This window comes from Caenorhabditis remanei, chromosome V (genome assembly GCF_010183535.1).
Source record: "Caenorhabditis remanei strain PX506 chromosome V, whole genome shotgun sequence".
Taxonomy (NCBI): domain Eukaryota; kingdom Metazoa; phylum Nematoda; class Chromadorea; order Rhabditida; family Rhabditidae; genus Caenorhabditis; species Caenorhabditis remanei.
In genome coordinates this window covers 2,729,375-2,783,424 of record NC_071332.1, presented here as the reverse complement: position 1 = coordinate 2,783,424, position 54,050 = coordinate 2,729,375, and the positions used below count along the sequence as shown (strand labels likewise).

At 39.3% G+C, this 54,050-nt stretch overlaps 13 protein-coding genes across 13 annotated transcripts; 8 read left to right on the top strand and 5 right to left on the bottom strand.

The window, feature by feature from the left end:
• Positions 1 to 9,539: 9,539 nt before the first annotated feature.
• GCK72_016942 (uncharacterized protein) lies at positions 9,540 to 9,761 on the top strand (the record flags this gene model as incomplete). Its single annotated transcript, XM_053731788.1, has 1 exon — positions 9,540 to 9,761. One exon carries the CDS (start codon positions 9,540 to 9,542, stop codon positions 9,759 to 9,761), a length of 222 nt encoding a protein of 73 aa, XP_053580701.1.
• A 1,864-nt stretch (positions 9,762 to 11,625) lies between these two features.
• On the top strand, positions 11,626 to 12,871 carry GCK72_016941 (uncharacterized protein; the record flags this gene model as incomplete). Its single annotated transcript, XM_053731787.1, has 3 exons — positions 11,626 to 11,735; positions 11,801 to 12,029; positions 12,734 to 12,871. The coding sequence occupies 3 exons, from the start codon at positions 11,626 to 11,628 to the stop codon at positions 12,869 to 12,871; spliced, it is 477 nt and encodes a 158-aa protein (XP_053580700.1).
• A 1,449-nt stretch (positions 12,872 to 14,320) lies between these two features.
• GCK72_016940 (uncharacterized protein) lies at positions 14,321 to 17,837 on the top strand (the record flags this gene model as incomplete). The annotated part of the gene is made up of 5 exons (XM_003104347.2): positions 14,321 to 14,413; positions 14,457 to 14,556; positions 14,726 to 14,830; positions 15,969 to 16,336; positions 17,283 to 17,837. 5 exons carry the CDS (start codon positions 14,321 to 14,323, stop codon positions 17,835 to 17,837), a joined length of 1,221 nt encoding a protein of 406 aa, XP_003104395.2.
• A 993-nt stretch (positions 17,838 to 18,830) lies between these two features.
• GCK72_016939 (uncharacterized protein) lies at positions 18,831 to 21,628 on the bottom strand (the record flags this gene model as incomplete). The annotated part of the gene is made up of 5 exons (XM_053731786.1): positions 18,831 to 19,271; positions 19,319 to 19,595; positions 21,163 to 21,241; positions 21,292 to 21,379; positions 21,431 to 21,628. 5 exons carry the CDS (start codon positions 21,626 to 21,628, stop codon positions 18,831 to 18,833), a joined length of 1,083 nt encoding a protein of 360 aa, XP_053580699.1.
• Positions 21,629 to 22,133: 505 nt separating this feature from the next.
• On the bottom strand, positions 22,134 to 24,330 carry GCK72_016938 (uncharacterized protein; the record flags this gene model as incomplete). The annotated part of the gene is made up of 4 exons (XM_053731785.1): positions 22,134 to 22,574; positions 22,624 to 22,900; positions 24,026 to 24,081; positions 24,133 to 24,330. The coding sequence occupies 4 exons, from the start codon at positions 24,328 to 24,330 to the stop codon at positions 22,134 to 22,136; spliced, it is 972 nt and encodes a 323-aa protein (XP_053580698.1).
• Positions 24,331 to 25,281: 951 nt separating this feature from the next.
• GCK72_016937 (uncharacterized protein) lies at positions 25,282 to 25,697 on the top strand (the record flags this gene model as incomplete). Its single annotated transcript, XM_053731784.1, has 2 exons — positions 25,282 to 25,416; positions 25,464 to 25,697. The coding sequence occupies 2 exons, from the start codon at positions 25,282 to 25,284 to the stop codon at positions 25,695 to 25,697; spliced, it is 369 nt and encodes a 122-aa protein (XP_053580697.1).
• A 3,533-nt stretch (positions 25,698 to 29,230) lies between these two features.
• Positions 29,231 to 30,295, top strand: GCK72_016936 (uncharacterized protein; the record flags this gene model as incomplete). The annotated part of the gene is made up of 3 exons (XM_053731783.1): positions 29,231 to 29,428; positions 30,077 to 30,164; positions 30,213 to 30,295. 3 exons carry the CDS (start codon positions 29,231 to 29,233, stop codon positions 30,293 to 30,295), a joined length of 369 nt encoding a protein of 122 aa, XP_053580696.1.
• Positions 30,296 to 31,881: 1,586 nt separating this feature from the next.
• Positions 31,882 to 32,442, top strand: GCK72_016935 (uncharacterized protein; the record flags this gene model as incomplete). Its single annotated transcript, XM_053731782.1, has 1 exon — positions 31,882 to 32,442. The coding sequence occupies one exon, from the start codon at positions 31,882 to 31,884 to the stop codon at positions 32,440 to 32,442; it is 561 nt and encodes a 186-aa protein (XP_053580695.1).
• A 988-nt stretch (positions 32,443 to 33,430) lies between these two features.
• On the top strand, positions 33,431 to 34,571 carry GCK72_016934 (uncharacterized protein; the record flags this gene model as incomplete). Its single annotated transcript, XM_003104395.2, has 3 exons — positions 33,431 to 33,628; positions 34,365 to 34,443; positions 34,489 to 34,571. 3 exons carry the CDS (start codon positions 33,431 to 33,433, stop codon positions 34,569 to 34,571), a joined length of 360 nt encoding a protein of 119 aa, XP_003104443.2.
• Positions 34,572 to 35,784: 1,213 nt separating this feature from the next.
• On the top strand, positions 35,785 to 36,126 carry GCK72_016933 (uncharacterized protein; the record flags this gene model as incomplete). The annotated part of the gene is made up of 1 exon (XM_053731781.1): positions 35,785 to 36,126. One exon carries the CDS (start codon positions 35,785 to 35,787, stop codon positions 36,124 to 36,126), a length of 342 nt encoding a protein of 113 aa, XP_053580694.1.
• A 44-nt stretch (positions 36,127 to 36,170) lies between these two features.
• GCK72_016932 (uncharacterized protein) lies at positions 36,171 to 39,600 on the bottom strand (the record flags this gene model as incomplete). Its single annotated transcript, XM_053731780.1, has 3 exons — positions 36,171 to 36,193; positions 36,247 to 36,433; positions 39,370 to 39,600. The coding sequence occupies 3 exons, from the start codon at positions 39,598 to 39,600 to the stop codon at positions 36,171 to 36,173; spliced, it is 441 nt and encodes a 146-aa protein (XP_053580693.1).
• Positions 39,601 to 41,184: 1,584 nt separating this feature from the next.
• GCK72_016931 (uncharacterized protein) lies at positions 41,185 to 43,427 on the bottom strand (the record flags this gene model as incomplete). Its single annotated transcript, XM_003104390.2, has 3 exons — positions 41,185 to 41,406; positions 42,558 to 43,136; positions 43,197 to 43,427. The coding sequence occupies 3 exons, from the start codon at positions 43,425 to 43,427 to the stop codon at positions 41,185 to 41,187; spliced, it is 1,032 nt and encodes a 343-aa protein (XP_003104438.2).
• Positions 43,428 to 46,010: 2,583 nt separating this feature from the next.
• GCK72_016930 (uncharacterized protein) lies at positions 46,011 to 53,501 on the bottom strand (the record flags this gene model as incomplete). Its single annotated transcript, XM_053731779.1, has 7 exons — positions 46,011 to 46,033; positions 46,088 to 46,283; positions 47,158 to 47,526; positions 48,443 to 48,652; positions 48,701 to 48,952; positions 52,234 to 52,605; positions 53,268 to 53,501. 7 exons carry the CDS (start codon positions 53,499 to 53,501, stop codon positions 46,011 to 46,013), a joined length of 1,656 nt encoding a protein of 551 aa, XP_053580692.1.
• Positions 53,502 to 54,050: the final 549 nt, after the last annotated feature.

Below are 54,050 nucleotides of genomic sequence, written 5' to 3'. Positions count from 1 at the left end.
CCACCTACCGGTCCCTGGGTCACTGTAGGTGCTCAAATGTGCAAAACTTAAATTTTTTCTTTTGAGTCAAAGAAGCCCAATTTTTTTAGTGTAGTTTATAGATGTTTATTATAGTTTTTCCACAAAGTTTCAAAAAATTTCAAAAAAATTTTGTCGAGTTATTCGCAAAAAACTCAGTTTTTGGAGCATTTTTCTGTGTTTTTAAAGTTTTCGGTTCTTAAAACAAAAAACACCCTCGGCAAACTTTATTTAAAATGAAAGTCTTCTGATGAGTTTACAAATAAATGTTATTTGAATAAATTTTAAGTCTGTGCGAAAGTCGAAAAGTGCCCATGTAAAGTACTGAAATTTTCAAAATTGAAGATAAAGCAATTTTCTTTATAAAAATAAATAGAACATCGTTTTTCGAACGTTTTTTGTATTACACTTTCCTTACCAACTTTACTCTATCGTGCCGAAATTTTGAGTTTTTATCAACAAAAAAAAATTTTTTTAATTCAAAAAAATGTTTAGCTTCAATGATGATGTTAATTTTTCTTTAGCAAAAACGTTGGAAGTTGCTGCGATTATGTGTTTTTGTTTACTCTGATACTAATATGTGAGCTGGGAATAGTTTTTCCTTTTTTTTTAAGAAGAGGACCCTCTTTTTCTTTGACAAGGTATTGACCTAGAGTGAAACGCGAGATTGTCAACGATATTTTGATAGAAGATAGACTTTATTAAGACTAAAGAGAAATTATATGTTTTACGTGTAACAACTCCGTTTCCAGGAAGTTGAACACACCTTTTATTTGTTGGTCGATTTTTTTGATTGAGTCACTTTGAGACATTGCAACTTTGTTCACTACGAAGGATTTCTTTAAATTTAAAATGATCTAAGAGGTGAAGATGTAGGCTACAAAAAAACTGATTACATCAATTTACCAAAACTGAAACGTGGAAAGATACGAGTCATAACGCGAAAATTGACATTACTCGCGAAATCAGAAAGTGATCATTTTTGAAAAACGTCTTGCCTCGAGTGATGTGCACATACATCTGTAAATATAAAACAGATTTTTCATTTTGAAGGTTTTTGGATCTAAACGCAAGGTTGCAAAATAGCGAAAAAACTATTTTTGAAAACATGTTGAAAAAAGTGATTTTTTGATAAAAACTCAAAATTTCGGCACGATAGAGTAAAGTTGGTAAGGAAAGTGTAATACAAAAAATGTCCAAAAAACGATGTTCTAATCATTTTTATAAAGAAAATTGACTTATCTTCAATTTTGAAAATTTCAGTACTTTACATGGGCACTTTTCGACCTTCGCACAGACTTAAAATTTATTCAAATAACATTTATTTGTAAACTCATCAGAAGACTTTCATTTTAAATAAAGTTTGCCGAGGGTGTTTTTTGTTTTAAGAACCGAAAACTTTAAAAACACAGAAAAATGCTCCAAAAACTGAGTTTTTTGCGAATAACTCGACAAAATTTTTTTGAAATTTTTTGAAACTTTGTGGAAAAACTATAATAAACATCTATAAACTACACTAAAAAAATTGGGCTTCTTTGACTCAAAAGAAAAAATTTAAGTTTAGCACATTTGAGCACTTACAGTAACCCAGGGACCGGTAGGTGGGTACCAAAATTTTGTATATGGGTTACCGAAGACCCATAGTACGTGCTGATAAATGAAACTGTTCCTATGGCACATGTTGCTCGAGTCTTACAGAGAACACGTTATATACCGTAAAAACTGTATTTGAGGTGCATGCAACTATTAGGTTGGCAAGAAAGTTTTTGACCATGATTTGTTTTGAATGCTGTCAGACAAATGACGAGAATCAAAACCAACTATGCATGGCCTATGTTAGATAAACTCTCTGGAATTCTGATAGTATACAGCATTTCCCTCCGACGCTTCCCTTCTTGGAGAGCCCTGCCTATTTTCATTCTTGACCAACAATTCTTATAGCAACAGTTTCGATTTCCCTTTACATGTTATACTAAAATTACTATAATTGCTCAACCAATAGAAGAACTTAGCAAGGGTGAAATCTTCTATCGACACACTAAAAGTAATTTAGTTCACAACTTTGAGAAATGTCATTTTTTAAATGATCAAAGTATCACGTACTAAAATACCATATGAACAGGATTTGTACACGCTGTGAGTTATAGAGGAAGAGTATCCATCCGAGTATTTATGTGAATTATCAATGACAGTCCACACTATTTACTACTACAGTTAAAAATTTCTTGAAACGTGTTGACAAGAATAAAAATTGAGACATGTGTTCGACATCTTTTAGTCGATTTTAACTTTTAGCGAAGGTTAGTCCTACGACTTCAATTCCTCTCTTCACCTCCAAATTTCAATTGATTGAACCGTTTCTTAGTTTTAACAGGGCGATGGTCTTGTACAGTAATTATCACAGAAAAGTCAAATGGCTCGGCATTGATTGAACGCCAGCAGACATCGTCGAACGAGAACGATTCCAAATGAAAGTCATGCCCTCTCTACACAACGTATATAACTGGAATCTTCTAGACAAGTGCAAAACCATAATCTTACACTACAGCTCTTTCACTTTGCAAAAAATTAAAGCTATACGCAAGTCCTCAGTTCCACGCTGTCAAAAAATCCACCGCCTCCATGATGTTGCTCATCCGCATGTTACATAATCGACGACGTACATTCTCACCTACTTTTGCAAAATACTTCTTGTTCACACAAATTACAGCTATAACCTTCCTCTAACAAAATATCATATATTCGGGGTAATACAGCGTGCTACAGCTGGACAGGACATCGAAACTTGAAGTCAAGTCGAGAAATGGGTCCAAGTTTATTTTAGCTTGAAACAACCGGAGTTTTGGCAGCAGGATATTCGGAACGTACCCAATAAACATCAGACTGTTGTGTACCAATATAGTCACTACGTATGCTATCGGGCATGTTTTCTGTCTGAGTAGGAATGACTTGAGCTATGGTCAAAAACTTTCTTGCCAACCTAATATAAGGAAAATCTTAACCATGTGAAAAGTTTTAGAGCTCATAACTCGGCTCGCAGAGACATTCAGCAGATTTTGATGACAGAAATGGATAGTCGAAAGTACCTATAACCAAATTAACCGTAAAAACTGGTGCCCCTCTAATATAGTTGCCCTCCAGCGATTTACACTGTTCTCTAATAAATTTTTTGTTGTTAAAAACGTAGTTTGCTATAAAAGTTCAAGATTTTCTCCGTTTGTTAAAGTAAAAGTTCGATGTATGTATTCGCCATAAAAACTAAAGAAATGAAAAAAACTCAAGAAATAATTGGCGAATTCATCGGCAAAAAATAGTGATGAACTCTCAAGTAAAAGTGATTTTCAATAAGTTCCCGAATACGTTCACTGTTTTTTCAGTTCAAATTCAAACTCTACTTTGTTGTCCACATCGTCGTTTACTTCATGATGAATATTTGGTATGCCATCAATATCTATATGGACTGTTCTGATTGGCGCCGCTAAATGAAGCTCTAGTTGTTGAAATGGTCATACTTTTGAATGTCTTATTTTACCTTCCATAAAGTATATTCCTTTCAAACTACTACGCAGACATATAGCAATTAATGAATAGGGCTATGCAATCCGAGAGATTGACATACTGTTCTAGAAATATGTATACCAACAGCAAGATGAGGAACATGAATATCAGGGGTGCAGTTTTTGATTTCCGGAATCCGGAATTAAGATCTTTAGCTTTTTCACATGGAACTTCGTATATACGCCAGGAGTTTTTGAAGGCGCGGCTCTCAAAATATCTATAAATTTGGTCATATGTATTTTCGACCACGGGGAGTCCATTTTTGTCATGAAAACCTGCTAAATGTTACTGCGAACCAAGTTATGAGCTCTCAAACTTTTCATATGCCTAATCTTTTCACATGGTCGTTTCTTATCCGGAAGTCGGAAGTGATTTTTCTTATCCGGAAGTCGGAAGTCGGAAGTAAAATTTCTAATCCGGAAGTCGGAAGTCGGAAGTCGGAAGTCGGAAGTGAAAAATCGTCCGGAAGTCGGAAGTTGGAAGTCGGAAGTCGGAATTAGGTTTTTTTGCAAATATTCAAAACCTTCAAGAGAAAAAATCATAAAATAGGCGGAAATTAGTGAAAAATTAGGTTTTGGATGAAGAACAGCCAATTTTCTCTCCTTTTAGACCATTTTTTCAAGTATTTCTGCAAAATATACTTTTCGGAAATTCCACAGTTATGGAATGACGGAAGTCGGAAGTAAAATTCTTTATCCGGAAGTCGGAAGTAGGAAGTCGGAAGTGATTTTTCTTATTCGGAAGTCGGAAGTCGGAATTCCATGCAACTCTGGTATATACGCCAGGAGTTTTTGAAGGCGCGGCTCTCAATATATCTATAAATTTGGTCATAAGTATTTTCGACCACGGGGAGTCCATTTCTGCCATGAAAACCTGCTAAATGTTTCCGCGAACCGAGTTATGAGTTCTCAAACTTTTCATATGCCTAATCTTTTCACATGGTCGGCCGTATATACCCCACCGCATGGTTCCATTTATGTTCACCAGCGGTTTACCTGTGCTTTCCATGTGAAAAGTCTTATCGGTTCGCAGAAACATTTAGCCGGTTTTCATGGCAGAAATGGACTATCCGAAGTCGAAAATACATATGACCAAATTTATAATTTGTGGCTCGTAATAAAAGTGTTGTTACGAGAAACCGTGTTTAAAGGAGGACTGAAGTCGTATTTTTTTATTGCAGATTATGATACTTCAGAAAATTCTGAGCAACTTTCGTCATTGGAGCATATGCTAAAAATCGCTCTAAATGCCCTAAATTCACGTTTTCCCGGCTGAAAAGGAGCCTAGGTGGAAGAGTTCTGGGGGCCGAGGTCTCGACATTCTGCGCGGCCACGGGCTGCCGTGTAGTCCTCTCGGACAAGTTTTCCTTCTCAATTTCTCGTTTTTTTTTCCTTTTTAGAGGGTTTTCGTTGTTTTTTTTTTCAAATTTCTTTGTTTTTTCGACAAAATATTACTTTAAAATGCATTATTGATCATATTTATATGTATGTTATACGATTATTCAACTTTTCGAACTGAAATCGTTTAATTTACGCAGTATCTTCTTCTTTTCGTCAGTTTTTTCGTTTGTTGCATGCATTTTGTTGTTTTTCAGATTCAAAACGACCCGCAAGCAGCCAATCGACGTTCAACTCTCCAATTTTCTTCATTTTTGTGTTAGTTTGTTTCAGAACTTATGTTTTCTCTCCGCCAGTATTTAATTTCAGAGTGATCGCTCCCGATAGACACCAGCCAGAACTCCGAAGTCTAACGTAAATCGCCGACACAAAATGACCGTACGCAAATGCGCCCCACCGCACACCCATATTTTGAATTTTTAAATTTATCAAAAATACCACACACATAGGGACCTGCCGCACCCTCATTTTTCAGTGCCTCGGTGGCTCAGTGGATGAGGGTGCGGCTGGTAGTCAGTAGGTGTTGGGTTCGAACCCATGCTACCGAAAATTTTTGATATTTTTTAAACATTAATTCTCAGTTTTATTAGTAAGTTAGGAAGTTTTTTCTACTTTTTGGGCCTTAGGACAGATTTTAGGACAGATTTTTACTATTTTAAAACATACTTTTACTTTGAGCCTCTACACAGTACCCTGCACGAGGAATGCGCAACACTAAAAGCTGTTCCTGTGGAAATGAAGGCGCATTTGGCGTGCGTGTCTGCGTCTCTCACTTTCGCGTTATCTCTCGCCTAGTTTTCAAGAACGCCAACTCATTTTGAGAATTTGAAAAGTTTGTGACTTTTTTCGACTCAGGGACATATCAGAAACTTAGAATACATCAATATGAACAAAAAAACTCATTTTTGCCAAAAAAATTTTTTCACCTTTTTTGAACGATTTCTCGAGTTTTGAAGAAAATATTTCATTTTTTCCATTATATATCTTGATAATCATGCTTGAAAAATAGTTTTTCAACGGAAAATCTGAAATTTCACTTCAAAAAACTAGTTTTTGTCGGTTCGAAAAAGGTACCTTCAGGAAAACGAGCTGATCTCACTGAATACGCAATGGTCGGCGACAAATTTTATATATTTTCGTAGAGAAAGACATTCTCTACAATCTGATGGTGTGCAAATCTCGCAAAAATCGTCTAATGTTGAGTAAAGCGCTGCGAACGGCGACGTTTTTAGTCTCTCAGTTGTAAAATTTCAGTAGGATGCAAACGCGCACCACGGCTAACATCACTGAAAATAGTTTACGCATTCCTCGTGCAGGGTACTGTGCCTCTATTAGAGTTTCTGCTAAACGTTTTGGTATTTTCTCGCTGTGTTTTCCTAAAAATTCAAGTTTTCTGACCCAGAATTAACTGGTTACAAATGGTGACTTTAACTTTATATCTCTATAATTATAGTCAAAAAATTCAAATCTCGCGCCTATTTTTTGAGTTCAATAGAGCGCATTTGCGGACGGTCATTTTGTGTCGGCGATTTACGTTAGGGTAAACTCCGACAAGCTGTCGGTCATCTCGACATCGTCTTCGACAAGGAGAACAGCGAAATTAGTCGTGTTAGTTTTAGAAGAAACTATTGCTGTTCTCTCCGCCTATATTTCCAGATTCCGCCGCACCGCAATTCGAAAAGAAGATTGATTGCGTCAATTCGAGTGACAAGACAAGGAAGGATGAATGAATGAAAAAAAAAACAATTATTTAAAAATGTTTATTTAAAATCTCAATTATCTTCTTGGAATGTTAATAAAAAACTATTTCTCAATAAATTCTGAAAAAGCAGAAGAAGCAATTTTCTTTTTGTCGTTATTGCCATTGAACTTCTCTTTCTTTCAGTCGTATTTTTCTGCGGCGGAATCTGGAAATATAGGCGGAGAGAACAACAATAGTTTCTTCTAAAACTAACACGACTAATTTCGCTGTTCTCCTTGTCGAAGACGATGTCGAGCTGACCGACAGCTTGGCGGAGTGTCCGGCTGGTGTCTGTCGGGAGCGATCGCTCTGAAATTAAATACTGGCGGAGAGAAAACATAAGTTCTGAAACAAACTAACACAAAAATGAAGAAAATTGGAGAGTTGAACGTCGATTGGCTGCTTGCGGGTCGTTTTGAATCTGAAAAACAACAAAATTCATGCAACAAACGAAAAAACTGACGAAAAGAAGAAGATACTGCGTAAATTAAACGATTTCAGTTCGAAAAGTTGAATAATCGTATAAAATACATATAAATATGATCAATAATGCATTTTAAAGTAATATTTTGTCGAAAAAAACAAAGAAATTTGAAAAAAAAAACAACGAAAACCCTCTAAAAAGGAAAAAAAAACGAGAAATTGAGAAGGAAAACTTGTCCGAGAGGACTACACGGCAGCTCGTGGCCGCGCAGAATGTCGAGACCTCGGCCCCCAGAACTCTTCCACCTAGGCTCCTTTTCAGCCGGGAAAACGTGAATTTAGGGCATTTAGAGCGATTTTTAGCATATGCTCCAATGACGAAAGTTGCTCAGAATTTTCTGAAGTATCATAATCTGCAATAAAAAAATACGACTTCAGTCCTCCTTTAATCGTTTTCTTATTTTACTCCTTGAATATCTCCATAGTCTCATCTTCCTTTTCTTCCTCACTCAGTATCTTAGAAGATATCAATCTTTCCGATTACACATTGTATGGAATCCCCTTCTCCGTCGGTATCGTCGGAAAGGGCGGGGGGCGATTTCCTACTCTACGGTCGGAGGAAATTCCCGACATCGAGGGGGGGAGAAAATATACTATTGCCCCATTTATACAGTTGCGGTCTTAGGTGAGTACACCTCCACACTTTTACATGTATCTCAGCTGAAACTTGTCCGTTTTTCAAAAAGCAACACTCATAAAAACGAGATATGATGTTAAAATGCATCTGTGCATCTTGATCATCGTGCTACAGCTTCAGAAGTTCAAAGTGATATGCTTTCTCAAAATCCTGATTTTCAATTGTAATAATGTTGATAAATATAATATGCATCTTTTCCCCATTTTTTCGCTAATTCGGACAGTTTTAGGATCAGAAGAATTCTAACACTATATGTCGTTTTTTAAAAAGTTGCTCGATATTTCTAATTTAAAAATCATAGGGTCCAATGAAACAATAAAAAAGTTTTTTTTTCAAATTTTCAAATCCAGATCAGGAAAAAAACAATTAAAGGTGGACTAAACTCAACTCTGATATTTTCATAGAATAATGTATGTGTACCTGTGATTTCATTTTCATACCGGAAAAATGTTGAAAATCGGTCTGAAACCCGCTGAAAGCGATCGCCGGTGAGTTGGGGCATTTCGGTGGCCTAAAAATTCTCGACTTCGGCCATGCTGGTTTTTTTCGAATTTTGTCGCTATTTTCGCTCATTTTTGTGGTTTTTTCAATAAATTTGATAGAAAACGACAAAAATTGATAGGAACACTACAAAAATGGTAGAAAAAACGACGAAAACCTGAAAGATCAATATTTTCGAAACGAAATTTCTAGAATGTTCCACGGCCACTGAAATGACCAAACTGTTTGGCCGCTTGTTCTCAGCGGGGAATGAACCTAATTAAACAATTTTTTCGATATGAGAATGAATTCACGGAAATGAACAAATTAACATACGCCCGGGGTCGAAGTTCTGGGCCATAACGCCAATTTTCACCGGCCACCAAAATGCCCAAACTCACCGGCGGTCGCTTTCAGCGGGTTTCAGACCAAATTTAAAACTTTTTTGATATGAAGATGAACTCACAGGTACACATACATTATTCTATGAAAATATCTGCTTTGACCTAAGCCCACCTTAAAAAAACGAAAAGTTGGTCTTTTCGAATAAAAAAAACTCATGTCATTTTTTCTGAATAGTTCAGCTACCTACCAAAAAAAAGTTTATGCAAAACGGACAAGTTTCAGCTGAGATACATATGAAAGTATGAAGGTGTATTCACCTATGATCGCTACTGTACATCAGGGCTGGGCATTGTTTGAGAGGTTAAATAAATTATGCTCAAAAAAAATTAACTCAAAAAAAACTTTTATCGTCAACGAGAGCAGTAAAATAACAAAAAACCGTAATAAATTTCTAAAACATGTAGAAATCAATGAAAATTACTTTTTGCAAAATTTTCCGTCATTTTACCTTACCTTTTGGCAGTTTGAAGATAAAAATCATCATAAATAATAAAACCGAAATCGGTTTCAAATCATTTGAAAATTTTCAAATAAATTTGTCAAATAATTTTATTTGATAGAATTTTTACAAATATTATTCGGTCGAACAATTTTTTTGAAAAAAAGTTCAAATAATTTTTTGAAACAATTTATTTGACTTTTACCCCGAATTTCAAAAATTTCAAATAATCAAACAAATAATTTGCCCAGCACTGCTGTACCGCCGTAGATATCGATGTTTTTTCTCATTACCTATCTTCCTCGATTCCCAATTTTTAGATAAATGCCGAACCAAACTGGTGTGGGAAAACAGAGTATGTTTTCCTACCTCTTCCACAAAATGCTTCTCTCCGATCCATATAATGAGAGAATCCTGAAAAGCGACATATCGCTTATGAAAAGTATACTGTATCGATTCGAGGAGCAAAACGGACAAGACATTGCAACAAGGGAAACTATTTCAGAGCTGAGAACTCTGAAAGCTGAACTTGTGAAGCTATGGAAACGGAGAATAAGAGATATTGTGAATTTTGAAATCGGTGCACTCATTTTTGTAAGTTAAAACACATCTGCCAATGCACTAACTAACTAGGGAAGGTCATGGAGTCAGTTTTAGATATCTGGGACGTGACCTATATCATTGGAAAGCTAACAAGGGAAGTCTTTGGATCAAACAATCTATAAATTTGGTTACAGGTATTTTCGACCACGGGGAGTCCATTTCTGAAGGCCAAACCTGCTAAATGTATATGTGAGCCGAGTTATGAGCTCTCAAACGTTTCATATAGATATGCTTTTTTACGTGGAATTCCTAATCGATAAGTAGTATACGCAAGTTATAAGAAGGATCAAATTTCAAAATTTTTATTTTCGGCCATAGTTCGATAGGTTTTGTGATATTCTGTAACCAATCCATGTTTTTGAATGAGGAGATGACGCCATAAATTAGCTGTATAATAATACAAGTACTCTGGAAGTTAAAAAGGAAAACCAAATTTATAGTATTTTCCTATAAATTCATTTCTGAGTTTTCTATTTTCTCCGATGTGACCTGTTAGTTTGTTAAAAACCTTTATTGAACTGATTCAAATTCTGTAGTTTAAGGAGAAAAAAACGTGGAATACTGAAAATGAACATGAACATGTTTACTCTCCTTAACTTCTCATTTTTGCAACGTACAAGCACAGGTAAACCGCTCGGGAACAAAAATGGAACCGAGCGGTGGCGTATATACCGCCGATTTGGAATTCCATGTGAACAGGCTTAACCATATGAAACGTTTGAGAGCTCGTAACTCGACTCGCTGAGACATTTAGTAGGTTTTGATTGCAGAAATGGACTCCCCGTGGTTGAAAATACCTAGAACCAAGTTTATAGATCGTTTGAAAGTCGCGTCTTCAAAGACTTCCCTTGTCGAAACTTGTTTTTTATTCAGATTTCATTAAAACCGTAAAACCCAGTATTCTATATTGGAGGTTTCTTTCTAAAACAGACTTTGTGTCACTTCGTTACTACGACGTCTTACAACTTGTCATTTTGCAACCGCATTTAGTTGTCATCAACAAAAGTGAACCCGATTCGGGTCTCTTTTTTGTATAATTTCTTTATTGTATATTGTACTGTATCCTAACTCCGAAGATCAAACACCGAGCATCTTTTCTTATCATCGAATAGGAATTTAATAACGAAAGAATCCTTTATCAATCGAATCAATCGAAATTAAATTGAGTCATAGTTTTATTAAACTTTTCCTCCCCCGCTCTGTCTGGGAATGTACACACGCCCCCTACCGACAGAGCTCATTCATATAAATACCGAATCGAATCTTATCGAAACTATTTCTCATCATTTTCACTCAATTGTTTTACTTGTTAATTCTTATTGTTATATCCTTATTATTATTTTATCTTATTAATCTTATTAGATAAATGGTTTAATTACCCAAGTTTGAGGTACTCTTCACAACTACTCACACAACACATTCAAGCCAGACTCTCCAGGCACTGGGGAGAGTCAATTTTTATTGTTTACGTATTCTGTCAACTTCTAAAGTCTGATCAAGCTATGCATATATTGTAGTTGCAAAATGACGCGGAGCCTCCAAACAACAAATTTGAATCTTGCACCTATTTTTCATAGTTTATCTCTGGAGTTATAGGACGTCAATTATATCATTGGAAAGCTGAGAAAACGCTGATTCCAAAAATATATTTAGTTTTTTTGCCCTCGAGGCCTGGTATTCGAGAAAAATGGGGGTCAAAGTTTCGACGTGCAAAAAAGGTAGTGTAGGGGTATGAGGTGGTGAAACATCACGATGGCCGAGCTGTCGGATCCTAGACCATCGACTGTCTTTTATACAGATTTCTATAGTCAATACATCTTCAAATCCATTTCAGAATACTATATTGATCAGCATTCTATTGTTAATGTTTTTGTGTGTTCTCTACACTGCATCCTATTCATTCAACAACAGCTGTATCCCGTTTTTGATCATTGCGGTTTTGGCACTTAAATGTTGGCATACTCGAAAAACCAAGTGAGTTTTTAGAACAAAAATATTTAGGTAGAAATGTCCTCCTTTAAAAATGTTTGAAATTTCAGAGCAAGAATATCCGCCGAATGTGAGAAGGAAATCAGCGAGTTCCAATGGATCAGTGTATTCGATTCGGAGGAGATTAAGACAAACAGCAACGACAACAATAACAACAACAATGAGACACGAGTTTTCAGCTTGAAAGATGGCAGAACAGAGCTTTTGCACTTCTTCACCGTCCACGTTGAACCATTGAACCAGAGATATCGAGAAGAGAAGTATAGGAGCGACTGTTGGGTAAGAGTGTTTATTACTGTAGAAATACTGTAGAATGCTCTGCTGATAAACTCATACTTGTCATCCGGGCCAAAACGGGCCGACACGGGCCCGCGCGTAACTTGCTTAAAACGCAACATTATGGGCTGAAAAATATACCAAAATGTAGATCTCAACGAGTTCCATGTCTGTGACATACCATGGACCAAATGGCTATTCGTTAATGTTCCGCGGGCCGGGAAATGCGCCAAAAATGGCTAAAAAAGCCATTCTAGCCCAGCCGGCGCGGCACATTAACGAACAGCCATTCGGCCCGCAGTAGATCACGGATATAGAACTCGCTGAGATCTACATTTTGGTATATTTTTCAACCCATAAAGTTGCGTTTTAAGCAAGTTACGCGCCGGGGCGTGTCGGCCCGGATGACAAGTATGGATAAACTTGATTGTTACAAGGGACCAGTGCTGGCCGAACTTTTTGGTTTTGTGTTTCTAGGTTAGCTTGTTGCATGAACTTTCTGTATCCTTGGTGCCGGGTTTGGGTGCCTAGAATTCAGAATTGTGCGCCACGATTGACGGATCCTAGGCCACCGATTTATATAAGTTTTTCCGCATTTTGATTGGTTTTTTGACTGTCGCGAGCTTTTTGAAACTAGTTCTACTGATGAATGTTAGGTGAACACATGTAGTCTTCAATAAGTTTCCAAATATGTTCACTTTTTTCAGTTCCTCGCCATGCTTGCCCCTATTTACATCGTCGCTCATTTTTCCGTCTTTCGTGCACACTACCTCGATTCGTCTAGGAACCTCAACACCAGTGTGTGCTCTCGATATTTTTTTCTCGAGAGATCAGGATTTCGATAGATCTCTCGAGAGATTCCTTGAGAGATCTCTCGAAAATCTCTCGAGAGACTTTCGAGAGATTTTTGAGTCTCCTCCAAAGACTTCAATCATTAGCATTTCAATTTTATATTCAATAAGCTTACAAACATGTTCACTTTTTTCAGTTCTACGTCAAACTCCACTTTTTTGCCTGCATCGCCGTTATCTTGATGATACAAATTTATATTCTCATGAATATCTCTATGGACCCTTTCAACTGTTCTGATTGGCGCCGCTAAAAGAAGCTCTAGATATTGTTGCTATTCATGTCTTATTTTACCTTCCATAAAGTATATTCCTTTCAAACTACTTAAGATCTATTGTACCATGCAGACATTTAACTATTAATGAGTAGGACTGTGCAATCCGAGAGTTTAACATACTGTTCTAGAAATATGTATGCCTACAGCAAGATAATAAACATGGAAAACCGGGGTGCCTGATGCCATAGTTGTACGGAATGCATATTTTGATTTCCGGAATTCCGAATGAAATTTTCATATTTGCAAACCGAGCCGAAACGGACCAGCGGGTAATTTGTTTAAAATGCAATATTATCAGCTGAAAAATATATCCAAATGTAGATCTCAGCGAGTTCTATCTCTGTGATCTACAACGGACCGTATAGCCATGGGCTGCTCTAAAATGGCTCAATTTTCTTCCATTTTCGCGTTTTTTGGCACCTTTCCCCGGCCCGCGGCACATCAACGAATAGCCCTCCGGCCCGTAATAGGCCAGAGGTATAGAACTCGCTGAGATCTACATTTTGGTATATTTTTCAGCTCATAATATTGAATTTGACGCGAGTTAGGCCGGTTTGCAAATATGGAAATTTCAAGAAAGTTGGGATCCGAAATCCAAAATCTAAAGTTGTGGCGCTCCCTAATGGGTTACGGTAGGTTTTGACATCGTGCCTATTTTTAAATGTTTTTTGAATAAGTGCACATGTACCTGTTTGTCCACATACTTTATTTATAAAAGCGGACCTATTCTGGAAATCGAAAACTCCAAAATCGATATCCGGAGTGAAAATTTAAAAAAAAAACCCGGAATTCTAGAATCCGGAAAATCCGACACAAGTACCTATTTGTTCACATACTTTATGTGAATAAAGCGGACCGCACATCTTTCCAAAAAAACCGATTTCATTGACAATGTGCTTGCCTCTACCGTAACCCAACTTCTAACGTTTATCAGTAGAGCTCGTTATCTTCACATCAATACACAATTCCTTTACTACAGTGTACCCCGGAAGACACACATTCCATGTTCCCCCTGATCTTCAAACTCTTCTTTTGTTGTTAGCACGAATTGCTTCTTTTTGTATGATAAAGCAACACAATTCATTTAATTACCACGTGTTTCACATAAAAAGGAGCTGCCCGGGGTGAAAAATGATAACGATTCAGTTTCGAGAGAGAGAGAGAGAAAATGTGGTTACTGATCTCTCTCATTTCGACATGTCTTCTATTCCAATCAGTGTCGGCACATGAGGACACTGATCCCGAGTTGAACATGAATACGGTAGGTCTGGTGGAGTCAGACCAGTCATAATTAGTGTGTTTAGTCCCAAATCATCGAGCGTTGGGGGTACAAAGCCGAGGTGCACACCGTCACCACATCCGATGGTTATATTTTGGAAATGCAGAGGATTCCTTGTGGAAAAAGTTAGTTCTTCTGGCATCAATCTATTAGCTCAGTACAGTTCTTACAACTGCGCTCCACCAAAATGCCCTTCTCTTTTTCTCTGAGCCTCTCAATTTCGCACACTATTTTTTTGGGTTTCGGTACAGCGTGGTTGTAAGAAGCGTACCGTCCTAATAAATTATGTTTCAGCCAATGTAACATGGCCGAATGGAAAACGTCCGGTTGTCCTTATGCAGCATGGACTACTGGCGTGTGCAAGCGATTGGGTGGTCAATTTGCCGGATCAGAGTGCAGGTGAGAGATATTCTGCATTTTTGCGTAGCCGTGTACTGTACACACTCGCTACCGTAACCTCGAAAAGTCTCCACTTTTCGTGAACGTGTTCCGACTTTAGAACTTTTTCAGAAAAAAAGGGCGGAGTCAGGAAATTGTGTATTTTGTATTTTCAGACGACCTTACCCAAACTTTTGATTGTTTTTTTTTGTTAAAAAACTGTCAGAAATGGGCGGAGCCAATGATCTAAAAATCTGCATTTTTGCGTGACGGTGTTTGCACCATGCTTCCAAAAAGGGGCGGAGTCAGAAAAAATCTGCAGTTTTACGTCGTGGTGCTTGTACACTACCTATAGTAGTCGTTTGAGTACAAAACATGCGGCGAAACTGCAAAACCAGGAAAACTGGGCGGAGCCAAAGATCAGTTGGAAAATTTCAAAAACAGACGGCGCAAAGTTACAGTATTTGGAATGCCTTTACTTTTGCGTAACGGTATTTGCACCAAAAACATCTTACCGTAATCCTTCAAATAATTTTTTTTGAACATTTGATAAACACGTTTTTAGTACTGCCGCACATGCGAAAACTGCCAAAAAGGGGCGGAGCCAGAAAAATCAGCATTTTTATGTCGAGATGTGTACGCAAGGATTATCTTACCGTAGCAGACAGAGTAGAAGCACGTGCGGCAGAAATGGGCGGAGCCTACGGTTCAAAAAATCTGCATATTTTCGTGACGGTGTAAACACACTACCTATCATAGCCGTCCAGGAAGAAATCATGCGACAAAACTGCAGTAATGGGCGGGGCCAAAGATTGTTCGCGCACCAACGACCGTAGCAGGGTTGAGAGCGGAATTCCGCCTCCCGCCAAGGCTGTCAAAAAGGCCGTGGGCCGATTCTATATCTCAGTTCCCAGCCATGGAAAACTTTCGCTTCTTTAGGCGGCCTTGTAGAGGACCAAAAGATTAGTCGATTTACAAAAATTCAGCCCATTTGGTTAATCCGCGGCCTCGGCGGCCCTAAAGGCCAAGGGCCGCGGCCGGCCGTGCGACAGCATTGCCTCCCGCCAAACTCTGTACCGTAGCACCTCAAAAATTTTGAGGTTTTCCTAAAAATTAAATTTTCAGCAAACTACCTCAAAACTATTCTCTATATTTCCAGCATTCGTCTTCGCCGACGCCGGATTCGACGTGTGGCTTGGTAACGTCCGTGGCACCACTTACGGCAGAAAACACACCTCGCTCGACCCATCGGAAACCGCATTCTGGCAATTCAGTTGGGATGAAATGGCGGAATTCGATGTGACTGCGATGGTGGATCATGTGTTGGCAATGACTGGACAAGACAACTTGTATTATATGGGACACTCTCAGGGAACACTGATTATGTTCACTAGACTGGCGAAGGATACGGATGGAAGTTTCGCGAAGAAGATTAAGAGATATTTCGCATTGGCTCCGATTGGTGCGGTGAAGAATATTAAGGGATTCCTGTCGTATTTTGCACACAAGTTCTCGCCGGAATTTGATGTGAGTCTACTGAAGAGCTAGAGGGTGAAGAGCTAGAGGGACGCAGAGAAGCTAGAGTGTCTACCTGTCTGCGTCTCTCTCCGACCTGTGTAATTTTCAAAGCGGTGTATCTCAAAAGTGTGAAGAGCTATCAAAAAGTTGTCAACTACAAAAATGTGTAAAATTTTGTGAAGATTATTTTTGTAGTTGATAACTTTTAGATAGCTGGTCAGTTGATAACTTTTAGATAGCTATTTTCTGTAAGACTCAAGCAATGTGTGTCATAGGAACAAATTTTTATATTAGCATGTCCTATGAGTCTTGGCTAACCCATAATCCTGGTGTCTACCTACCGCTCCCTGGGTTACTGTAGGTACTAAAAGGGGAAAGACAATGTTTTCTTTTGAGTCATAGAAACTTTTCACAAAATTTCAAACAATTTCAACAAATTTTTGTCGATTTATTCGCAAAAAACCAATTTTTGGATCATTTTTTTGTTTTAGAGTTTTGCATCTTTGAGCACCTACAGTAACCCAGAGATTGAAAAAAGGATTAAGAATCTCTATGTTATCAGCTTTTTAACAATATAAGCGAAGCCTGCTGAATTAGTACTGTAACGCCAAAAAAAGCCTCACAACTCGCTTAATTTCAGACCCACAAAAAATTTGAATACAGATTCAGAATCCTCATACCGCCAGCTTTCTGACTATATAAAATTTGTCTGAGCTTGTATTCTTACGTAGTATTGTGCCAGTCATAACGATTGTGACAGGTACAGAGTGTCACTATAGCTTTATAGGTGAAAACTTGTTTACCGGCACTTTTTATAGAAAGTTGTACTGCGACTTGCTGAAATCTTCTAGTGACTAGTACAGTATGATACGTTTTTGAAATAGCGGGAAGCGGAAGGCGGAAGAAGGAATTCCGCTCAACCCTGCTCGCAAAACCATAACTTCCTATATTCCAGGGATGGTACGACCTGTTTGGCTCCAAAGACTTCCTCCCGGACAACTGGATTACCAAAATGGCGACCAAAGACATTTGTGGAGCCTCCGAGGCGGAATCGGAGAAGTGTGACAATGAGCTCTTCCTAATCGCCGGACCAGAAAGTGACCAGTGGAACGCTTCCCGTACCGCTGTCTACACCTCCCAGGACCCTGCTGGAACATCCACTCAGAATATTGTTCACTGGATGCAGATGGTTCGTCACGGACGGGTTCCCGCGTTCGATTGGGGGAAGAAGATAAATAAGAAGAAGTACGGACAGGACACACCGCCAGAGTATGACTTTGGAGCCATTAAAAGAACGAAGATCCATTTGTATTGGAGTGACAATGATTGGTTGGGAGACCCGACGGATATTAATGATTTCTTGTTGAAGGAGTTGAATCCGGCGGTGATTGCGGAGAATACGAATCTCAAAAACTTTAATCATTTGGATTTCTCGTGGGGATTGAGTGCGACACCCGAAGTTTATTTGCCCGCGTTGAAGACTTGTACAGATGATTATTTGGGGAAATGAACATGTATAAAGTTTTATATAATTTATGACTGTCTAACTTTCTCATATGTGCATTGGTTGTGTAGATCAAATTTAGCTTCATATTTTTGTAGTTGACAGTTTTTTGATAACTCTTCCCGCTTTTGAGATACGGTGCTTCAAAGATAGGAAACGAGAGAGTGAGCGAGGGGAGACGCAGAGAAAAGAGACACTATCGTTTCTCTGCGTCTCTCACTCCCTTCTTTCGAGTACTAAACTTTGAAGGTGCATATCTCGAAAACTAGAAAAGTTAGAAGAAAACTGTCAACTGCAAAAATGTAGCTTTGGATGTGATCTACACAGTTAATTTACTTTTGAAGTGATTTGTGCTCAAAGGACTCTGTTAAAAGGTTTCAAATTTTAAGGTTTGTTCTTTAAAGAATTGCGAGCCAATAGTTCACGGGTTACTGTTTTTGTCCAGAACAACTTCCAGAAAATATTTTTCTCATTTTGCAGTAAAAAAGACCCAATTTTGGAAAGACTATAACTGAATCCGCAGTGATCCCAGATGTTCAAATATACATTTATTGTGTAGATCAAACTTAGTTCTATATTTTTGTAATTGATAACTTTTTGATAGCTATTCACGTTTTTGAGATATGCGCCTTTAAAGTCAAAAAGAGGAAGAAAGGGAGACGGAGAGAAAACAGACACTCTCGTTTCTCTGCGCCTCTCAAAAACTTTAAAGGTGCATATCTCGAAAGCGTGAAGAGTTATCAAAAAATTTTCAACTGAGAAAATGAAGCCCATAATTTATTCTACATTTTTACAGTTAAAAGTTTTTTTATAGCTCTTTACGTTTTCGAGATGTGCGCTTTCAAAGTATATAGGGGAGGGAGAAGAGACGAAGAGAAAGCAGATACTCTCGCTTCACTGCGTCTCTCAAAAACGTTGAAGACGCATATCTCAATAGCTAGAAAAGCTAGAGGAAAACTGTAAACAGCAAAAATGCTACTTTTGATTTGATCTACAGACTCAGAGTGCAGCAATCGTCAGTAAATTATTGATATTCGGTGCACTTGGCTTCGGTGACACGCATACTCCATTATGAGAGTAACCCATTAATATCTGATTCTTCTTCCACCGACAAGTCAATAATTCAATACATCCTTTTCGATAGTTTTTAATAATTAGAATAGTTGGAAACGGGTCGATAGCAGGGTAAATAGCAATTGTGACCCCAATAAAAGGGTATTTCAGATCCAAATTGATATTTAGCATTGGACATGTGAATACTGTAGCAGCGGGGATATACATCAAGACACACGGAATTGCTGCCTGGACTATTAGTGCGTAGAATAGTTGGAGTTGTAGAGATTTTGCTGCTTGAGATACATTTTCCATGTTCCCCAATTTTCGAGATATCCAGCGATAGCAATTGAAGGCGAAATAGGTGACACTGATCATAGAGAAGCCCTTAATTAGATAATTATGATAGTCAGAAGGGTAATTAAGACTCTTACCAAAATAATATACATAACAGATACTCCTATAAAAGAGGTGACATCTGGATAGACATTCCCCGACTTGTCCTTTGGCCAGAAGAATATTCCAACATAGGCACACTCATCAATGCTCATCCCGAATTTTTTGAGAATGTGCTGTCGGACATAGTCGGTTTTCATCTGTGTCTCAGACATGGTTAGCCAGACGTTGATTCCCCAGAAGACACCGAATGCGGGAGGGCAGATGTAAAGGAAGAGCTGTCTGCCGCCGGAGAGGTATTTTTGTTTGAAGTCTCTAGAAGGGAAAGATGTTGTTGTCAATTTTACTATGAGATGTACCCATTTGGCAACTTAAAAGCATTTTGATGACTCCCTGAGGTTACCTCAACGAGTTTTAATTAGTTTTCTCCCGAAATTAACCAACCCTACTCTAAAGCCAACTCCAATCACACTAATGAAATTAGAACTCGCGCCAATAGTGCAAGGGCCCCTACGCACGAGGGTACCGACGCAGCCGACCCACTTTATAAGGCGGTGGCGCGCGCCCACTCTAGTTCAGTGTAGAGTAAGTTCTTACTCCCACGGTGTCCCGTATTGGTTCTGACTCAAATAGTGTTCGTTCTACATATTCACTCATTAACCACTCTTTACCGATCTTGTCTAATAAGGGCCGAAGGTAAGACGAAACGTGCTCAAAAATGCGCGAGCTTTTGATTGTCTCTGTTTTAAGAAATCCGCTACTTCCATGGTGTTGAGCCTAATGACAAGGCCTGAGCAAGCTTCAAGGCTTTTTTGTTTTTAAGTAATCACATCTAATTTAAATTCCGCTTCATTGACAATATAGTCCATCGCATTTGCTGATGATCTTAAGATCTACAGCGAAAACCCCGCCAGTCTCCAGGAAACACTCAACGTTATCTCTGACTGGTGCGATCAGTGGAAACTTCAACTAGCGGAAAATAAAACAGTTGTCTTGCATCTTGGTGTAAGCAACCCCCATAAAGATTACTTTATTGGGAACCCTGAACTAGCGTCTGCCAATGCTGCTAGGGATCTTGGTCTTCTAGTCGATTGTGATTTAAAATTTGAAGCTCACATTGCAAAAATAGTAAACAACGCTAAATTTAATTGCAGAAGAATATTGAATAGCTTCCGTTCAAACAATATAAAGTTCTACTTCAAGCTCTTTAATTCCTTCATCCGTCCAACACTCGAATACGCTTGCGAACTATTCCACCCTTCAAACTCTCTCAGTACATCTCAACTTGAATCTCCCTTCCGTTTCTTCTCTCGTAAAGTATTCCACAGATGTAACATATCCTTCCAACCCACCTCATCCAATGCACATCTTTCCCCTTATGAGCGACGCTTAGAAATCTCATCCCAAATGTCCATGTACTATAGACGCATCATTTTAATCCTCAAAACTTACTTTAAAATTGTAACCCACCAGTGTCATTTCCCAAATCTTGCCTTATATGTAAAACCGGCGCTATCCCCCGGTTCCCATATAGAATAGTACTTTGCGGTAAGAAAAACAATTCATTCCTCCATAAACACTTTTCGACCTGGGATAAAATCGTACCCTACTTCCCTAAAACCGTAACCGAACAAACTTTTGCGTCTCGACTCCGCCAGCTGCCATTACAGACCATTTTTTCAAAAATTTGAGCGCTGGACTCTTTACGGGTCCTATAGTTCATCTTACATATTTATTCACCCCATCTTGTTGTATGTTCTTATAGATTTTGCCCATTTCTTTTTTTTTTCTCTCGCACAACAAAAGATGAATAAATTATTATTAATATAAATTTCCCGCAAAAAAACGGTTAGTCACAACCCCTCTTTCCCATAAAACTTACATATTAACCGCCCCATACCGATATATAAAATGAACCGCAAACAATGCCATTGAAGAACCGAAACACGAACAGTAGATTACTAAAACATCATATTTAGCGGAAAAATAGACCAATCGACTTAAAACTCACAAATCAAAAAAAGCGAAGTCTCATGATCGAACCGAACTTTATCCAAGTCTTGAAATGCAATTAGCACCGAGTTATAGGTGTCTATTGACTGAAACCCTATGATACATATTTGCTCAACAAACCAGTAACTAAGACTTACCGGTCCCACAAAGAAGTTCAGGCATGCATAAAACAACTCAAAAAACGATGTATACAGCATAAGCCATTTGTAGGCACCTAGTTTCGGTGGTGATTTGGTAAGGATCAGGATTATCAAAAAGGAATTTGTGATGATAGAAATGATACCACACACTTTTTGAGTGCTCGACTCGATTTCCAGCCATGCAACGGTTCGCATTATAATCAAGTGAGAAAGGAATGAATTAAATCGTAGACGAGCAGAAGACGTCAGCCAACAAAACAAGTATACTCCCAAGTGGTTGTAATTATGGTGTTATAGTGGTAGACAAAGAAAACATCATTCTGATAAGGGGGATTGGGCTTATGGGTGTGTTGGGTACATAGTGACCTACGGAATGTTTACGCAATGGACTTTTTGGCATATGCAACACAGTTGCATAGAAGTTAGAATTTCTCATCCGGAAGTCATAAGATAAAATAGCCCGGAAGTCGGAAGTTGGAAGTCGGAATTCCATGAAACTCTCATATACAGTTCGAGCCAAGGACTTTGAACAAGTGACTCGTGCACGGTACAACAATTGTAATAGAATACTGATAACTTCTAATGATGTGAGCCGCTTAAAATAGTTGCCCACTACAAAAATTGGAGCTTTTCTTTTGAAATTGTGAGATAATGAAAACTGTAAACTGCAAAAATGTAACTCTAGATTTGATCTACAGACTCAAAGTGCAGCAATCGTCAGTAAATTATTGACATTCGGTGCATTTGGCTTCAGCGACACGCATACTCCATTATGAGAGTAATCCATTGATATCTGATTCTTCTTCCACCGACAAGTCAATAATTCAATACATCCTCTTCGATAGTTTTTAATAATTAGAATAGTTGGAAATGGGTCGATAGCAGGGTAGATAGCGATTGTGACCCCAAGAACTGGATATTTCAGATCCAAATTGATATTTAGCATTGGACATGTGAATACTGTAGCAGCGGGGAGATACATCAAGACACATGGGATTGCTGCCTGGACTATGAGTGCGTAGAACAGTTGGATTTGTAGAGTTTTTGCTGCTTGAGATACATTTTCCATGTTTCCCAATTTTCGAGAAATCCAGCGATAGCAATTGAAGGCGAAGTAGGTGACACAGAAGAATGAGATGCCCTTAATTAGATAGTATGGTAATTATAAACAAATAATTATAAACTCTTACCAAAATAGTGAATTCAAAAACCAGCCCTATAAACGAGGTGACATCTGGATAGATATTCCCTGACGTGTCTTTTGGCCAGAAGAATACTGAAACGTAGGCACACTCATCAATGTTGACCTCAAACTTTTTGAGAATGTGTTGTCGGATATAGTCGGTTTTTATTTGAGTTTCAGACATGGTTAGCCAGACGATGATTCCCCAGAAGACGCCGAGTGCGGGTGGGAAGATGTAGAGAAAGAGTAGCTTGCCGCCAGAGAGGTATTTTTGTTTGAAGTCTCTGGAAGAAGCGTAAGTTGTTACATATTATTAGAAAGTCAAGATCAGGCTGAAACTCAATATGAATTCAATATGCATTCCGTTTTAGCAAAACGAGGGTAATATAATAATGGAAAAAACTGTTAAGTTTCATTTTCGTGTTGTCTGGGAATTAGAACCAGAGCTGAATGGTAAGCGGTTTTGGAAATGGCGGAAGGCGGAAGGTGGATGTTGAAATTCTCCGTCAACCTGATCCGTAACCAGGTTATCACATTGTTCTATTTTTCTGTCTGTTTGTTTGCTTCCGTTTAAGAAAATTTGTCAGAAATTATTGAAACAATCGTAACGGCTGGGAATTCAATCAACATGTCGCCAAAAACTAATCAAAAACTAGACACTTCGTAGCTGTGTCGTTTACCACCGAAACGAGAAGCAAAGAGTTTCTGACATGTGACTCATAAGCTAACGACGTGAGAATTCAGATTCTGTACTCAAATCGTCTTGAATACGAAGCTGAATCAAGTTTTGAGAGTTTCACACTTTGAGCTTAGGGGGATTACCGGTTTTCCTTGTCAGTCTTAATTGCAAGCATATGCGTCTGCCTGGAGGAAAATTTTGATTTTAAAACAGATTCAGATTCCCCACATCGTCAGGATTCTACATGTGTACATAGGTCACATCCAGAAGCTGTGCTTACATTTTTACTTTAGAACGTGACGAATATCATTGGAAAGCTGAGAAAGCGCTGATTCCAAATATATATTCAGTGTTTGCCCTCGAGTCCAGGTATTCGAGAAAAACGAGAAGAGCCGCTTTTTTTTTCCGGAGGTGAATAACTCCATTATACGTCACACTTTGACCTCGTTTTTTTTCGAATACCAGGTCTCGAAGACACAAACTAAGTATATACCTGGAATTAGCGTTCTCTCCGCTTTCCGATGATATAGATCATGTTCTCTAGCCACATGGTCACTCCGGGCCCTTTCCATAAAACTTACAAGTTAACCGCCCCATACCGATATATAAAATGTACCGCGAACAGTGCCATAGAAGAACCGAAACACGAACAGTAGATCACTAAAACATCATAGTTACCGGAAAACCTTATGACTCACCAATCAAAAAGCCCGCAGTCTCATGATCAAACCGAACTTTATCCAAGTCTTGAAATGCGATTAGCACCGAGTTATAAGTGTCTATTGACTGAAACCCTCTAATACATATTCGCTCAACAAACAGTTAACTAAGACTTACAGGTCCCACAAAGAAGTTCAAGCATGCATAAAACAGCTCGAAAAACGATGTATACAACATCAACCATTTGTAGGCACCTAGTTTCGGTGGTGATTTGGTAAGGATCAGGAATATCAAAAAGGAATTTGTGATGATCGAAATGATACCACACACTTTTTGAGTGCTCGACTCGATTTCCAGCCATGCAACGGTTCGCATTATTGGAGAGTGAAGGGAATGAAGTAAATCGTAGACCAGAAGAAGGCGTCAGAAAAACAGGTATACTCCCAAGTGGATGTAATTATGGTGTTATAGCGGTAGACAAAGAATGAATACATATGATTCTGATAAATAAGGGGCTTGGGTTTATGGTTGGGTACAAAGTGATCTAAGGAATGTTGGCACATAAGAATTTGACATCTATGTACAGTACTGGCCACGGATTTTAATCATGTGACACAAAGCTGTATGGAATTGGAAATTTCTTATCCGGAAGTGCAATGCAACTCTGATGTGATGTGACACGTTGTACCTGATTGTCACTTTAAACTTTGCGAGCCCGTCACCCGGCTCTATTTTGGTAAAAATGTTTCAAAATTAAAATGGCTGTATAGATTAAATATAGCTCTACATTTTTGTAGTTGACAACTTTTTGATAGCTATTCACGTTTTTGAGTTACGCTCGTTCAAAGATAGGCAACTAGAATGGCAAGGAGGAGAGACGCAGAGAAACGAGGATGTCTGCTTCTCTGCGTTTCTCCCTACAGGTTCCTATCTTTAAAGGCGCATATCTCAAAAACGAGTATAGCTATCAAAAAGTTGTCAACTACAAAAATGTAGCCCTAGATTTGATCTACACACTCAATAAAAATTGAAACTGTGAGATAATTAGCGAGCACCTGGCACACTCTCAAAGTTGACCATTTTCAACTAAAAAGTGCAAGTCTTTGCAACATTCTTTATTGTAACTATGTGATTACAGTAATCTCAAAACAAAACAACGCCCAAGGCACGCCAGCACTACAAGAATTCTCATTTTTCAAAACTAATTCCGGCGTTTTCATTGACAGCGTGACAGCCTTTTTTCATCGCCCCTTTTTAAGGAGCCGGAAAAATTTATTTCTAAATAAAACAAGTGCGACTTAAAGGTATTCAACTACAATATAGACAATGGTTCGTGGATCAAAGAGAGCTCCGAAAAAAGTGGAGAAGGCTCCCAAAAAAGAAAAAGGAGCATCAATCGAAGAATTCGACGATATCGAGTCAGAGGACGAGGGCCCAAACCCGGGATTCGCAATCCCATTGGTAAATTTAAAACCTTTTTTGAAAATTTTTCCAATTTTCAGGAAGAGTTTCGTGCGGAGGTGGCGCAGGTGCTGGCGGCTGTCACCGAAAAAGATATAACTATCGAGGAAGAAGCCATGAAAGCTCTTCAGACGGCGTCTGAGGATATTTTGGATAAGGCGTTCAGGATCGGTGTAGTTATAGCGGCTGCCAACAATCGGACGGAATTGAGAGGCGATGATATGGATTCCGCGGAGAGAGTTTTCTTGAAATTGAATGATTTTAAAAATAAAGATAAATAAATAATATCTACTTTTGAAATATTTACCTTTGTAGACTCTTATATTAAAAATATACTTTCTTGGCATTTGAGAACTAAAAATTTTCACTTTCAATAAAACAACACCCTAGCGAACAATAGCTCGTCTTCTAAAGGAAGTGCGTCGCACGTCTCTCATCTGCCGAGAGATCCATAAAGTCTCCATCAAAAATTATCAATCAGCGGGCCGAAACGGGCCGACACGGGCCGGCGCGTAACTCGCGTCAAACTCAATATTATGAGCTCAAAAATATACCAAAATGTAGACCTCAACGAGTTCTATGTCCGTGACTTACTACGGGCCGGATGGCTATTCGTTAATGTGCTGCGGGCCGGGAAAAAGTGCCAAAAACGCGAAAATGGCCAAAAAAACCTTTCTAGCTCGGCCCGCGGCACATTAACGACATAGAACTCATTGAGATCTACATTTTGGTATATTTTTCATACGAAGCTCAAGTTAGTTCTTGAAAGGTGTTGCTCTCTTACCATCCGAAATAGAGCCATTCGGATAGTGAGGCGTAAATTTGGGAGACTCTGGTTCTTATTCGGGCGGTTCTAAATAGTACGTGAGATTATCACTTTTGCGTCACAGTACTCTTTTTTAAAATATTTGTTCTTCTCTGACGTTTCTACCATCCTAATCCAGGCATACCTTCGTGCATTTTTAAAACTTTTCAATAATTCAAAAGATTTCTCAGATATCATACATCACCAGAATACTACACAATACTTCGAAGTTTTATCCATTCTATTGTTTGCTAATAAATAATCCGGAAAGGATTAAGTTTTTGTTTTTTTCGTATTCAAATTGAAAAGAAATTCATCAACTAGAGAATGTTTGATTTTGTTTTAAAAATAGTTTTATTTCAGATTTTTGTTTTCAACCGGATTTTCAAGAATTTCAGACATTTGTCTCCAACTTTTTAAAACGCGTCTCAGGCGCGCCAAACGTCTACATACTAATTTCCACTTTTGGAGCCTCCAAACTGAGCCAAACTTGCCTTATTTGCATTCGGGACGTTTCAAAACCGGACGTTTGGGAACCATGACTTTTTGGGCTCAATTTCACGTAGTTTGGAGAAAACGGCCATTAGTAGACGTCTGGCGCGTCTGAGACGCGTTTCGCAAAGACATTTTTCTTCAATGTAATTACATAGCTATGTCTAGCCAGACCTATTAGTCCAGTCACTAACAAAACATCATCCGTCTAGATATGTATGTACTATTGTCATTTTGGGTTCAACTTGTACTCGGAACTTAAATACTATGAAACCGCGCACAGACGGTCAACGGAACTAAATTATCTCATGGGAGCAGAGTCTCGTGATATTATCACTCCTATCTGTTTTGAAGTTCAATTTCTTGTTATTCATCTGGTTAAACGAAAGCATTTGGAGCAAAGCAATAATAAAGTTTACTTGGAAACTGTTTTTGTCTAGGTATATATATACGTTTTCACATTGACTGGAACTGAGTTGAGAGATGCAGTACCTCTCAAGATTATCAACTTTTGCTTTTATATGAGAAATTTAAAGTGACTATATTTTTCCATATTTGTGCAGTATTTAAACCAAATCGTGCTCTACATTTTTCTAGTTGAAAACTTTTCGATAGCTATTCACGCTTTTGAGACATGCGACTTTAAAGATATGGAGAGACGCAGAGAAGCGAGAGTGTATGTCTGTCTGCGTCTCTCTCGGACCAGTGTAACTTTCAAAGCGTTGTAACTCAATAGGGTGATGAGCTATCAAAAAGTTGTCAACTACAAAAATATAGCTAACGACTTGTTGAATATTTTTATAATTGACAACTTTTTGATAGCTCTCTAAGTTTTTGAGATACGCGCCTTCAAAAATTTCCTGCAGAGGTAGAGACGCAGAAAAGTCAGACACAAAAGAAAATAACCATATTTTTTGAATCAGTACAACATTATAACCAGTTTAAAAAAAAAACGAATTTTGATTCCGTGGTCGCGTGCCAGACGTCCAGATGTGACAAGGAAAAAGAGACTCTGCGCAGTAGGTAGTTACCACATTCATTGGCTCATATCTTCAGGAGAACACATTTTCTAAGACTAGGGTATTTGGTCGGTGACAGCTGAGATGTTATCCCCAAAATTATATTAATACAAAAAACAGATAAGCCGTATGTACGGCCACGGACCGTATGTACTATCGTCATTTTGGGATCAACTTGTACACGGAACTCAAATACGATGAAACCACGCACAGACGGTCAACGGAACTAAATTGTCTCATGGGAATACAGTTACACGGAAACGTTTTAAGCAAACCAATAACAACGTTTTTGTGTCTAGGTATATAAGAAATGCAGTATTTGGAAATTTATAATTATCGATAACAAAAATGTTTTTTTCGCAAAACATTCCGTTATACCTGTAAAATTCAATCTTTTTGAACATTAATATATTATATTGTTATATTATATTGGTTTTCAAGTTTCGACTTGAACTAAGTTCACACGTTTACAGTACCTCTCAAGATTATTTACTTTTTCGATTTTCCGTATGTAGATCACATCTAGATTTACATTTTAGTAGTTGAAAGCTTTTTGATAGCTGTTCACGTTTTTGAGATTTGCGACTTTAAAGATATGGAGAGACGCAGAGAAGCGAGTGTGTCTGCCTGTCTGCGCCTCTCTCTCTCTCTGCCTACTCTTTAAAGTCACGTATCTCAAAAGCTTGAATAGCTATCAAAAAGTTGTCAACTATAAAAATATTCAACAAGTCCAGAGCTATATTTTTGTAGTTGACAACTTTTTGACAGCTCTTCACGTTTTTGAGATATGCGCTTTTAAAGATATCCTGCAGAGGAAGAGACGCAGAGAAGTCAGACACTCAAGCTTCTCTGCGTTCTCTCCATTATCTCTTTTTCTATCCCAAGACGCACATCTCAAAACCTTGCACCGATATCGAAAAGTGTTCCATCTCTAATCTTTGATGCTCTAAAAAGGCCGGAAATTCAAAAGTTATTCAAAATAGTTTAATGATGCTCTCTTCATCCAAAAAGCAAAAAAAAAGCATAAATAGTCTAGGAAAAGGAAAACACCTCACTTCCAGACAACGTATGTACATATGTAGATGGGAACTAGACAATAGGATGTGACATCTTACATCCTGCGTAGCGACTCGGTAGGGATACCGAGGCATTTGGCTTCAGGACGTTTCAAAAGGTCCCCAATTTCAATTCTATGTGCTCTGTGAGCTCAAAAACCACTCTTTTAAACTTTTAACTCTTTTTCTTGTTCTTCCTGCAAACTGATCGTTGAAACTTGCTTAAGTGATCAATCACACCAAAATTGGTCTTAGACCAGTCTCTCTCTCCCCAAATGAATCACTGAGGCAAATTTCCTCAAATTTTTTCGAATTTCAAAACATGTGATCATCATCATCTCCAAGGGAATAATCAGGAGTTGTTTTTCAATTTTCCTTCTTATTTATCTAGTCTGGTCCCGCCTTCTCAATTTCAGTCTATTCAATCTTTCCAGCTCCACAACATGCCAACTGTCGGATGGGTAAAATTGGAAGAGATCACACAAATCGTGTGCGGTGTTGTTTCGGTCAACACGAACGCTTTGCTGATGTACTTGATCATTGCAAAGTCTCCACCAAAGTTGGGATCTTATAAGTGGTTGATGTTGTATACAGCCACTTTTGAGTTCTTCTACGCGTTTGTCAATTTGTTCGCGGGACCGGTAAGTGGGTTGGTTGTGTAGATCAAATCTAGCTCTATATTTTTGCAGTTGGAAGTTTTTTGATAGCTATTCACCCGACTGAGATACGCGCCTTCAAAGTTGAAAGTGATAGAGAGAAGGGGGAGGGGGACGCAGAGAAGCGAGAGTGTCTGCCTGTCTGCGTCTCCCCCTCTCTCTCATCCTCAACTTTGAAAGCGGTGTATCTCGAAAGTGTGAAGAGCTATCAAAAAGTTGTCAACTAAAAAAATGTGTAGAATTTTGTGAAGATTAATTTTGTAGTTGACAACTTTTTGATAGCTACTCACGTTTTTGAGATAATTGGCTTTAAAAGTAGTGGAAATAGAAAATGGCCAGAAATCAAAGCCTTTCTGATTAAAAAAGGTGTAGATAGAAAGCTGAAGACGTGAGAATTCTGAATCTGTAATCGAAATTTGTCTAGGAGCAAAATGAACAGAGATACATCAATTTCAAAAATACTCAATTCTTACCCATTTTTAGTACCTATTTTTAAAGCTGTGTATCTTGGTCAGTTTTGATGCTACAAAAATTTTGAAAATATATTCGAAACCCTCAAGATTTCAGCTTTCAGAATCCCTAATTTGCTGCGTAGCGACTCAAAACTTTGTAACCATCTTTATTAATTTCCAGTCCGTTCACACCTATGGCTCCGCGTTCATCGTTTTCCAAGACATGCGAAATTTCCTATTCTCCCATCAAACCGCTCAAATTCTTGTTTGTAAGTTTTCGTAGCTACCGTACCTACCCAACACTCACCATTTTCTAGGCCTCTACTGCTCGTGCTTCGGCTTCTCCATGGCAATCTTCGGTGGCCATTTTATCTATCGTTATGGCGCGGTTGATACGTAAGAGCCTGCCAAATACAAGACTTTAAAAAAAAGAAGATTTCAGTGAATTCCGTCTAAAATATTTGGCCGGTGGGAAGCAACTCGCTCTCTACATTTTGCCATTTTGCTATGGGATACTGTGGGGTGTAATTTGTTGGATATACTACGGGGAGACACCGGAAAGGACAGAGTATTTGAGGTAGGTCAGAAGATTATGGTCAGGCGTCACTTTAAGAGAACCATAGGCGTCGGGTAGCCTAGAGCATAGTCAAATATGGGCGGTCTGTATACATTTAAAAAAATCTAGAACGTCAGAAGCGTCGCGTGTCTGCGCAGCGCTCGAATTTGAGCAGCTCAAAATAAGCAACGTGGCTTGTCAGGCTCGACATTCCTGACAATTCCAACTAAACGTCGCGTGCCTAGAGTACAGACTAACATGGGCGGCCTAGGCGTTGTGTGTCTGCGTTCAAATAAGATGAGCAACCCGTTTTTGGAAATTCTGACCTGACTAGCCGTCCCCAGTTTATGGAATCTAACAGATGAACGTCAGAGGCGTTGCGTGTCCGCGTTGCGTTCATATTCAACCTACAGAGATCATGGAGTGCGTTTGGAGATAGGGGCCGTGACCTATATCATTTGAAAGCTGAGAAAACGCTGATTCCAAATATATATATTCAGTTTTTGTCCTCGAGGTCTGGTATTCGAGAAAACTGAGGTCAAAGTTTTAGTAGAACCACTTGTTGGTTCTACTCGGGTCGGCCACCTAGTTTTTCGCAAAATTCCGACGGTTTCCTCAGAAGTCTGGTACCAGGACGAAAGTGAGAGAAAATTCACGACGCCAGCGGAGTACTGTATGAGTAAAGCCACTCCTGAAAATTGCAACATTTCCGAATTGGGTGAATTGGGCTACCTGAAGTGCGCTCGATCACAAAACTGGAGGTTTATTTGACCAGAACTACATGGTGTCGTGCCTGATCCCTGAATCCCGACTTCGAGAAGAGAAAACGGTCGGAATTCTTCAAAAAAAAATTGATGGACCGCCGGTATTTGAACCCAACGGTTGTGCGTTGATCCCATATTCTCATACTTGCAAACCGGGCCGAAACGGGCCGACAGGGGCCGGCTCGTAACTCGCGTCCAAATGAATATTATGAGCTGAAAAATATATCAAAATGTAGATCTCGGCGAGTTCTATGTCAGTGATCTACTACGGGCCGGATGTCTGTTCCTTAATACGCCGCGGGCCGGGCTAGAATGTCTTTTTCGGCCATTTTCGCGTTTTTTGGCACTTTTTCCCGGCCAGCGACATATTAACGAATAGACATCCGGCCCGTAGTAGGTCACGGGCATAGAACTCGTCGAGATCTACATTTTGGTATATTTTTCAGCTCATAATATTCATTTTGACGCGAGTTACGCGCCGGCCCGGTTGACAAGTATGCATCTTCTACCAAAACTTTGCCCCTATTTTTCTCGAATACCAGGTCTCGAGGGCAAAAACTGAGTGTATATTTGGAATCAGCGCTTCCTCAGCATTCGAATAGTATAGGTCACGTCCCATAACTCCAAACTGCCCTACCTTGTAAGCCTAACCTTTTCAGAGATACCATGCTAGAAAACTACCGTCTCAACATCTCCGACTGCGCCTACATCAGCGCCCACTTCTGGCCCTATGACGCCCAAATGAACGTATTCCCCGACCCTGACTCATTCTTGGGAATCGCCGTCATGTGGTGTATTCTGGGTTCCTCAATGGTCAGTGTCATCTACTTTGCCATACGCTGCTATCGTTGGTTGTCAAGCAAGTTGAGTGACATGGAATCCATTTCGGAGTCGATGAAGTCTCTCCAGAAGCAATTGTTCCACGCGTTAATCGTCCAATCAGCGATCCCACTCTTCCTTATGTATATCCCCGCTGGAATGGTCTTTGTGTTCCCTATGCTCAATACGGAACTCGGTTTGAAATACCCGTTTATTGGAATCACTATCGCTGTGTATCCAGCAATCGACCCACTTCCCACTATGCTTATCATCCGGAGTTATAGAAGAGGATGCGTGGATTTGTTCAGAAAATTCACGTTTCGGAGGAGGAATCAAGTTTCGGTTCATTCGAACCTCCAGTCGACGACTGCGTTCGATGCGCAGAAGAGTGATATTCTCACTAATTGAGATTTGTCTCACTAATTGTGTAGATCAAATTATGCTCTTCATTTTTGTAGTTGAAAAGTTTTTGATAGCTCTTCACACTTTGGAGATACAGGGCATTAAAGATTGGGTGAGAGATGCGGAGAAAAGAGACGCAGAGAAACGAGAGCGTCTGACTTCTCTGCGTCCCCCTTCAACTTTGAAGCCCCATATCTCAAAAACGTGAAGAGCTATCAAAAAGGTGTCAACTACAAAAATAATCTTCATAAAATTTCACACATTTTGTTAGTTGAAAACTTTTTGATAGCTCTTCACGCGTTCGAGATACGGGTCTTTAAAGTTTTGATAGAGACGCAGAGAAACGAGAGCGTCTGACTTCTCTGCGTCCCCCCTCCCACGCTCTCTCGCTTCCTATCTTTGAAGCTCCGTATCTCAAAAACGTGAATAGCTATCAAAAAACTGTCAACTACAAAAATAAAGAGCACGATTTGATCTACACAACCTATATAAATGTGTATTTCTATCATTTCATTCTTTATTGATTCACACGAATAAACGTTTCCCGTCTAGACATCAAAAGTGTTCTAAGTATAAGCGGTCCAGACTAGACAGGAAGTGCTGTAAATCACGAATCGAGGTGTCCACGTGGAATACACGTATCTGATACACATTACGAAAAAAAGAGGGGGAGTTAAGAAGGAAAACATTAATTAGAGTCGTTTTTAGAAAAACAACTACTTGTTATCTTGAGCGTTACTCTGTAGGTGTGCGGTGGAGCGCGTTTCTTAAAACCGGCAACATGCCCAAAACCTGTATCTCGGCTGTAAAGAAATTTTCAAACAGATTCAGAATCCCCAAGTCTTCAGCTTTCCAGACACCCACCTCCGCTTCCCTTAGGGTATTCTATTCTACGTATTATTTTCCATTTCCCAACTCCACCCCCTAATCGATGGTCCCCTCCCCTCCCCCATCCCACTAACGTTTCATTTTTATCCATTTTCCATATCCAGCCATGCTTACCGAAGAATGGTACCAAGTGGAAGGCGAGACTCAAGATGTGTGTGGTATCATCTCGATTGTCACAAACCTTTTCCTCATGTATCTCATTCTTTGCAAGTCACCGAACGCTCTTGGTAGCTATAAGTGGTTAATGATGTATACGACGCTGTTTGAGTTGACGTATGCGTTGGTCAACTTGTTCGCGGGATCGGTAAGTGGGTTGGTTGGGTAGATAAAGTCTAGAGGAGCATTTTTGTAGTTGGAAGTTTTTTGATAGCGCTGGAGGGGTTTGAGATACGGGGCTTCGAAGATTGGGGGAGAGAGGTGGAGACGCAGAGAAATCAGACAGCCTGTCTTCTCTGCGTCTCTTCTCTCTGATAACAATCTTTGAAGCCCCGTATCTCAAAATCTAGCAGCGCTATCAAAAAGTAATTAACTACAAAAATATAGAGCAATGTGAAAGCTATTTTTTTTGTTGGAAGTTTTTTGATAGCGCAATTAGCTTTGAAGATATGAAGCTCTGAAAATTAGGGAAATGAGAGAGATACAGAGAAACGAGAGCCTCTGACTTCTCTGCGTCTCCGCTCGCTCTCTTCTCTCCCCCCGCAGCAGAGTTGCGCGGAATTCCGACTTCCGACTTCCGACTTCCGGGCTGTTTTTCACGTCCGGCTTCCGACTTCCGTTTTCAAAATTTTACTTCCGGCTTACGACTTTCGACTTCCGGATTAGAAATTTTACTTCCGAATTCCGACTTCCGACTTCCGTTTAGAAAATTTTACTTCCGACTTCCGACTTCCCACTTCCGCTTTAGAAAAAAACAATTCCGCGCAACTCTGCCCCACAGCCTTTAAAGCCCCGTATCTCAAAAACGTGAATAGCTATCAAAAATTAGTCAACTACAAACATGTAGCTCTTTTTATGATCTACAAGCTCATAATAAATTCCAGTCCGTCCGAACATTTGGCTCCGCCTTTATCGTCTTCCAAAAATGCAACTATCCACACGACATCACATATTTTTTGACCAGTAAGTTGTATGACCTCTCTATTTCAAGACTTTACCGATTTCCAGTCACCTACTGTTCCTGTTTTGGCTTCTCCTTGGCTATCGTCGCATGTCATTTTGTCTATCGTTATGGGGCAATTGATATGTAAACACTGTTTATATTTTCAGATTCCCAAAAGTAATGTGTTTTTCAGTGAATTCCGCGTCAAATATATCAGTGGTGTCAAGCAGTGCATTCTATATATTTTCCCGTTTGCCATCGGCATCGTCTGGGGTGTTATTTGTTGGGTATACTGTGGAGAGACCCCTGAGAGAACGGACTATTTACGGTTGGGTGTCTGGGTGTCTTGTTATCGAAAACAAAAATTTTGATTCTAGGAATAAGATGATGGAGAACTATCGGTTAAAGATGGAGGATGTTGCGTATATAAGTGCACACTATTGGCCGGTTAATGAGAATGGGTTGACTCGTCCGGATTTCGACTCGTTTTTTGGGACTATTTTGATGTTTATAGTGGTGGTGAGTAAGCTGGAAGGGTAGATTAAGAATAGAGCTACATTTTTGTAGTTTACTGTTTTTTGATAGCTTATCTAGGTTTTGAGATATGCGCCTTTAAAGATAAAACGAGAGAGATGGAGACGCAGAAAAATGAGCGCGTCTGACTGTCTGCGCCTCCCCCTCTCTCTTTTCTTCTCCACACCCTTTAAAGTCCCGTAGCTCAAAACCTAATAGAGCTATCTGAAAATTGACAACTACAAAAATAATTTTCATAAAATTTCACACATTTTGTTAGTTGACAACTTTTTGATAGCTATTCACGTTTTTGAGATACGCCGCTTTGAAAGTTACACTGGTCGAAGAGAGACGCAGACAGGCAGACACTCTCGCTTCTCTGCGTCTCCATTTTCTCGCTCTCATCTTCAAAGGCGCATATCTCAAAAGCGTGAGTAGCTATCAAAAAATTGTCAACTAACAAAATGTATAGAATTTTGTGAAGATTGATTTTGTAGTTCACAACTTTTTGATAGCTACTCATGCTTTTGAGATACACCGCTTTGAAAGTTACACCGGTCGGAGAGAGAGACGCAGAGAGGCAGACACTCTCGCTTCTCTTTGTCTCCTCTTTCTCTCCCACTGCCTATTTTCAGAGACTCATATCTCTAAAGCGTGAGTAGCTATCAAAAAGTTGTCAACTAACAAAATGAGTAGCATTTTGTGAAGATTATTTTTGTAGTTTACAACTTTTTGATAGCTACTCATGCTTTTGAGATAAATTTCAAATTTCCTAGGGAATATCCATCGGAAGCGTCCTCTACTTTGGTGTCGGTTGCTACTGCTGGATCTCGAAGAAACTGGAAGCCATGACCACCCAATCGGACTCTCTCAAATCCCTGCAACGCCAACTTTTCCACGCCCTCGTCGTCCAATCCGTCATCCCCTTCATCCTAATGTACGTCCCCATCGGCATGGCTTTCATGTTCCCAATGTTCAATATCGAGTTGAATTTGAAGTACCCGTTCATCGGATTGACTATTGCTATCTACCCTGCCATCGACCCTCTCCCATCTATTCTAATCATTGCGAGCTACCGGAAAGGTGCCATCGATTTGGTGAAGGCGCTGAAATGCTGGAATCGGAAAGTGGGAGTGAATAAGAATTCCACGAGACAAGATTCAATTGTTATGTTTACGATTGAGGCGTGATTTATTGAAAAATTTATTAAGAAATAATGAAAAAGTTGTAAATATCAAACTCTGTCCACCACCGAGACTGAAATTGCCAATATTAAAACAAAAATTTCAATAATTTGTTTCAAAACTCACTCCTTCGATTCCAGTTACTATTAAATGGGATTGAGCTGGTACTCAATTTCGCTGTTAACTTGTTCCTACGGAATAAGGGATGGGTCAAGAATAGCACCCATGGCATCATGACAGTCTCGAAGTCATTTCCAATGGTACGGAGGATAAGGGAGGTGGACCACCAGTCGCGGTAGGTGAAGACTGTGATCTGGAATTGATAAAAAGTAGATTATAAAGGGCTGGGGTGCCTAGGAAGCGCAATTGTAGTAGCTGACGTTTTAGTTTTGTACAACGACACTCCGAGATTCCGATCAAAACGGAAGTCAGCTACTTGGAACATCATACGGTAGATACAGTAATCCCAAGGTCTCTTTCCTCCTTCCGCCATTTCAAATAGATCGTACGGTAGATACAGTAATCGCCACAATTGTAACTACTGTAAATGTCTAGGTTTTGGTCCGTAATTAGCAGTGGGCGGAATTTCTGGTGTAATTTTTTATGACGTCTGGGGTGCCTAGAATAATCTATCAAAAGTTTTTTTTTTGATGTCAGAATCAGAATTACTATGGCACACTCTCAAAGTTGGTCATTTTCCACCGAAAACAGCCAAAGTTGATACCTTTTTGTCCGGTACTGAATGTTGCATCTTCAATATTAAGTGTCTTTTCTGCTCTTTTTTAAGCTTGAAATCTGTTGTGTCAGTTATAACATAATTGTTTTGCTCTCCTTGTAAAATAAACATAATATCAGCGTCTCACGTCTGAAGAACTATTATTAACATTTGACATTTACAGTAACCCCTTAATGACACCATGCCCGTATTTTGGTCATTTTCATTCCCCTCACCCCTCTATCAGTCATTGATTAATTCGACTTGCGCAAAAGCAGCTGAAAAGAAATGGCTCTGAATTCGAGTGGAATTTGAGTGAGTTTTGCGAGCAACTGCGCTCTACTGAAATGTTTCTGGATTCCTCGGCAGAGCGCGGCTGCTTTCACCAGGCTATCACCTATTTCAGTCAGTTTTCAGGTCTCATAAGTATGGTTACATTTGTAACTATTGCAACTTGCTCAAATTCTGTTGAGTACTCGCCTGGAGCACCGGAAAATGTGAATAGTAAGAAAAACTACAAAATTTTTGAAAATTCAATAAGAAATCACATTTTCAGAAAATCCCTTCATCATCAATGCAAGTCGTTTTTATCGTCGATTGTTCAATGTGGACAACACTGACGGTTACATCGGATACTAAACTTTTTGACCGAAGTCCGAAAAATCGGAAATCCTTTCGTATCGCCTGAGAACCAAATAAAAAGCTTTTGATTAATTTCGCTGAGCAGCGACTACAGTTACAGCTAATACAGAGCCTGCTTTAGTTCTTGAAAGGTGCTGTTCCCTAATAAGAACCGTCCCAGATTTACGCACAACTTTTATGGAAGTTTAAAGCTGACGTTATAAGGATTCAGAATCTGTATTCAAATTACTTCTAGGATCATTTTGCACCAAGATACAACTCATTTTACTCACCGACACAATAGAATTTGTAATAAACGGCACGAAACCCGAGAACATTGTCATCGTAAGCGACGCCTCGATTTTCTTCTTCAACTTTTTAGTCCTCTCTGACGACGTGGCACTCTACACAGTCATCCGTAACTTTACCATCATTACTGTAGACATACAACCAGTGAGAGCAAGGATGGTACAAGAATAAGAGAAATGGATGACGGTGGTCATGTAGTAATAGTTATCGCCAGAATATATAATAAGAAATCCAAAATCAAATGGAGAACCCAATTGTTTACAGTATCCCGTGAGACTACAGAAATTAGAAAGGACTAAAAGATTAGGCATAATGAAGAGAAACGGGATGGCGAACCAACGTGTGACAAGGTCGCAGTACTGTAATTCAATTCAACAATTTTTAAATGTAAAGAAAAGATCCTTACATGTTGACTGTGTCTTGGTGACAACATAATAGTTAGACGTATCAGACAAACTAGAAATGGACAAGTTATTACACCGTAATTTGTTACATTGTTATACAATATAAGTGAGCCAAGCCATCGATTCGGTTGGATGCTTGCGCAGTAAGAAGTGACAAAGCCAGATGAGGGGAGTGTGAAGCGGAAATAGTCGCCAATGAAGAAGAGGGAGTTCTGGAATACCGAGTTGTTGTGGTGGCCGAAGCACGACCGCAGGCTTGCTTAGGCATACTGTCTTAATAAATGCATCATACCAATTTTTTTCAAAATCATACTTGCAAAACGGGCCGACGCATATTTCGCTTAAAACTCAATAATATGAGCTGAAAAATATACCAAAATGTAGATCTTGGCGAGCTCTATGTTCGGGACCTACCACGGGCCGGATGGCTATTCGTTAAAAACCCGCGGGAAGGGATAAAGCAGCCCGGGCGGATTAGAATTTTTGAACATTTCTAGTATGAACTTCCGCGCTAACCGGGTATAACAGAAGCGCAGAGACATCCGGCCCGTTATAGACATAACCTTACTTGCAAGCCGCGTAACTCGCATAAAACTCAATGTTATGAGCTGAAAAATATACCAAAATGTAGATCTCAACGAGTTCTATGCCTGTGACCTACTGCGGGCCGGGAAAAAGTGTCAAAGCTTGGTATGTTTTGTTTACACCGTCCGAGGGGGTGGCAGAGGCGAAAAACTCAAATTGTTACTCTTCCAATCTATCTCACCTCTAGCAGCGGAACGATTTGAACTCGGAAAAGTCGGTATCAGGTACGCTTGACTTTGTGGAGACGGTGAGGTGGTTAATGTGCCAAAAAAACGTGAAAATTATCAAAAAAACCATTCTAGCGGCACATTAACGAATAGACATCCGTCCCGTAGTAGGCCACAGGCATAGAACTCGCCGAGATCTACACTTTGGTATATTTTTCAGCTCATAATATTGCGTTATTGCCGGTTTGCAAGTCACGTTTAGAACGATTTCTACTTAGTAGCCTATTTATTTTTTGAAAATTGACTCATCAGTGAAACCTCCGAGCGGTAGTAGGTCTCGGTTTCGAAACGTCCCTAAACCCCCTCTCCAGAACTTTCCGTTTCCAGCTGCAGTTTTCATACATGTAACCGGGATAAGTATATTGACTTTTTAATTTTAAAAACTCACAAATAAAAAGTATAGCATGATAAGTATAAACACATTACTATCCATCGACACAGAATTCTGAGACGCCTTTGCATTCCGATACACCACCAAGATAGTTATCATAACCCCGATAATCGGAATAATATAAATGAATGGGATGATTGTTTGTAGTGAAGTGAAGTCAAGTGTATTCACATACTCTAGATATTCCTTGTTACCGTGAATTGAACCGTTCGGCGGGGTAACCGGCATTTCTTTGGGAAACGAAATATGGCTTTTTGGACACAAACTGCGAGAGCGAGACCACCCTCTCAGTCAGATGTGTTTTCATTCCGTATAATATATTTAACTCCTGTCTGGCTGTGCTCCAAACGAAAAAACACATGTGTTAAGTTCTGACTTCCTTCATGGACAAAGGAATTTCCTCGGTGTGTCATTAAATGGTTTAGTGGATCAAGAATCTAGTGGAATTTAAGAGATTGTGAATCATTTTTATTCAGAAAACGACATGGCGTTCTTGCGGTCAAAATGTGATTAGATTAAATGGGGTGCTAGAAACCAGAAACGCTTATTCAGAAGACTGAAACACAGGAATGTGCTCTATGATTTGAGATTGAGCCTCGAAAGACGACAATAATCATTTTACTGCGTTTTTTCCATAAAAATACCTGAAAATCCGGGAAAACTTCTGGATACCGGAATTCCTAGTGTTTCATCCGTTTCGTGTCCGGATTCCGGATAAATTCTGTATAGCAATGATCGATAGATACCGTAAAAACTGTATTAGAGCGACACCTTTAATAGAACGACACTTCTAATAGAACGACACTCGATCTATACTCAGGATTCATGCATATGACTATCCCAGTGTACTTTCTTGGTTCTGATTAGAAGCAGCGTAAATAGTAACCTCTAGATCAACAAATAGAACTTTCAAAAAAGTTTTTTCCGTTTAATTTAATGAGTTTCTGAAACCACAAAGTTTTTCTGAGAGGCGGTTGAAAAATAGAGCGACATGTCGCTTTAATACAGTTTTTACGGTATGTGAAAGTTTGAGTAAACTGGGATTGTAAAAACTTACGGACACGTTTAGCCAATTCAGACACAAAACGGCGAAGAATGCTACGAATGCGCTACTCAATACGCTACGAATCAACAGTTCTAGGACACGCTACGCATCCGGCGCAAAATGGCGGAAGCGTTAAGGCAGAGTTCCGCTCATCCCTGATCCGACGGTTCTGAAATCGACACTTTTTACAGATCTTCGAGGCTTAAATGAATAGAAGCACAACTGTTCCGACAGATCCCTGTCTTAGAAAGCAGATTATTGTATTGAGACACTCAAGAACGCCACGCATTCGACAAATCTGAAATTAAAGGCACGGGACGTATCCAACATATCCATAGTCCGCAAACACATGCTGCATTGAACAGAACTGATCTTTCATAACGGAAACGCTTCCGACGGACCTGAAATCACGGAAACGCCTTCTCTCATCTGTAAATTCGCAGTCCCACAACAAGCGACGCCTCTGAGACCACGAGAACTTGACAGAGCTGGATGAATCGTGTACGCAACGCTTGCAACGGACCTGAGATCAGTGGTAAGCAACGCTTTAGATAAACTAAAGTCCTGAGTGTGATATTTCAAAAAACAAAACGCCAGGACAGACTGAAAGACTTGAGAACACGACGGCGTCCAACAGACTTAAATGTATAAATATTTAACTTTAAACTCAAAATATATTTATTTTTTTATTACTATTCCCATCAAACATCATATAATTGAACATAATCGATACTGGTCGAGGCCAATCCCATAATCAACCTAAGAATTCAAAACATTTGTGACGAACTTCTCGGTGTATTCGTATTACTGTTCCAGATGTTCGACGAACCGAGATGAGTTGGCGTCGTCGTCTTCTGCTTTTTCTTTCCACGAAATAGCGGGTGAGTGAAGAATAGTACCCATGGAAGCATAATAGTCTCATAGTCATTTCCAAGGATACGTAGGAATAGGAGGTGTGCCCACATCGGGCGGCCAAAGAGGAAAGAGAACTGAAAAATGTTTTGACAAGTTTCCAGAATAAGGGGTTTTGAAAATAATTTTTAATTTTTCAACCATTTGTATAGGTTACCGACACATGCTGGTGCGTAACTTGCTTCAAAATGAGTTTTATGAGGTAAAAAATATACCAAAATGTAGAAATCGGCGAGTTCTATGTCCCTACCTTAATAGTCGGATTGCTGCTCGTTGTCAAAAAAACGCGTCAAAAAAGCCATTCTAGCTCACATCAGTCGGCTGTACATTTGGCCAAGTTTTAGTAATTTCACTTCGGTAAAGCTTTTAGTGTTTTCCTATAAATATTTGCTGTATTCTATAAAATTTGGCCACGGCAGCCAATCTTCTTCGGCCATTTAAAGGGGGACTGCGGTATTCCAAAAATCGAGATTTTTGATTTGGATCGACTCAGAATTTTGCGGAAAAGAAAAAAGTCTCTTGGAGCCAGGTCCGAAAATTAGTCTAAAGCGGGTTATAAAACCTCAAAGTGTCAAAAAAAGGGTCTCTCCAATTTTTCATTATATTTCAAAGTAAAGTTCTCTCGTTGTGCAATTTCAACATTTTTTCTCTGCAATTCAACGTAAAATTGCACGGCGATAGAATTTCACAAAATTCTGAGTCGATCCATATAAAACATCTCGATTTTTGGAATACCGCAGTCCCCCTTTAACTGACCAAACTTTGCGGCGCTCGCTTTCAGCGGGTTGTGCACCAAATTAAGAAATTCTTGAAGTATGAAAATCAACCCGCCGAAATGCATACATTATGATAAGAAAATATCCTAACTGACCACAATACGCCTTTCTTGTGCCGCGTGTCGGGAAAGAGCCAAAAACGCAGAAAAAAACCATTTTAGCCCAGCCCGCGGCATATTAACGAATACCCATTTGGCCCGTATTATATCATAGACATAGGTCTCGTTGAGATCTACATTTTGGTATATTTTTTAGTTTGTAACATTAAGGTTGAAGCGAGTTACAATATATTTTTGACATTTTTTAAGTTTTCATCAAAAACAGTAAAATATCTTATGTGCATTTTAATCGAAATTTTGAAACGTCAAAGTTCGACATTTTGCAAAAATTTCAGAGTTCCCCTATTCTCGAAAAGAGCCCCACATTTTTATCAACAGAGCGCAAATACTCACCGACACAATAGAATTTGTGATAAATGGTACTATACAGGAAGCCATTCCAAGTGTTAGCGATAGCTCCGCCTTCCTGCTCAACTCTTTAGTCCTTATCGACGAATTGTTGTAGCTAGTCTTGCGAATTTTAAAAAACATGAAGGCAGACATCAATATATGGCTTATAAATGTGATATATGAGAAGGAGAGATGTATCATCACATTAAATTTCACGTAAGACTCTCCTTCTGATATTACAATGGCTCCGAAATGAAATGGAGGGTCCAACTGTCTACAGTAACCCGTGGCCGGAATATTTCGCAAAGTTAACGAGACAGGTATCGCCACTATGAATGGGTAGATGAACCATCGCATCAATAGTTTGCAATACTTTGCGTGGTTATGTGGGGATAAGATCATCACCAGTCGAATCAAACTTGTCAGAAACGGACACGAGATAGTACCGTAATCCCCGGAATAGGCAAATATTATAATAAGAGTGTACCACCAACTGGGCTCTGTTTTTGCGCATAGAGCAGTCACCAGACCAGATGATGGTAGGTTGAGACGCATGTAGTCACCGATGAAAAATAGAGAGTTCTGAAATATCGGGATTACTGTAGTTTTGTTTTTTTCTCTCACAGATACCCAAAAACTCACAAAAAAGAAGTAGAACATGATCAGTTTGAAAATATTCGGATCCATGTAGACTTGGTTCATCAGGAGTTTAGCTCTCTGATGTTTCACGTAGATCACAACAATGATGATCGAGGTGGGAATGATGTATATGAATGGGATGAAGGCTTGCATTGTGGTCCAAGTGATATATTCGGAATAGTTGATGTATTCGGGGATTCCATGGATGGATCCGTTTAGAGGGGTGGTGGTCATTGTGAGAGCTGGAATAAGGAATCGATAAGGATAAGCAAGGTGAGGGTTAGGATGAGATAAAAAGAGGTAAGAAGATGGAATTTTAGATGACAAGAATGATTTCAGAGTATGCGGTGGTAAGTGTGATGCAGTACTCGCCATAAAGAATGCGACACGTGCAGTTTTTAGTTGAAAATGGTAAACCTTGTGAGTGTGACACGGTCTTCCTGATAGTTTCACATAGATCACAAGTAGAACTTTATTTTTGTAGGCCAAAGAAATTTCTCGCAATTGTTGAACTTTTCCAGTGCTAAAAAGAGAAATTTTTGAGCTTTTTACTTTGACCATTGATAACTTTTTAGGATACTACAAAAATGGAGCTCTACTTTTGATTTGTACGATCCATTAAAATCTACTTGATGGGACAATCAGTATTACTATGGCACACTCTCAAAGTTGGTCATTTTCAACTGAAAAAACCAAAATGTAATATATTATACTTTTGAGCGATATTCCATACTTGCAAACCGGGCCGGCGCGTAACTCGAGTGAAACTGAATATTATAAGCTGAAAAATATACCAAAATGTAGATCTCAACGAGTTCTATATCCGTGACTGGTCGGATGACTATTAAATTATTTTTCCTCTTCTTTTCCGCGTTTTTTGGCTTTTTCCCGACACGCCGGAAAATTAAAGGAGTTTTGTGGTCAGTTATGATATTTCCATATCATGCATTTCGACGAGTTCATTTTCATACTTCAGGAATTTCCGCTAAAAGCGAGCGCCGGAAAAGTAGGTCAGCGAGAAAGATCTAGAAATTCCCCAGATCAAACGTCCAAAACATTAAAGTTTTGGCAACATACAAACTTCCCCCCAAAATGCGTTTGAAGTTTGATATAAACGAGTCCAACGCGACTGCAAATTATGATTCTGATTATTTTGCGCTCCCGAAAATGTCTTCGAAACTTTGGTTCTTTGATAAGTGTTGATAATCGAAGTGAAACTTGTTAGAGAACTAAGAATACACAAAAAGTTGATCGAAAGTGAGAAATGACAGAAATCAGTATTTTCAAAACGAAAAAAAAAGAATGAAAGCACAAGTTACGAGAATCGTAAAGGTAACAATTAAAATCCCACTGGTTGTCTGGGTGAAGGCGATTTTCGAAAATATGAATAATTGATGACACAGACACTCAGTTAGTGGTCATTCTGATTCGGTGTTATAAATTGGAAAACAGGTTTAGGAGGGAAATAAAATTGAGATTGAGATTGAGAAAAACTTGTTGTAAGAGCAGAAACATAAAATTGAATGTAGCAATTTTGATGTGACTGGAAACAATTTCAGTTAGGAGATTCCGCTGAGTAGCGACTTGACGGATACAAAGCACACTTGTGATTGGATGAGATTTAGCTGCGTAGCGACTCAGAGTGTAGTCAGTGGATACGGAGCGCAATTAGGTCAGGTGAGATATAAGATTAAGCTGCGTAGCGACTTAAATTAGTGGATACGGAGCAACGGGATTCGACTGAGTAGCGACTCAGCATATAGTCAAAAGACAAAGAGTACACCTGAAGGAAGACGATTTAGCTGCGTAGCGACTCAGAGTATAGTTAATAGATACGGAGCGCAATTCGATCAGGTGAGATATGTGATTTAGCTGCGTAGCGACTAAGAGTGTAGTCAGTGGATACTTAGAAGCCCTTGATCAGGGGAGAAATAAGATTTAGCTGCGTAGCGACCCAGAGTGTACTCAACGGATACGAAATGCAATTAGGTCAGGTGAGATAAAAGATTTAGCTGCGTAGCGACTCAATGCAAAGTCAGTGGATACGGAGCAACGGAATTCGACTGAGTAGCAACTCAGAGCCTATAAGCGGAGAAACAGTACAAAAGAGCGCGTTTTCACAAAAAATGGTGAAAATTCACAATTTATTATTATTTTTTGGCTATATAGCTGACGACGTGAGGATTCTGAATCTACTTTAAAAATTTTTTTTTAATTCGAAAAATTTTGTGAAAAAATTGTTCAAATTTTTTGGCTCCAGCCCGACCGGGCCGATATTTTGCAAGTCTGGAAAAAAATCTGCTGAGTAGCGACTTGACGAACATCGAGCACCCTTTTGATTAGATAAGATTTAGCTGCGTAGCGACTCATCGTGTAGTCAACGGATACAGAGCGAATTTCTGGGTTCAAATTTTAGATTTAGCTGAGTAGAGACTCGTTTGATACTCAACTAAACCAAAAACCGTAAAAATTCAAGAAGCGAGTTGATGCTTTGAGAAGAAAATAGGTGTTGTTAGGCGTTGTGTTGTTTGCCAAGAAATTCTAATTTCATGTTTTGCTCCTCCTTCATATAGTTGGTTGATACGAGGAATATAAGATACTAAAAATAAAAAAGAGCATACTTTTTTTCTTTAGGGATCTTAGTAAATATTGGTAACGTATCTTGAGTCGCTACGCAGTGAAATGTATCCCGGATATTATGGATCAACTAAAAAAGTCAAAACCTTTATAAAAATATGACAGAGTGCAAAAATTCAATATGACACATATATATATAATTAAATTGTTTGCTAGTAGACATTTTTCTGGCAAATCACGTTAGCAGACCACCGCCGCTGACTCTGAAATAAAATTGAAATATTAACTTCTATTTGCATGTCAGAACGTGTACTTACTCCTCGATTGGCTATTAGTATTGCTTGTAGCGAACATATTTGACGCCGCACTCGTATTTGACGTCTTCTTTTTTGATCGGAACATTGGGTGGGTTAGGAATAGGACCCATGGCATCATAACGGTCTCGTAGTCGTTGCCGATCGGGCGGAGGAAAAGGACATAGTCCCATAACGGGCGGTCGAAGAGGAAGTATACCTGGGAAAATAGATGATAGTGTAGATCAAAACTAGAGCTATATTTTTGTAGTTGGAAATTTTTCGATAACTACTCTAGATTTTAAGATATGCGCCTTTAAAGATCGGGTGAGACGCAGAACGGCAGACACTCTCGCTTCTCTGCGTCTCTCACCTCGGGATGTCTATCTTTAAAGGCGCGTATCTCAAAACCGTGAATAGCTATCAAAAAGTTATCAACAGAAAAAGTGTAGATCAAAACTAGACCTTCATTTTTGTAGTTGGAAATTTTCCGATAGCTACTCTAGATTTTGAGATATGCGCCTTTAAAGATCGGGTGAATCGCAGATGATTAGACCCTCTCTCTTCTCTGCGTCTCTCTCCTCGGGGTGTCTATCTTTGAAGGCGCGTATCTCATAAGCGTTAATAGTAATCAAAAAGTTGTCAACTACTAAAATGTAGATCAAAACTAGACCTTCATTTTTGTAGTTGGAAATTTTCCGATAGCTACTCTAGATTTTGAGATATGCGCCTTTAAAGATCGGGTGAGACGCAGACATGCAGACATTCTCGCTTCTCTGCGTCTCCTCCGTCCTCGTTCACTCTACTTTCCATCTTTCAAGGCTCGTATCTCAAATTCCTGACAACCAATCAAAAAATTGTCAACTACAAAAGTGTAGATCAAAACTAGAGCTACGCTTTTGTAATTGACAGTTTTTTTTATAGTTATTCACGATATTGAGATATGCACCTTCAAAGTTGAAGGTGAAAGATGGAGAGAGTGGGAAGGCGCAGAGAAGCGAGAGCGTCTAACCGTCTGCGTCTCTCACTTCTTTGAAGGCGCATATCTCAAAAACGTGAATAGCTGGAAACAAGAAAAATGAACACCTACTTACCGAGCAAATTGAATTGGTAGTAAACGGAACGACACTAGAAACAACCGCCAGAAACAATGAGAATTCCGCTTTTCGCTTCAACTGTTTCGTCCTCTCAGACGTCGTACTACTTTGTGTCATTCTCAATTTATAAAACATGAATGTGGTCATCCCGATGTTCGATGAGAACATGACACATGAGAATGAGAAATGGATAATGATATTCATCTTTGCGTAGTTTTCTCCTTCGAAAATGATAATCGATCCAAACGAAAATGGGGAGTCGAGTTGCATACAGTATCCGGTGGAGAACAAGTTGAAGGCGGTTAGACAGATGGGTACCAGGAAGAGGAAGGGGATGGCGAAGCGGTACATGATGAGGCGACAGTACTGAAAATGTGAAGAGCTTTGTTTTTGTAGTTGACAGTTTTTTGATAGCTATTCTAGGTTTTGAGATACGTGCCATTAAAGATTAGCGCGAGAGGGGAAGACGCAGAGAAGCGAGAGTGTCTGCCTGTCTGCGTCTCTCTTCGACCACTATAACTTTCAAAGCGGTCTATCTCAAAACCATGAATAGCTATAAAAATACTGATAATTACAAAAATGTAGCTCTAGATTTGATCTACATTTTTGTAGTTGACAGCTTTTTGAGAGCTATTCTAGATTTTGAGATAGGCGCCTACTAGTCAAGGGCCAGCTTCAAAAAAGAAGACACAATTTTGACATTTTTTCAATTTTTCATTAAAATAGTAAATTTTTTTTGAATGATTTTTTAGAATTTCTTTAAATTCTCTAATTCTGAATCATACTCATATGAATTTGATTTTTTCACGATAAAAATTCGAAAAAATTCAAAAAAATTAGAAAATTTCGGATTTTTGAGTTTTGGCGGCAATTATCCGGGCCTTACTTTTGCTGACAAGATTATCAGAAAACTACAAAAATGAAGTTTGGTTTTTGATCTACAATCGCAGAGTTGAACACGTAGAGTTGAATTCGCAGCGTCGAACTCGCAGCGTCAGAATCAGAGCGTCAAACTCACAGTGTCAAACTCGCAGCGTTAAACTCGCAGCGTCAAACTCGCAGCGTTGAACTCGCTGCGTCAAACTCAGAGCGTCAAACTCACAGTGTCAAACTCGCAGCGTTAAACTCGCAGCGTCAAACTCGCAGCGTTGAACTCGCTGCGTCAAACTCAGAGCGTCAAACTCACAGTGTCAAACTCGCAGCGTTAAACTCGCAGCGTCAAACTCGCAGCGTCATAAATAGTTTTTCAATATATTTTCCCCATTTTTGGGTAGACACTTACCCTTTCATTGTGTCTGGGTGACATCATAATAGTGAGTCTCATGAGACAAACTAAAAAAGGACAGATAATAGTACCAAAATTACTATAATATGCGAAAATCAAGAGCACACTAAACACACGACTCGGCTCAATTCCAGCACACCAAGAAGTGACGAATCCAGTGGTTGGAAGATTCAGATGAAAGTAGTCGCCGAAGAAGAATAGCGTGTTCTGAAAAAGTGTGCGGTGGGGCGCGTTTGCATATTGAAAACTTCTTACAAAGAAAAAGTAGAACATGATAAATGCAAAGATGTTATGATCCATTGCATTGGAATTCAGTGTCGCTTTCGCTTTTCGATATTTGAATAGTATAGTGAGCATTACATAAGTTGTTGGTAAAATATAAATGAATGGGAGGAAGGCTTGGAACGTGGTAAAGTTGAAGAAGGGCACAAAATTCTTATACGCCTGGATTCCATGTATTGAGTCATTGGAGGGCATGATTTGAGATGAAGACGACATAGTAGACTTCTGAAAGTGGCATAGATTAAGTAGATCAAAAAGAGGCGGAGTCTTCTGAAAAGAAGTCAGAAGAGAAGAGACAACACCTGTTATTAACCTCGGGAGAATTCTGATTTGATGTACTTTGAGAGATTATGGTAAGTTTTTTCCCTTGAATTCAATTTTCCATAAATTATGGATCAGAAAAATGCTGTTTTTTTGGGTGAAGGTCAATTGGTTTAGACTTAGCTGTGTATTGGAAAGTTTGGAAGCATTTTTGAATAAGTTACAAGTATCTTGCTTAGCAAAATTTAGTATCAGTGTGTAGATCAAAAATCGGGCTCCATTTTTGTAGTTGACAACTTTTTGATAACTATTCACACTTTTGAGATCCGCGTCTTTAAAGATGAGCGGCAGAATTAGTAAGAGAGAGAAGGAGGAGAGAGACGCAGAGAAGACAGAGAGTCTAACTGTTTCCGCTTTTTTTGCTTCACGCTATAAGCGAGAGACGGTCAAAAATTGAAATTATTTCGAAATTGAAGTGAAAATGTGAATGTGAAAAAATTAACCAACTTTGATGCTAATTAACATTCTCCAGTTTGGTTTTTATATTTCAAATTTATAATGGACTTGTAGATCAAATCCAGGGCTACATTTTTGTTGTTAACAACTTTTTGATAGCTATTCACAGTTTTGAGATACGGGGATTTAAAGGTTGTGAGAGAGAAAAGAGACGCAGAGAAGTCAGACGCTCTCGTTTCTCTGCGTCTCTCTTGTGGCTACCATACTTCCAAGGCGCATATCTCAAAAGCGTGAATAGATATCAAAAAGTTGTCAACTACAAAAATGTAGATCAGATTTAGAGCTACATTTTTGTATTTGGCAGTTTTTTGATAGCTACTTACGATATTGAGATATAGGCTTTCAAAGTCAAAGGTGAGAAATGGAGAGAGCGGGAGGGCGCAGAGAAACGAGAGAGTCTAACCGTCTGCGTCTCTTTTTCCCCGCTTTTATATTTAAACAGATATAGTTCAATATAATAAACTTAACGCTGAAATTTTTTGTAAAAAACTTCTGAAAAAAAAATTGATCACTAGTAAAAAAATACGTGCCGAATTGCAAAACGGAAGTAGTAGTGAGTCTTGTTTCTAGTTAAGGGGCTCTCCTTCCAATTATTGAAAATCGGAGAAAACAAAAAAGGAAAAATTAATAAAGATTTGGAAAAACGAACAAGACCAGAAGATTAATTGTGGGAGAAGGAACAAAAGTAACAGCAGGCATAAGAAATGGTGAGTAAGTAAAATCTGGAACAAACCAAAATTCTGGAAACCAATCGAACCAAAAGTCCAAAAAGATATAGAAATGATGTTTGTCACCAAAAGATAATTACTACCTTTATCATGCCGAAAATGACGTGAATAAGAATTTTAGGCGTAAGAGTCGTCCCACAAAGAGTAAGGGGACCAATGACTTGATTCTTGCAGGAAAGGATGATCTCTGTATCGCTCAGTCGATGCTCAGTGAGTTTGCAGGAAGGGATGGAGAACCGCAGTTTCTATAAACTCAGTATCGAATAGTCGATGCTCAGCAAAGTTTTGACAAGTATAGAAAAAATTCAAAATTCAAATGATTCTGTGAACACCATGGCATATGTAGTTCTGGGAAATTTGAAGGTTTCAAGAAATCGCCAAAACTGAAAAACTTCCTGAGCTAGTCACGGCTTGAGAACATGTGCTTAATTTTAATTACAAACTAACTGAGAATGTCCGGGGGTGCAATAGATTGTGAACTTTAACCAAACAGGTAAAACACTTAGAAGTAAAAAAAATCTTGTAAAAGGTTCCCTTGTTAGTCAGCTCAAGTAGACAACTAAAATAGAGATAGACAGATTTATATTTTCCAAAATTTCAGCTACATACATCAGGCTCACAATTCCAACAGATTTTGAAGTCTCAACACCTTTAATTTCTGTCTAGTTCACACAACTATCATCATATTTTAGAAGAAAGTAGACAAACATGTTATCGGCAATTAGATGTGGAAAACAAGGAGACATTACTAGAAAGGGGATTCCAAATTAAATTTTAGACATTGAGTAGGAAGGGAGTTATCAAGGTTAAAAGCCGAGCCATCTGACAGCTAAGTCAGGTTTGAAGCATAGTTGTCAACGGGCCGGCCCGGGCCTTGAGATAACTCGCTTCAAAATGACAATTAGAAGTCGATCCACCTGTCAAATTGTAGATCTCGGTGAGCTCTACTCAATTCTATTTTCATTTTCACTGTGCGTTCAGTGAGAGCCGCTGTTCACGGCCCGGCCACTTAATGGCTTGTACAGCGGCTCTCACTGAACGCACAGTGAAAATGAAAATAGAATCGAGTAGAGCTCACCGAGATCTACAATTTGACAGGTTGATCGGCTCCTAATTGTCATTTTGAAGCGAGTTATCTCAGGGCCCGCCCAAGGCCCGTGCCGGCCCGGTGACAACTATGGTTTGAAGCAGTCTGTCTCGGTTAGTCCGGAAGACAGAGCGAATTTGAATATAGATTCAGAATTCTTATGATTTCAGCTGTTTTTACATATACAATTGTTTTAGGCGGGAAAGCGGAAGACGGAGAAGCGGAAGACGTGCGCGGATTCTGAATCAGGTGTCAAATTTTAACAGGAGGTGGTAGGGACCGAGTAAGAAGGGTTTCAAGCATACTTGTCAACCGGGCCGAAACGGGCTGACACGGGCCGGCTCGTAACTCGCGTCAAAATGAATATTATGAGCTCAAAAATATACCAAAATGTAGATCTCGACGAGTTCTATCTCCATGACCCACTACGGGCCATTTTCGAAAATGGCCAAAAAAGCCATTCTAGCCCGGCCCGCGGCATATTAACGAATTGCCATCCGGCCCGGGTCAGTGACATAGAACTCGCGGAGATCTACATTTTCGTATATTTTTCAGCTCATAACATTGAGTTTGACGCGAGTTACGAGCCGGCCCGGTTGACAAGTATGGGTAGGATTGATCCGCGCTCTACTGATAAACCCTAATCTATGGGCTACGGTAGGGTTTCGGCACTGTGCAAAAGCGGCCTCTCTCGTGTCAAGTTTCAAAACAGGCACCCATGAATATGTATACGGATAGCAAGAGACCCCGTCTTGAGTAAAGTGAACTACTACTTCTAAGAAAGCTTTTAAAAATAATAGTTTTATTTTGAAAATAAAAAGAGGAAATTATTATTCTTCTGACTTGCACTCCTTGCTCCTCTCCATCTAGACATCCAGACGTCATGTAATACTCCTCTGGGACACCCTCCACACCTTCACCACGTTCTTCTTCTTCTTCGGTCCCTCTCTCTTCTCTTTAAATATCGGGTGAGTCAGAAATAGTGTCCATGGCATCATAACAGTCTCGAAATCGTTGCCAACTAGACGGAGTAAAGTGAAGTAGTACATGATATCAGGTGTCCAGATAGCTGTCACCGATACTATCGTGTTGGTTATAAGAGGAGCGATAGCTGAAATCAGGGTGACGGATATCGAGAGTTCCGCTCGTTTCGCTAGTTTTCTCGTGTGGCTCGATGCTTTATGCATAAGACCTGTTCGGAGCTTGAAATACATTACACTGGAAAGAATAGCCGAGAGTGTCCAACACGAAAATGAGAGGGTGAGACGAACAGTGGTGGTGCGGATCTAAAAAATACTATTAATTGCTTTTCACTCTTTGCACTCACTAGGGAAGGATCCCGAGTCGAGTTGAAGTTACAGGTCGAGATATATATCAGTAGAACAGAAATTTTGCGCTGATTTCAAATCTGTATTCCAATTTTGCAAAACGATTCTGTGAAAAAAGTTATTTGCGTTTTGTTGGCTTCTCAGTGCAAAAATGAGCATTTTCAAGACTCCCAAAATTAAAGTTTTTCTCATTTTTTTTCAAATTTTTTTGTGCTGTACGTATGATGAGGATGTAAAGATGATTTTGGCATAGTTTGATTGCAGAATTTATTTTCAGAAAAAATTTTGTGGAGTTTCTTAAATTTTCAAACATTTAGCATCTACAAAAATTTTGTTTGAAAATTGTCTAAAGTTCCAACACAAACAATACGATCTACATTTTTGGAAATACACGTACAACACAAAAAAATTTGAAAAAAATGAGAAAAAATTATTTTTGGGAGTCTTGAAAATGCTCATTTTTGCACTGAGAAGCTACGAAAACGCAAATAACTTTTTTCAGAGAATCCTTTTGCGAAATTTAAATACAGATTTGAAATTAGCGCAAAATTTCCGTCCTACTGATATATATCTCGACCTGTAACTCCATCTCGACTCGGGATCCTTCCCTAGTCACTCACCCCCAACAAGCCTCCAGTGTGAAAGATATCAATAGAGCCAAATGGAAACGGAGGGCCCAACTGCCTACAGTAACCCATTGATGGGAACATGTAGGTGACGCATAGAAGGGGGAGGAGCACCAGGACGGGCAGGATGAAGTAGCGCATGAGTAACGAGCGGATCTGGAAATAATGGGATGAATTGAATTTGGTTGCGTCGTCATTGGGACTTGATACGGAGTGAATTGCCACCATTTTTGTAAAGGAACGGATAATAACCGCACGGATCAGAATTGATACGATTTGGAACCAGCGGGATTTAAACTTCCCCGATTAGAACTAATCATACTTGTCAACCGGGCCGAAACGGGCCGACACGGGCCGGCTCGTAACTCACGTCAAAACGAATATTATGAGCTGAAAAAAATACCAAAATGTAGATCTCGACGAGTTCTATATCCATGACCTACTACGGGCCGGATGTCTATTCGTTAATATGCCCCAGGCCGGGCTAGAACGGCTTTTTTGCCCATTTTTGGGTTTTTTGGCACTTTTTCCCGGTCCGCGGCACATTAACGAATAGCCATCCGTCCCGTAGTAGATCAAGGATATAGAACTCGTCGAGATCTACATTTTGGTATATTTTTCAGCTCATAATATTCATTTTGACGCGAGTTACGCGCCGGCCCGTGTCGCCCCTTTCGGCCCGTTTCGGCCCGGTTGACAAGTATGGAACTAATAAAAAATTTGTACGACTTGGAATTACCCGATTCAAAACTGGCACAAAACGGAACTGCTCGGATT